General features: G+C 32.3%; 2 protein-coding genes across 5 annotated transcripts; one reads left to right on the forward strand and one right to left on the reverse strand.

Annotated features, from left to right (window-relative positions):
- Window positions 1–5323: 5323 nt before the first annotated feature.
- Window positions 5324–16163, reverse strand: LOC134721930 (uncharacterized). Its single transcript, XM_063585237.1, has 3 exons — window positions 15990–16163; window positions 6082–7493; window positions 5324–5413 (listed from the first exon to the last, which is right to left on the reverse strand). The coding sequence occupies exon 2, from the start codon at window positions 7491–7493 to the stop codon at window positions 6270–6272; it is 1224 nt and encodes a 407-aa protein (XP_063441307.1). The 5' UTR covers window positions 15990–16163; the 3' UTR covers window positions 5324–5413; window positions 6082–6269.
- A 3087-nt stretch (window positions 16164–19250) lies between these two features.
- Window positions 19251–58011, forward strand: LOC134721931 (uncharacterized). Of its 4 annotated transcripts, none has more exons than XM_063585241.1 (2): window positions 19251–19363; window positions 56407–58011. In XM_063585241.1, the coding sequence occupies exon 2, from the start codon at window positions 56430–56432 to the stop codon at window positions 57750–57752; it is 1323 nt and encodes a 440-aa protein (XP_063441311.1). In that variant the 5' UTR covers window positions 19251–19363; window positions 56407–56429; the 3' UTR covers window positions 57753–58011. The 4 variants fall into 4 exon arrangements, with proteins under 4 accessions (XP_063441311.1, XP_063441308.1, XP_063441309.1 ...); XM_063585238.1 differs by lacking the exon at window positions 19251–19363 and adding an exon at window positions 47929–48084; XM_063585239.1 differs by lacking the exon at window positions 19251–19363 and adding an exon at window positions 53694–53842.
- The last annotated feature ends 2937 nt before the right edge of the window (window positions 58012–60948 follow it).

A 60948-nucleotide genomic window follows, 5' to 3' on the forward strand; every position in this document is an offset into this window, starting at 1 on the left:
AAATCGCCTAATTTCTTTTAACCAAATATGACCCACTGAATATTCATAGAATAAGTTGTATGGCAAACACTTACTTATGAATAGAGATAAAAATGGTCTTTTATTTAAATGCAATTTAGCTGATATAATTTACATATACAAATATCAAAGCATCATGCAGTGATTAAGTACATATATGTTTACTTACAAACAAGTGAATCATTGAATCATCAGCTGAGAATGACAACAAATAATATAAATAATGAAATAGATGCATTATATTATGAATAATACATCGTATCCGCTATATACAGGTATTTGCCTAGATTGTTAAGTTCTTTATTTTATGAACAGACACATTTTAAATATATTTGTAGATATTTTTCTTCTTCATTAAAATGGTTTTATATATTTATGAAGATAATCAGTACCTTTACGTTGTCGAATGAAATAAATTGGTTCTTTTGAAAATACATGCTTTAATTATGAACACACAAAACGGAAAAGTAATATGAAAATTTTCATTGTTGCTTGCTAAAAATAATAACGTCCAGTGACAAATAGTTCACGAATTTTCAGGTCACGCTTCTAACGGACAAATGATAATGGTTTTGCAACGTTCGTAGAGTCTGATTATTTCATAACTCGAGGCATAGGATTTTTACATTTCAATTTTTAACTGAATTTGATGCTTTTTTACCAGAGACACATGATAATTGTATTTTATCGGACCACAGATGAATTATCACTTTCTGGTATTTATAGGTCCCAAACAGACAAACTGACGCCCAAGTTTGGCAAATATTTATCGTCCGTCGGTCCGACAGGAGAAATACATGGTTCATCAGAGTTCTACACCCAGTCAAATCCAGGGTCAATAGTCACTTGAATTCGTCTTTAAAAAAAGCTTTTGAATACATAATAGTTCCTACACCATGATTGGATAATTTCGAATTCTTTTTTCTTGTGTTTTATTCTTCAAAATGTGAAAATGTAATGTGCTGTAAACGTCTCTTGTTTCCCTCTTGACTATAGAAAAGATAATTTTGTAGTGGCATGGTTTTGTTAAAATTTCCAATTTCAAGCTTGGCATTTCTCATTTCAAACTTGTATTTTTAAATTGACATTTAGTAAACATCTATATTACATACGTTTTGCTTATAACCTTCAATATGAGTAAAGATATGATATAATTCTTAACCGTCAATATGACCTTCACAGTCATGATAGTATAGCAGTTCACTGATAGTTTTATAATCGTTGAATTATATTCGAAGGCTTTCCTACTTGTTTGTGTTATTAACTTTTTTAAATTGAAATCTGATAGTCCGATTTATGCTTTTAATTTGTATGATTATGCGTGACGTAATTATTTAAAGAAAGAGAAAGCGACATCGGATCAGATAAACCAATATTTGATGTTAATGAGAGCAAGGTTAATTTGTATTTGAAAATGTTCATATTTGTAAATGAAATATCACAATTACAGCACTGAATAATCAATATAGATTTTCAATGTCTTAATTATTTTATGGTGATTTGTCATTATTAGATATAGATCAAGTCGGCATATCCGACAGTTTACAAATGATAAGCCAATGACATGAAGTCAAAACATTTGCTGCTGAACATGCATTAAATTTTGATACAAGTCCAAGAAGATGTTTTGTTATGGAAATGAAATGAATCAGGAAGTAGTAAAAGAAAGGAACATAGAAATGCCTTTCAGGATGCAGTATAAGGAAAAGTGTCAATAAAATGCAGTCTTGAGTGTTCAATACACACGCACACTAATAAATGAAAACCACACAATTTAACAAGGAACTTGACCACAGGCACTTCCCCTTCAACAGGTATTTGACATTATATAGAAAAGGAAGCATTTCTATTAAGCACAATTCTAATTCTTTTAAATATGAATTTTCTAACCATACAACAGGCATATTCCTATAGAACAAGGTTTCCTCCTTAAAATGATATGAGTTTTTGTGAAGGACTATATATAGAAAACGTATTACAAACAAGATATAACATCATAAATTTTACTTAATAAATTGGATGTGTACTGGTTGCTATTTCGAGTATGATTTGTTTATTAGTTTTTATTTGCTTTAGGACCATCTTTCAGTAAATGTGAGAATCTCAAATCAGTACTTGTTGTATTTAGTTTTTCTGTAAGTTGTTCATGTGTGCTTTGTGTCGGTCTAATATCAGCCAAACTTTTTTTAAAAGCTACCTTTTTATATGTTGTGCTGTTACACAGCTTCCAATATTTAGTAGTGTGGTAGGGAGCCTAAAACATGTTTATCTCCGCAACGTTCGGTCTGTGAATGTCCAACTTCAGGAGCCTAATGATTTGTGTTGGTTGCTGTATGTCATTTTTGTTCTTTAAGTTAATCAGACATTTAGTACTTTTTTCTTTATTCATCATGCTTGTTGTTGTAGGTTTTGCTTGTTGTTGTTATTGGTTTTCATCATGCGTGTTGTTGTTATTGGTTCTCAAGGTGCTTGTTGTTGTTATTGGTTCTCAAGATGCTTGTTGTTGTTATTGGTTCTCAATATGCTTGTTGTTGTTATTGGTTTTGATCATGCTTGTTGTTGTTATTGGTTCTCAATATGCTTGTTGTTGTTATTGGTTCTCAAGATGCTTGTTGTTGTTATTGGTTCTTAAGATGCTTGTTGTTATAGGTTTTCATCATGCTTTCTATAAGCGCCATATGTTTTTTGGGCATTGTTGGTTGTCATTGTTCGATAGAAAGTTATCTATTAGCAACCATACCTCATCTTATAAATGCATAGTTCTTCACTAAACTAAATGATACTTTACTTTAGTTTTTATAAGGGACGATATTGACTACAGAACAGGGTTCAGGAAAATTAACATGCTGGTCTATGTCAATGAACATTCTTCCACAAAAAAAAAGAATTATAAGTGTGTTCAAAATTGGAAAGTGATGTGGCTCAAATAAATAAGAATACCTAGCAACAGGTGATTCAATAATACTTCAGTTAAACAATCGTCTGTCCCTCTTTCCCGACAATCCGCTGTTCGCTTATATATAGAGGCTCACCTGAGCTGATTTGTATTTGAAATAGATGTTTGGGCTCTTGAATTGACTTTTAGATTCGAATCTTCAAGTTTTAAAAGATCAAGTGGTGTAGTTGAAACAATAAAGGGTTTTAGTCAAAAATACATGTAAACCAACAATCATAGTTAATTGAGAATGGAAATGGGGAATGTGTCAAAGAGACAACAACCCGATCAAAGAGCAGAAAAAAGCCGAAGACCACCAATTGGTCTTCAATGCAGCGAGAAAATTCCTATCCCGGATGCATGCTTTGGCTGGCCCCTAAACAAAAATTTGTACCAGTTCAGTGATAATGGACGTCATATACTAAGCTCCGAAACACTTTAAATGGCGACCATATTTTTACTTGCATGATTGCAATGGGACAAATAATTGTTACAAAGGACGATCCTGGTCTGAATTTTCCAAGTGATTCAGAGAAGATCCAAATACAAAAATCATCCGAATGACAGATGATGCATGGGCATTAACTTGCGCAATAGCTCACGAGGACCTCAAGAGGAAGTGCGTGATTGATTTATGTGTCAATACTTTCTAAGCTGATTATATGTCAAGATAATTGGAACTTTGTTGGATTTCTTGATTTAAATGAAAGTCACCGAGTTGTACATCCGAGTTATCAGATTTTGACTAAATTAAATAGTAATTTTGCATATTATTGCAACGGAACAAAATGGTGCAATTGTCAAGCTATGATTTGTATAACAATAATTATTTTAGGAATTAGCAATATCAGCATGCTGAGATTAACTTATTTTTGCTAACAAGATATGCTGCAGATTTTTGATTCATCGAGAATAATTTAAATACAGATAAATACTCTATTTCTGGTAATTTGAATCATATTTGTCTTTTTACGACATGTTCATTTTGTTCAATTGTAATTCCTAGATAATTGAAATTGGAAATCATTATAAATGAAGGAATTTGTTCTTCTCTGTGCATGATGGCTATAATTCATTATGTTCATTTTTAGGCACATCGACAGATGACTGGAGTTGACTACTTTTCGGAGTTCATGGTTGATGCCCGATTATTGTGAAGTTGGCAGTTGTGTATGAATCAGTTTACTCGGTTGTATGTTTGTGTTATGCCTGTGATATGTATAAGCTATAAACGGTCACCATAGAGTGATAGTGTTAGACAAGTCAAAAAAAAATTCAACACCTAATTTAAACAGCAAGCCAAAAACCAAGTCCAGTAGACAGCAGCCAACCAAAACCCCCAATCTGAAGCAGTGGTGTAACTTCATATGACCAGGAACATATATATTCGGCTGTTGTCTGGTCTGGTCTCTTTGACACATTCCCTAATTCCATTTTCAATTTTATATATCGATATACAAATGTATACCGTTCCATTATATGACAGTGTCAAGACGTCATCCGTTGGTGAAGAGAAGCCTGACTTTGACCTTGTGATATACACGTATCGATATTAGTTGTAGGCTGTGATATACAGGTATCGATATTAGTTGTAGGCTGTGATATACACGTATCGATATTAGTTGTAGGCTGTGATATACACGTATCGATATTAGTTGTAGGCTTTAGGACTACCAAGCTTTTTAATTAATAAGTGGTAAGATGTCTTTTGGCTTTTTATTTTGTTGAATTTTCACATTGGCCTATACCCTAAATTTCCTTTAACTCGAAAAATTCACGTATTCCCTATTATATAATGGTTTGTCACTCAATGGCACTCGAACAGATTCTCTCTCTCCCGTAACACCTGAACCAGGTATTTTGGTGAAGCTGGTATTGTTTGGTCTTTTTTTATATGCATGATTTGTATGCTGATATTTGATAGATTTTTCCTTGTGCGATAACATTAGCTCCGTCTTTGTTTGATTTATGTATGTTGACTGTCGTTTGACAACGTGTCTTTTTTTCAATACGAAGAAAGGCCGTAGTGACCAGAAGAAAGTTTAGCTTGAAGATTAGTGCACTTTTAGGTGAACCAGACAAAATGTCTGAATGTGTGATCAGTCATAAAAATAAGATGCAAGACAAATCATCAAAGATGCGTTCAGATTTATAAAGTTAAAAGGCATTGATTACAAGGTCTTAAAAAGTTAAATCTAGAGAGAAAAAGGTAACATCTTAATCGCCTTTCGGATCATCGGGACTTAACCTCTCCGTTTGCTCTGCTCCTCCCAATTTTCCTTTTAACTGGGATAACAAAGAGCCTAAAGACCACCACATATGATCTTTGTCTTTGAAGTGTTTCAATTGAAAGAACAAAAAACTAAGTAGTTAAATTTTGTTATTTATGTAATGACATAGCACTAACAATGTCTGTGTACTTTTCGTGGTTTTACTTGGTGGCGCTCTTTATCGTCTTGTCTGAAAAAGAAATTGGAAAATAATAAGTTCAATTAAATCATAAGATTTCATATATCGGCTACATGATATCTTTAATTTTATATACAACCTGCAAATTTGGTCTACTAATTAAAACACATGTACATATTGGTTTTGTCTTGTGTCAATGAGTCTTGACTTTCATAGGCTTTATACAGAACTTAAGTCCAAATTATAAGATCTCTTCTTCTAAATATATATATGTATTCGATAAGATTTGACCCGTGCAATAAATATCATAATAAATAGAGATGGGTGCAGATAAATTGTTTCGACACTATTGAATTCTAACCATAAAGAAAATAAAATGTAAGCCCTATAAAAGTGTCACAATATATTTATTGTGTTTTCTTCAAGGCAAACATAACATTTATTAAACATGCATAGGAAATAAAATATATGTTCTACAAAAAGCCAAAAACAGGTCAAATCTTATCAACAAATGAGCTGGTAATGTTGATAAAATATGAAATTTTGCAAATAAACATTTACTGTAAAGGACATTTTTCTCTAGATAATCTCTTTAACATCGATTGACTCTAGACTGTAAAAAAAATAATTGTTTACGTTAAAATCGGAAAATCTGTTCGATAATTATAAATTTAATATTTTTTTATTCTCATACTATAATTTTAATTTCAAATACTTACAAAATTTTCGATTGTCATCATTCCTGTTATCTTGGCATTCATTTCGTTGGAACCAATGCCATCTCAGTGTCTTGCTTAGGTGTGCAGATATCCCCGAACATGATGTACGTGAAGAATTTACATTCTTGTCATGCTTATTTGTACAGACTTCCTTGAATATGATGTTCGTGAAGAATTTACAAAGTCTTTTAAAATTTCATTGTTTGCATATTATGATTCATGTTTATAAGATCCCCAAGCATTCTATTTGAACTGGAATATCTAGTGTTGTTACTTTTTTGGTAGATATTTGTTGGACTAGGAGCCAATGAAGCAGCTGATTGCAACGAATTCCGTTTCGACCTTGAACTTTTGCCATAAATGTCTGCATTCTTATTATAAGAACTGTCTATCGAGGTAGAACTTTTACTTTGAAGGTTGCAGGACCTTTTTGGAATGACAAATTGTTCTTTGAGGCTATTAGTTTGTAATTTGTAGGACGTCTCGGAATTAGAAACACTTGGATCTGAGGTAGATTTTCCACTTTCAGAACTTGCTGCAGAAGTATTCCTATGAAATTTACCTTTTCTTTTTTCGGCCTTTGCTGACGGAATTTCACACGACAAATGTTCGTCTAACTCATATTCCTCAAATCCACTACTGTATTCCGACTCCGTTTCGTCTCTGTCAAAAGTATCTCGTGACCGAATGAAATCGCAAGAATCTAGAGAAGATGAAGACGTGATCTTTGCAGACGGTTTACTTTTCCCGCGTTCACCTGTTTCTGACTCCTTTATCATGTCTAAGATTTGATGTTTCAATGTTAAATTGTTTTGTATCTTACTTATAAGTTCTTTATACTCGCTGCTTACATCACTTTCCGTTGAAATGCTCATGTCGTATTCACATCCGGTATCACTGTCATTAACACGATCGGAGTCCGTTCTGGTGCTTACACTGTTGCACGTGTAACCAGAATCAGAGTCACGAAATGCTGGATGAATAAGTGAATTTGTATGTTTTTCGCCTTGCTCACTTTTAGGCTTATCCCAAGGTGCATTGTAAACCCTCTGTTTTCTTTCTTTTTTCATTAACGATTTTTTAATCACATCTGTTTCATCTTCCCGATCTTCATCCATTTTTGAAGATGTTCTCCTGCTTGGTAATATTGGAACGACTAAATATGGTCCTTCAACATTATGTCCCATGTTAGTTTTCTCTGGTAGAAGAGTAAATTGCCTTGAAAATGAAATTTCTGCAATTTCACTGATCTCGTCATAAATATGAACTGAAGAATCCAGATTTTCTGGACTTTTACTTCCTTTAAATCCGTAATTTGAATTTGACTGGTTATGGAAACCATAATTGTCACCAGCAGATTTTTCTTTAGATGTCTTTTCTTTGTTCTTTCCGTTCTTTAGCCACCGAAACATCTACAAATAGAAAGATAACATTTTGTTTAGGCTTTGAAACAAAGATAAGTATATAGTTTCGCAGTTTCTTGGATAGCTGATTCTTTCGTGTATTATCATTTTATTTTCCAAAGTGTTTTTTTTTGTCAACGAACCATTTGTGTTGATCGTCAAGCAGATTGCGTCAAATATGCGATTGTTATCAAATCATGCAACTAATAAAACCTTAAAAATACACTGGTGGCAGCAAAGATTTTTATAGTAAACTTGGTAATACTATCAAAATCCTTGGTTTTCATAAATAAAACTTAACGCATAGACCGCTAAGAATGTATGCAATTATAAAGCTAATATTAACTTTCTTAAAAGATCATTCAGTTTATATTACAAGTTGTGCATCTTATCACAGTCACAAGACATGCATACTTACTTTATTCATATTGATATTATATTTTAGATATAATTCAGTAAACTTAATAAATATTTTGTCAATTGTATCCCACAGTGTTCTGTCGCCTTTCTGACTTGAATTTCTCACGATTTCAATTAGTTTGGTAACACTTGTCTCAACCATTTACTTATATAATCTATGAAAAGCAATATTAACTTCTTAATATTTTGATTTTGTGATCTCACTAATTAGCTTTGCTTGAATTTACTTGACGGGTTTAAATGAGTCACTCAAATTTAAAAAGTGAAAATAACAACTGATAGACTAATTAACTCTAAAACTTTCTCAACACTTTGATCCTAAGCCGATTAGCTTTTGTTTAATTAAGTGCCCTTTTACTATAAATTGTGGCAGTCGCTTAGATCACATGCATGGTGTTACAAAACGTATTAATAGAGTGATTTTTGAGGAAGAAGTTAAATTATCTTACAAAAGATCGTGAGATGAAACCAACAATTCAAATTTTACAATTTAGTGTCAATTTTACGACTTAAAGTTCTGCATTAGCAATGAAGTAACCAAAGGGCTGATCAATGTTACAACTTATTTTGGTTTCTTAACACAAGCTCTAAGAGATTGCAGGTTAACTACTTTATCTATATTAAAATAAGATTGAGAATAAAAATAGGGAATATGTCAAAGAAACAAGAACACGACCAAAGAGAAGATAACAACCGAAGTCCACAAATGGGTCTTCAATGCAGCAAAATAATACTCTTCCCGTTGACGCATTACACTGGAAGGAGGATAACTATATTACATCAATTTTTAATGTCCTTACTAGTTTCTAGGTATTAAAGATTCAAAATATGGAGATGTGGTATGATAACTATCCTCCGAATGACGTAAATTTGAGCAACCACTGTTATTTCATCAATAATATAAAACAGTGAGACTAATACATTTGGGATAGATAGTCAAAAGGAATATTCAGTCGATCGAAAAGCATTATGGCAGTTTTCGCGATTAGAATGATAAAGCCTTTAGATTTTACTGTCTTTCTATATGTTAATACATATAATGACTTTTTGTAAAATATGTTAGTGATAAATAATTTAGATATTCATTTCTGACACTCCTCGTCTCACCTTTAAATTTAAACGTCCTAAAAAGTTGACATTTTCGGTTAAAATTGACTAAGATTTGCCCTAGCATTTTCTTTCTTGTATTGTTTTGTTGGTTTATATTTTTAAATTTTAGTCTCGAATATAAAGTAAGCAGTTGAACGTTGGTTCAAATATCTTAGATACATGTATATAAACGATATTCAGAACAATTGCTGTATGCATGATTTCAATACCAGACAACGTCCAATGTCATTGCAGAGGCATTTGGAAAAGGGAACAGGCTACATAAATGACTAATGCATAAACGTCTTACAAGTATTAGCTATATCTAGGGCCCCCTTTTTTCAAAATGTTAGACGCATACAATGGTTCTATCTACTATAAACGTATATTTACGAGTAGATTTCTGTTCATAGTGTTTCTTTCAATGTATAGAAACAAGTGCATGTGGTTTTGCCGCATCTGCATGCACGCCCAAGAGAATTGCTGACGTCAGTAATAGTCAGTACACATGCTTGAAAACATATGTTCTTATCAGAGTAGATACTTACATTGACATTTTCCTCACTTGAAGACCATCACGGGACAGATTGCATTGGACGTTGTTTTAAACTAGGAAATCTTATTTAGTGTCTCAAAATTTAATGTTTTCAACTCCCACTGTTTTTCTCACAAGATTTTAAAAGGTAATAAAACTTGTTTATAGGATTTATTTTTCTGGTGTTCTGAAATCAATTAAACTACTGTCAAAATTTATTACACGGGTGACATGAAGGTGTGAAAGTTAATTCTCGGGCTCAGTAAATACATGTATGACAGCTCTTAAATCCAAAGTTGTGTTATGAACTGATAAATAATCCTGGCCAAATGTTCGAGTAAAGTAAATAAATCCATTTAAATCGTTAATTTATCCATGATTCTAGGTGACGCTTCTTCACCCTTCGTGTACGTATCTCTCTAGGCTTATGTATGTCCAAACACCTATCCTTACTATTAACTTACATCTGCTGACAGTGAAGTGTGACACTTAGTTATACATGTAATTGTTTGTCTGAATGTTTGTTTTGTTTCTGACAGGGATTTGCATAGGGCTCACTATACAAATCCTTGTTTCTGAATTTCGAGATTGTCTGGCTAACTTTATAAAAAAGAAGATGTTGCCAATGAGACAACTATCCACAAAAGACCAAAATGACACAGACATTTTAAACAACTATAGGTTACCGTACGGCTTTCAACAATGAGCTGACAGGTTGTTTTTTTTTTTAACTTAACTGTATTGGGCTGAAGATAAACACAATATATGTGTGCTGTAATGAACAAAGACTTCCATATAAACCACTTCTGAGGTGGACCTTAACTAGCAGTGAAATGATGAAGAATTCGTTCGAAGTAGTAAGCCTCATAGAGAATTCAAATAATCAATTTGAGTTAAAAAAAAAAACAGTAATAAAAAATCGTGTGTCTTTGGGTTTTTGTTTTCGTTTCTTTGTTTTTGTTCATTTTTCAATTTCGTGCAGGTGTTAAAGTCAAATAAAGTAAAAGGACAAAATTATGATATGCTGAGTGCAGCAGTTTTACATATAGGTCTCTTGTTATATAAATAGGCGTAGCCTTTCTTCTCTTTACACATAATTCATGTATTATGTACAACATTTACCATCAGACAAATGCATTAAAATCACGTGATTAAAGTGCACTTGATTGTTATCGCTTTAAATTTAGTTTAAATTTTAAAATTATATGGCTGCTATAAAAAAAAAAATACAATCCTAAAATGTCAAGTGTCATGAAATGATTTCGTGGTGAAGTTTGATAGCGATCTTAATCTGAAAAGTCTGTTCTTCCTGAAAATCTCGGAAACAAGAAAAGGTGAAATGTTGCGGCAATAATAAAACATGCAACAACAGTAATTCTGACCTACATAAATCATTCATTTAGGTTTTAGCTACCAGCTGGTTTAATTGTCATGTAATGCTGTAACAGGTATATCTGATAAACTTTTATGACTTGCACATGTATGTCAGGTGTGCAAAAAGTAAAAACACAAAAATACTGAACTCCGTGGAAAATTAAAAAAACGTAAAGTCCTTAATCAAATGACAAAATCTAAAGCTCAAACACATCGAACGAATGGATATCAATTGTCAAAGACATTTGGTTTCTCTGTTGAAAGTTATCGTCTCTTGTTGTGCCGTGTACATTTAAATAAGAAGATGTGGTATGGTTGCCCATGAAACAACTCTCAACTGGCAAGAGACCAAATGTTCGGCGTACAAATAAACAGCTAATTTAAAACATCACCGTACAATGAGCAAAACCCATACAGGATGAAGATCAAATATAACGAATATATAAAATAGAAGATGTGGTTACCGTATAATTGCCAATGAGACAACTGTCCACAAGAGACCAAAATGACACAGACATTAACAACTATAGGAAACCGTACGGCCTTCAACAATGAGCAAAGCCCATACCACAAAGAAGTCAGACTCCGGAATCGATTGATTGATTGATTGATTAATGGTGGTAATATATGGATTAGGCTCAAAATGAATTACAAGATCATAAATATATCTATCGTTAGTTCCTTCAATAATGAAGAGAAAAGGGTAAGGTTAGTTCTGGGTAAGATAGGAACTTTAGTTACAAAACTCATCAATTTGTTTTAAAATAGTTCGCCAGGGGAGATATAGTTCTTCATATATGTATATGGGGAGAAATAAAGAAAGTAGCATTTTAAACTGAGACTTTGCTCTACAAAGAATTAGAAACTGGTATGCATCTCAGAAATCGGTGATTTTTCTCTCTTTCAATAGTGTTGTCCTGTACTTCTAAATGCATAATTCATAAAATATTTATAAGTTAAGCTGCGTGTTTTAACTCTTCTTAATTATATTGTATTATTCTTTTATTTTTGATTTCTTCTCCTATTCTGCCTTTACAAGGGTTTTTGTCCCCTTCAACTTTTAAAGATACCCAAATCTATGAGAAATATACTTAAATCTAAAACTCTCATTAAACACTTTTTATGTTAATGATTTTTTTCTTCAATTTTATTTTAAAACCAGTAGCTGAATGCAGTAGCTCTCTACGTGGTCTGGAAACATAAAACAACGTTTTAAACAGCAAATAATCATAAAATAAAACTTAATCTCTTATTTCAATTATGAAAACTTATAAAACTTTTCCACATTCAAAAAAGTTTTTATTTTAATGAGTTTTTATATGTTTTTTCAAAGAGACAATTTCCATCTTGTTTAATAAAAGCTCGGGGCTTATAAAATATGCAATTGAGACCAAACTTTAAAACATGTTTAATATCTTTTATACAGATTATTGATGATATTCTATATATGCATTTTAATGATAGGTGTTTATTTGGCTAATGTCGAAGGTCAAACTATGTCTCGTATAAGTTTACTTTGATCATAAGACGATGGCCTCAATAGGTATAAAAATTGGAAGAAATGAAAACAGTCCTCAGAGAGATTGAAAAGATAAGTTTTTGAAAAAGATGAAAAAAATATGCAAAATAACTAAACTATTACAGTACTTCTACATAAAAATATCTTCAGAGAGCCAAACTAATAAACATTACAAAAAACATCGAACAATGACAACCGGAAAAGCAAATCACTTAATTGATTTGTGAAGTGGCGACCCCAGTCAATTATAATTGATACGGTTTGACAACTTACAAAAACATATAATATTTATTTCTTCATTGAATGGCATATTGAACAAGAAAGCACGTAATGTTACACTTTTTTAAGGGATATCTATAGTCATCACATTATTGGAGGTAGATAACATCATTATTTACCCCAGATGGCGCCTCGGGTACAGGAAATAGTTTTGGTGTAGGTTGTTACTGCTTTCCTATCTGTGTTTACAATCGTTTTATTTATTTTGTCCTTAAGTCTGCCTCACTTCCCCGGGTAGCACAGAAACAAAACTATTTATTAACTTGGTAACATTATTTAAATATTGGTTTCTTTATTATAAATGTAAGTAGGGGTATTGATTACTGCTTGTCACAACAAAATCACCACATTGATAATAGCCATCAGTTATGCGAAGTCTATATATCATTTTCCAAAGTCAATGATTTTCGATCTTTGCATTCTCTAGACAGACAGACACAAAAAGACCAAAAACTTTTGATTTCCGAATAATAAACAAACCGTGGCATTATGAAAATCGTATATAATAAGCACATACTTATCCGACACCAATTAAAACCAATATATCTTTTTAAAGTTGGAAAGCAAATGAAACTATGATTTACTGCAATTCTCAGCTAGAAATCGTCACATAATATTTCATGGTACTATTGTATATTGTCGATGCCATCATCTGTAATAGTTACTTACAAACTTGTCTAAGAAAAAATGAATTGATTCATGTTTGATTAACGTCAAGTGACACATACCAAATGTAAAAAGACGAACCAAAGACAAAAAACTTGACTTACAGAAAATGCAACAACTTATGATAAACACACGAGAATGACATTTTTCTCGATGCAAGCACCAAATACAGTAATGATGGGGTCTAAACTACCTAAACTATCTTCAAAACATTTGTCTTCTATCGATAAGGGCGGTTTTCCTTTAACACAAGAAAGGCTGAAAATACCAAAAGGATTGTCAAACTAATAAGTCACAATATATCCAATCTGACCACATTACTGCCTGTAGCATGTCGAGGATTTATTCATTGTGTTCAGTTTTCTTCCATGCAGCGAATTGAAATTTATGTGTTGGATATTGTTTGTTGTGGTTCATGTACCAATCAGTCACTTTTCCATATTTCAAAATTGTATATATAGATTTTGTTTATTAAGATCTAAATAAGATTTAATGTCCACATTGTTAACCAGCAATTAATCTGTTAAACAATGTAGGTATCCTAAAAAAAAGACTAAATAAAAGAGAGATCTGAAGAATTCCCCGAAATTATTGTGACATCTTAATTTCTACTTCTCACACGCTTTCAGTCTTGTGTTCTGTGTGCAGACTCTTGATAGATCTTGATAAAGACAGGGGTCAACTTCTTTATTTCATCTATGACCCATAAATCAGAATAGAAGTCACAAGATTATTCCATTTGAAAGGAGCAAGAAACCCTCCTTGTGATTTAAGTGTTCTTCACACTTGAAGGCGGAGAAGGTGTATTGGGAAATTCCTTTGATGGCAAGCAGTAGCAGAGATATCGTGTATCAATGAGGATACTTGGGAGTTTTAAACTGTCAATTACCCAGCTATTTATATGTCGTAAAGATAACGCTCTCACCCGGGATACCGGCAAACATTTTTATCCGCCTGTTAAATATCCTAAGTGGTTTTGGTCAGTATTTTTTAAACATGTCCATCTGCCCTGCGTCTGATCGGAAATTAAATTTGAAAGTTCAAGTGATGTTGCTGGTTAGATTGTAAGTGCCCAGATAGTTTTGTTATCTCTTGTGGAACACTCCAATTTCCTTTGCTATCGATTTTCCAAACACTAGTGCACTATGTATGGTAGTGAATTTCTTAGTGAAAGCTATGTATATTCCCTGCATGAAATAGGCTAAGGTTATATGTTCTACTGAGTCAACCAATGTTTCTTTTCTAATAATAGCATATGTGTATAATTCATGTATGATCAAAATTAAGGCAAAGAAATCAAAACGCTTCGTTCGTAAAAGATCGTAAAATGTTCAGTGATGCAATATTATATGAACCATATGTCACGTGCATTGAAATTGTAACAAGTGGTAGTTCAAATTTATGCACATACTAACTTCTTTTTTTTAAAGACAAAATATGGACATTTGATAGTGAAGCAGCTATCCTCAAAACTTTAACAAGGACCTGAAGGTCAGCCAAGAATTGGGTCTCAGAATCCAAACCTATATATTAATGATCTATGATTAAATTCACACAATACAATACACCTATGCTTACATATATACATGCAATATTCAGATCTTGTGTTTTTAATACGACATACGGGTTTTTTTCAGGAGAGGAAAGTTGCATCAGCTGATTGATGTCGCATCACGTTTAAAAACAACACGAACAAATAGAAATAATCCTACAATATTATTTAAAGTAGACGTATGGAAAACGTCAAAGAAAAAGCAATTTAAAGATATGCACAAAATTTCCGCGATAAAGAAATCTAGCGGTCGATATACATGTATTTTAAGTCCTGATCATCATAGTTTTTAAAAAGTTTAAAGATCAGCCTTCTATCTTGATTGCAACACGGACATAAATAGATATGAAATTCTTAAGTGATAAAGACGTGAAATTTTGTTGAAAACCAAAACTGAATGTACCATAGAAGTAACGATATTTATAGGCTAAGATTACTTTCTTCTAGCTAAAAATATGAAGATACTCGGTTTCTACGACAACGAAAATTAATGATGATGATTACGAGATAAATAAAGACGTCAATTACGTTTGTAAGTAAACGCAGTGACTAAACAGAAAATATAACCAACAGGCACCTAAAGGTCTATAAGTGTTAGTAAACGCAGTGACCAAACAGAATATATAACCAACAGGCACCTAAAGGTCTATAAGTGTTAGTAAACGCAGTGACCAAACAGAAAATATAACCAACAGGCACCTAAAGGGATATAAGTGTTGACATAATATGCGAAGTTCTTGAGAGAGACACAAAGTTGTAATTCACTCAAGCAGAAACTAGAAAAGACCTGCCATCCACACAAATTGCATCAAAAAGCAACAGAATTCAAAATGCAACAGCCTTTAAATAGCAACAGACATCAAAATACGACAGGGGACAACCATTGAACGGGTTTTTCTATGATTTTTTTTTACATATAATATTTTCTAACATGAATTTTGAAACTCAATACCTTTAAGATCTATATTTAAAAAAAAACATACAACGTTAACTATAAACCTTCCTTAACTTCCTTTTAAAAATAAATTATATTTTTTCATCATTTTATGAAAATACGAAAAATGAACTTACCTTAAATAATTTTTGTATTCCAAATATCAGTAGCGCAGTGGTAGATTGTTTGCTTTCTCTTTTAACACTTTATACAACTTAATTGATAATCATTCTCCAACACAGGTGAAATTTACACATTTTAAAAGAGGCGGAGTCATATTATCTATAATAGCCAATGGGATATCGGTTTTCAATTTATAACCATCAAACGAACAGGTAAATTGCTCTTTTGACAACACTGATTTTAATACTTTATGATTTTTTAAATATAAATAACCTGACACAAGTCTCTTATAATAATCCTACGGTTAACAAAACGGTCATAGTTAGGGGGAAAAATTGTCATTAGCTCCCATTATAAACTGGGACTATTATGCTTATTAGTATAATAGTCCAGTAATGAATGAACTGCATATCAAAATGCCAAACCGTGCATGGTTTTTAGTTTATTTCAAATATATCTGATGAAGTTTGCAGTAACAGTGTTGTCCATGCTGACCGAAACGAAAACAACCAGATTCTGTGAATGACATAATATCATAATATAAAATGCCTTTAGAGATCTGACTTTCCTTGTTTGTTTCATCTGAAAATATACAAAACTGTAGTGTAATAGTAGTCTCCGGCAAACATCTAAAAATCCCAATGAGGTTTAAAAAATTTTAAAAAATTGACAGCTTGGTCTATATATATCATCTATCTGTAAAATCAAGGTGCGTTTTTTTGTTTGGGGGAGGGGAGGATCAAGTGGCTCCTAATGACGCTTCATCTATGATGAATGCATAGACTTTTTACAAGTAAAGTATTACTTCAAATGTTGTCCCTCTCTTATTTTCAAATTCATAGACCTGCACCGGTTTTCATAAGATAATGGTTATATTTGCCATGCCATGCAATGTCGGTATATTGAAGTACAGCACTAATAAAAAATATAAATATACACACATTACATGTAACCAATTCTGGTCGCAACATCTTATTTCCGTATTACCTTCTGTATTATAAAATCGATGACAAAATGTTGTCAACACAGCTTCGCACTACCCTGTTTCATATGATAAAACACCGAGGATGTAGAAAAAAATGCTTTATTTCGTGTCATTGCAATGATCACTAAACAGTCCGTTTATTTCATTTATCTGTATGTAATTATTATAGCAAGGAGATATTTAGGGTTAGAACCTCTTTTTATATCATGGTATTATTTGTAGCCAAACTGTCTTAAAAATTGCAGATATTAGTTACTGCTGCCATAGAAGGGTTCTTGCATCATAAGCTGGTTCTCGGCCGTGTACTACACTTTGTTCATAGAGTAAAGCGTAATACAAGCAAATTCCAGTTAACTTGCGTTAAAGACGTTTACTGTTGATTTAAATATCAAAAAGGAAAATTCGAAATAAATATAAGTGTTAAGATCGTTAAAAGAAGTTTTGTAATTTTTATCTGAAAAAAAAAAGTTCCAAGTCTTTCACTATTTTCTTATGGGAAGATATTTCGTATTTTATTGGGGGAAAATACCCTCAGATCAAGATAAGGGAATACACATTATTCGGCTTATGTGATACTTCATACATGTCTGGAATATTTGACAATGTGATATGAACGATACGTCTTTGTATTGACATCTGCTCGCTAAATACAAAGACTGCACAAAACAAATAATAAATGGAAACCACAGAAAAAAGTTGATCTTCGTGAGAGAAAAGTATACATAATACCTCATATGGGGAGCCAAGGGGAAGTTTCCACACGATACATATACATACATAAATATTCTGATGCAAAATATACCAAATTTCAAAGATGGCCTCATAATGCAACTCGTTGTATAAAATTTTGAAATACATCTTAAGGATACGGAAAAGATTAAAAGACTTCATTTATCCCACGGAACTTCATAATACGCTTAGACCCACTTATCTGATAAATATAGATATTCACGGACTAGTAAATTGTAATTAAACCTACTTAAGATAAATAATGGAATGTTAACACATATGCTTCCCACTAAATATACATGACTCAATATTATGATCATTGGTATTTATTGTTTTCGGTAATGTGGTATTTTCCCCATTGACAATATTTTTTTAAGATCAACAATTTGAGGGTATGTTTGATTAATATCTAATCTCAAAATCTAGACAATTACAAGCTTAAAATTGTAGTTCCTTTTATGCATATTCAATAGAGTGTCAGTCTGTTTTGTCAAAGTTGTAAAACTGATTATGTATTAGTAAATAAAATTGGCAAATGGTCAATGTTAATTTAAAATAATTTAATATTAGTCATTCAGGTTTTCTTTATATAAAGTAAAATAGTCATAAACTTAAACAACTAACGAGAGGCTTACTAGCATTAAAAATCAAACAAAGAAAATCTGAATTTCCATCATTTAGACCCTTTTAAAAATTGAATCTATATTGCAAGAAAATCTATGATTTTTGGTTGTTTAACGTCCAGTGACAAATATTTCATGCATATTCAGGACGATCACAATCAACCAAAAACAAAATGTTTTTTTTTTCTATTGTGATCAGCAGTTTGGATAATCCTTATCAGAAAAATGGGTTTATATAACGATTTGTGTTCGTCCGTCCGTCCGTCCGTTCTTTCATCGTCTTATGGTGCGTTCACTTGTATGAATTTTATTGCATGGATTTCAAAGAAATTATCAGAATTTTTCTTTTGGTAAGCAAGTAAGTAAGGGACGACATCAAAAGTCCAATGTAGGATAAAAAAACCTTAATTCACATAGTTTTTTCAATGACCCTCTCCCACCCCCTCTTAACTTAATTTGGGAAAAAATGATTAACCAATAGTGATATATGAAAAAAATCGATTTTAAATATACAAAACTTGTAGAGTTTCAACCCCCACCCCCAAACTATTTGATTTAAGTTTTTTGTATCCTACATCGATCTTTTGATGTCGTCCCTAAGTAATAAGCTTTAAAGAGAATAATGATTAAAATACAGGAGGAATGATACATAACCTCTGCTATTTCTATTCGTTTGTCGAAAACTGAGAAGGGCCGGATGGAGTATAAATATGCTTACCTTTTCCACTAGTTACACTGTTTAAGTGACGAATACAAAATAAAATACAATTTATTATATCTGTTATGCTTTTTTTTTTTTAATTTTCAACGCAATTGATTCTGAATGTCTTTAAATCATAATTTCTCTTTAAAAACGTATTATTTCGTACCAATATGCAAGATCATGTGTCCCCTATGTAACAAACCACGAACCCATTTGTCGTTTTCCATCTCGATAAACCACAAAACGTTCCGCATGCGTAGGAACGTTAAAAACAGGAAATTTTCTCATTAAAGACAAAGAAGAGAACTAGGGACAACAAGTAATCCTGAATTAATTCTTCAAATCGATGTAAGTTGAAACGATAAGCTAATCAGAGTTCATCTATCCCGTTGTTTTTCAATTAGATGCAACATTTGTATTTCCACCTTAATGAGTATGAATAGAAGTTCAAATGACAGATCTAAGGTCGCCACAATTAATATGGACGACATTTCTAATAATTCGTCCTTATCTGTTTTGTAGAAATGTTTGTTAATCTATTTTTTAAGAATTGAAACACGTGTAAAAATGGCATATCCACGCGTTCGGTGCGGGTATCGACTGGAATGGTAGTAATGGTCAGCGATCTCCTTTTTTGATTGACGCTGTACAGTTCTTTGAAGCTAACAGTCCGATAAATAGATTTTTTCATGGATATAAAACGATTTCCATATGTCAAACCATAATGTTTATAATGCTGTTAAGTCAATGCGGGTTGACAGAACGTACATACAGCATGGGTTTTGATAAAACGGTAGCAGTATGACCATCGTATTCGTTCCTATCAAAACTAAACTAGAGTAAAACAAATATACAGAAAACAACGATAACCTGGTCATATATATAACTAATTAAGATGTGAAATCCAAGTATATTTAGGCACAATTTGAGCGGAAACCGTTGTAGTCGCATACAGGTTAACTTCAAAACAACAGTGAAACTAGGTGGGTCTATAAGAAATCTGCATGTATATGATATAAGTAGTTGACTATGTATGTGGATAGTTGTCATAGTTTAACCACAATAAAGGTAACTGGCAACACGTCAAATACAGTAACAAAGAACTGGAAGGTACAAATGGATACTCAAACTTATTTCAAAGACAGCCAGACGAAATCATTGTAAAACATGAAAAACGACAAAAGAAAAAAAGCAATCGGATCAGTCTTTTGTTTTCTATTTTGTGTGTTTGTGTACTATCAGTCTTTGTTTATTAGTTGGTCTTTTTCTTTTTACCCATGGCGTTGTCAGTTTATTTTCGATTTATGAGTTTAAAAATACCTCTGCCACTGGTATTTTTCGCCTCTCTTCTACAAAACACTACATACATAACTAAAGGCTGAACAACATATACAACACCAAAAACAGACGACTAGGTATGAATAGGGTATTTTTTGTCTTCTTCCAAACAAAAGTAAAATAGCTATCAAAGGTACCAGGATTATAATTTAGTAAGCAAGACGCGCGTTTCGTCTACATAAGACTCATCAGTGACGCTCATATCAAAAGATTTTTAAAGCCAAAGAAGTACAAAATTCCAAAAAAGTTGTGCCAAATACGGATGGTTATCTATGCCTGAGATAAGCAAATCCTTAGTTTTTCGAAAAATTCAAAGTTTTGTAAACAGGAAATTTATTAAAAAACATTTACCACGTTATTGATATTTATGTCAACACCATAGTGTTGACTACTGGGCTGGTGATACCCTCGGAGACGACACGTCCACCAGCAGTGGCATTAACACAGTGGTGTAAATAGTTATCAAAGGTACCAGGATTATAATTTAGTACGCCAGACGCGCGTTTCGTCTACATAAGACTCATCAGTGACGGTCATATCAAAATATAAAAAAATATTTAAAAACCTTGCCAACTTTTTTGAATTAACGCTGTGCGGCATAAAAAGCAGGGTCTTTTTTTAACTATCGCTGTGCGGCATGTATATGAATATGCTGTGGCGTTTATTCAGAATACTATACTATAAGGATGCCTCGTGAAAAAGAATGCCACGCTCTATGCACATTAGAACACTCATAATTCTTTGATGGGTCAGTGGTTGGCCTGTTGCGATGCAAAAAGGGTATCCCTATCCAATTTAACACGTTTTCAGTTGCAGTTCAAGATTCCGGCCCCCATTTTTGCCACGGTCAATCCCTGTAAATTACAGGACCTTCTGATTATAAGTACTACTACTAGTGTTAATCTGATCTCGTCCTAGACATGCATGGAATATTGACACTGGACTTAAAACAACCAAATAGTTAGTGACGATGAATTCCATGATAAGGATACAGAATATACTATATCGCATCACTAGAGATATGTAGACAAGAATGTTTTAGACTTCAATAGTGGCTCAGTATTTTCGATTTCCAATTTTCCTTCATTTATACAACGGAAAGTTGCATTCTAATAAAAACTGTTCTATTGGTCAAACCCATTAATTCCTTTGTTCACTGACAATAAAATAAGTACTCTAACATAGTAAACTGCAAAATATGCAGATTGCACGCAATATTGTTATACAGTCAATCTTTTATGAGGAAAAGCAACGAATCATCTGTCACTAACGAACAATGTCTAAATGTTTCATTTATTTTATGGCTTCGATTGTTTTATTTTTAAGAGAAGTTCTTTGATTTGTTTTGTTTCTGGTTTCAACATCATCAGGACTTTGAGGTCGTAAAGTCTTTTTGTTCCTGCATGATCATACCAATATAACTCGGAGCATTTTATATATTTGATTGCTTTAAATTAGAACAACAGTCGTAATATTTTAGAAGAAAAGAAAATAGCTGTTGTCATATGTTTATCGTTCTGTTTTAGAATATAACATTAACGATAGATAAACGCTATAAAGAGTTCCATAAAACATTTATTCTTTCTTCACAAAAACATCAATACCAGGTCATAATATCATGACATTGCACTTAATGTTATAAGAATATAGAAATTTTTCGAAACGTGACATTGTAAAACATTAACGAATTATTTTAAGGAAAACCCAGAGGATTATAAACTTATATAAGTACTACTAGTTCATCTTTAGTTCCTTCGCTGATATGTATATGCACAAAGACATAATAGCGCATTGACTTGCCATATCAATGATTAAGGATGAGTCTTAGAAACGGGGAAATGAGAGGCTCTGTCGAGTTTTTTCCCCGTTTCGTGCCAAACGGCAAATTGTTTTTAAATATTCATGAGGAAAAGTAATATCGGGGAAGTGACTGTATATGATATACACATATACGGTCAACGCATGTTGGCTGCTCAAATAAAACAAGTGCAGTATAAATTTAGTTATTGACTTTATCATATAGTGATTAGTTGAATTGAAAGGTATATCAACACCATAGTAAAATGACAAACAAAAGCAAAAACGCTACACAGAAACCTACAGACTAAAATCTGGATAGACTTTCGTTATTCTGAAGGGATATGTAGCTTTTATACTCTTGAACGATCTTCACTTTTCTGATAGAAATAAATTGTGCTGAACAGACTTTTACAATATTTTTTTTATGGAGAAACACAATATAATTATAATAAAACATTTGCGTGTAATAAAGGTACAATTACTTTGATGTTCAATGGTCAACCGGACGCAATTTAACTCGAATAAAAGGGTCACAGGACAAGTGGTATGAGCAAAATTTAGTATAAAAAGGGACTGGCAACTTTAACAACAAAAATGAAAATATAAAATAGATTATATAATAATAATACTTCTTCCTGAAATTTTCAAACATATAATTGATACATATGTAGAACACAATATATACAATATGTATATGTGCTGCAAGATTTTGAGTGTTGGACATGTTTAATGTCACTATTAAATCAGGGTATATTGGATAGCTGGGGGAAATCTTTTCTTTACAGCCACTTTAGGGTTCGTTAAGGAGTTCTTGCAAGGGTTTTTAGTGTGCAGATAGCATAGTACCCATCCTACACATGCAAGGCATTGGATTGTTGTGCCTAAGCTCCGCCCACGTGCCTGCGTATTTATACATCCCGCTCAGAAAATTGGAAGCCCAACTTTCGCTATGGTTTAACTATCGGATGGGAATAAAGCATAGAGAACAGCAAGGTGCTAAAATATGAAGAATATCGTATAATGGTCAAAATGTATAAAGAATAGAAAATAATCAGATACTTCAATAAGAACATAGTGTATAAGAGGAACAATTTATGGAGCATTGAGAACATTTAAAGAATAGAGAAAGCGGCTTAAAAGTCCTGTAAACCACAAAGAATACAAAAACGAATGTTCACTAACACTAACCCTCGTAAGACAAAGAAAAAGCACACTATGAATTCGGCCATGCAATTTCGGCCAAACTGTATGAAAATCCAAAAATTTAATTATGGAGTCGGTATATCTGTTGATACTTAGTCTACTGTTTGTTCATGCCATGTCAGACTAAGGAAAGATGGACACCCTTGATCCGTTATTTGACCAGACTTAGAACAGATGTAAATTAACCACTTATCTCTATTAGGAAAATCATCTTGACACGAGAAAATGACCATTGAGACACATCATTGTTTACAAATTATAAGCTGACTATTTATTTTATGGATATAAACCCATTTCTGGAATAAATACACTATTTAGAATGATTACACAGGGCTGTAATCTACGTTACATAAACTTTTAAGATACACGATAAAATACCATAACAGATGTTGGTTGTAAAATCAAGCTTGACTGACGTTACAACATAAATTCTTTAAATAAAGCCCAAAAACAAACAATTTGAGTGAGCTACGGACTTATCAAATAATATGTAATTTACGTGAACAATAAAAAGGTCAAATCGATTGTAATTTGCTGAGAAAATAGTATTTACTTTTAACGAGGCATTAGGCGAAGTCTTTGTTTGACTGATAAGATGAGATGGTTATCTTCCCATAATGTTTACTAATTTTAAATTGATATTTCGTAAAGTTGACTATTTTCTCGTTAGAAGATTAATGATAGATGCGATGATAAAATTCAAGATGCAACTGTGGGGAAATTGTATTGTTTAGAAAACAATTCCAACTTGCTAAACCAATAATTCCATGAAAAAACATATTTATCTTTATTTCCTATTAATCAGATTGACTTAATCTAGTCGAGAAGAAATAATCGGAAATCGTTTGATTTCTTGTAATTGTTTTTTCTTATACCGGCATATCGCCATTAATGGCTAAGGTAAGTTGATAGGAGACAAAGGCTTGGTGACCATCCGATTTTCAACTTAAAGTCTCAGATAAATTAAACAGATAAGTAAGAAAAATACAATTAGACATAGATTTCAAAATCCGCAAAAAATGGTCAGATTGAAAAGCAGTCAAATTTGTATTTACAATTATGAACGGATAAAAATATTATGTTTATAAAGATTCCAACAAAAAAATCTTTGAATTAATGCAATTGACTAAAGATTATTCGGTCGGAGATCTGCAAATCCTTGTTTGAACTACGCCGCGGATTAACAAAAGGTGTTACGGAAGCCAGACTTCAAAGAATACACCGTGGCTGGACATATGTTTATACATAAATAATAAAGTGTGAAAATGACCAAATAAATATCTACTAATGCCACTCTTTGTACTTTGATGTAGGTACTCAGCCCACAATTTACACCTTCTTTGTATATACACTACGGGTTAATGATTAGTTATTATGAGTTTGTTTATTATTTACTGATTGTTATAACTAACCAAAGTGTGAAAAGACTTGAGAATTTCTGATAGTGAATTATTGCAAATAATATTATACGTGTGTTGTCATGAAAATTTGCATAACATTTTCAAGGTTTTCATGGACTAAATTTATTAAATAATAAACTCAGACCAATTTTCTGGACCACGAATTAATTGCAAATATGGGTCATTTAAATCTTTACTAAAATGTACAGTATTCGTTGACATTTTACATGCACTTAGAGGAACAATAGGAAGCATACGTCAGTTCAAAGACTAGTGTACAATTAATTAGGTCTAGCATTGCACACAATAAAAAGTATTAAATTTCAAAAATAAAAATAAAAATATTAATACAATTATTGAAATATAATACAGTAATTAATATCAATCCTGTTGTCAGGATTTGTATAGTCTTCAATATAATTCATCAGTCCATCCACAAAATGAAGATAATGTGCCGGGCACTGATGAAGGCAAATGGTATGTTCAGTCCTTCTTACTTTAAAAAGCCCTTGATGTTGGTTGATACTTGCATTTAATGCAATTTTACCTATAAAAGCATTCTTAATTTTCAGAATAATATAAAATATGTGCCGCCCTGGTATTGAAATAATATCTCTTCGACAATGTTTAGTGTTGCATTGAAAAAAACATTTTGATGTCATGAATTGACTATAGTATGTAAAATTCTCTAAAGGAGTAGGTCCGGTAAGGACTATTTTGGCCTCAAATTTCAGTTTCATCTGACGAAAGATTTTGACCACTTTTTAAACACTTAAGTGTCTATTTCACTTGATTCAATTAGTTTATGTGAAAAATTTTAACTGATTTAGTCATTAAAAACAATCTGATTTAAGCTCAAATATGAAAAATCTACCAAATATGCTGAAAAATGTCACTTTAAAGATGTTTTTGTCAAAAATGAAAGTGGCCGCATCCGTGTTCATCCACAACCTTTATATATGTTATGTATTATCATAAAATACAACTTAAATTTCAATATTAAGGATGAACACAAATGCGGCCACTTTCGTTTTACACGGAAACCGTCTAAAATCTAACTAAAATGCTAGAATTTTGAAGATTTCAGTAATTTAGCATAACTTAATGGCGCTACAACCCGTTATATGTGCATTGTATTGTCAAAAACAGTCCTTATTTATGTAGCAGAAGCATTCAACTGTCCAATAAATATCTAAAAGTTTACATTTTAACAATTTTGTAAAACTGTTATATTTTGGGGCCAAAAAGGGGTCTTTCTTACCGGACCTACTCCTTTTATAAATTTGTATCTCTCTCTCTATATATATATATTTATTAGACTAATATTCTAATTTGTAGTCGGCTTTCAAGAACGTTCTGTTTTGTTAGCGACACAAATATTCAGTCAAGGACCAAAAGCTAGTTGCCAGTCAAACAAAATCTGCTAACATTTCAACCAAAATCTATATTTATTAAAAAAATCATTTGTCGCATTTGGTCATTTTTTTCGTTTTCAATTTCTGATGGGTTAACAAAACTGATGCAAATTGTTACAATTTTAATTGTAGAGAAAACTTTTCCAGAAATATGTACAGGGCACAGACACTTTTCTCAGAATACATTTTTTTCCTGAGACAAGTGCACTGTGATAAAGGAAATATCTTTCGGCTATCCTTTTCAAGAAAGCAAAATATTTAAGAACGGAGACACTTCCAATCATAATAATGTACATTGGACTTGAATCTTTGACGCCATATTCAAATATTTTTAAATATACAACAGCCAAAAACGCAGATATCGTATAAAAATTTGGTATGATATCCAACGTGTAAACCGTTTCCTACAGAGACTGTAAAGGAAGTTGACTTAAACAACAATAGGTCACTGAAAGGGAATTCCATCAAAGAGTCATTGCATAGGTTTTGAACGTTATGAACGTGCAGAGAGCGTGACACTCTTTTCACGAAACATCGATTTTAACGTTCCAATTCTGACCTGACGTGGCCGCGTACTTACACATCCCGCCGCAGCCAAACGGACGCTCCGCTCTTACGAGTATTTTACTGTCGTTCGGAAGCATTTTAAAGAGGCAAAGGGGTCTTTGATATTGCGTCCGTTAGATTGATATTAAAAGGTGATAAGGTAAGGAAAATGAAGGTGCATTGCCTATAGTTTTAAGCCATTGACAAATTGGAGGGAAATTATTATCTCTAGAATTTTATACATTTTTAACTCTTGCTACTTTTTTTCTTCAAATACGTCGAAGAATTCTGAAAAGAAAAGTACGGTTTAGCGGGCAAAATTGTGTATGGCACTAAATGGATAAAACCAAGACTTCAGTTCAATAATGCGTATAATATAATGGTCAGTAGTATTCATGTATACAATATACAAGTACTAAAGTAAATAATGTAGAATTTGAAACTAGATGTTAGACCGGAAAAGAGATGCTTTTAACTTTGCCAAAACAAACTTCTCTGTTTAGTTGGTGGTGGTTTTCTTTCCCCCATTATACGGCGTGTACATTTTACAACTTGGATGTTTTGCGAAAAAGGTTCAAGTGAATCTCAATGAGCGCAATTTTGAATTGACAGAAATTACTGTCATTGGGTTACATATATCACAGACTAGAAAACTTTCGAAATATGTCATAGTAATTGCCAGCATCTTAATGGTAAATATTATATTTCTAGTCGTAGATAAATACTAAACAGCATTTTTCATCCTGTCTTTTATTTTAATGTCATAAATGCATTTGAAATGATATACTCTGGAAAGTTTAAACATCATTCAACGACAATGGCTATAGGCGTTATATTACTTACTATTTCATTTCAATGGTTCTTTCTTCCGAATATCTGAGGCTTTCAGAAACTTATACAAGCATCGCACATAAACTATCTGTTTCAATTTTATCAGAAACCTGTGACGAGTTCTATTTCTGACGAATACAGTCAAGATTATATCATTTTTTGTTATATTAGAAAGTCTTTTTGAAATGAAAACTGAACATTAGTTCCACCTGCTTAAACCCAATAAGCAACAGAAGGAATTCAAATCTGAATAATTTATTAAGCGACAAGCATAATCCAAAACTAATAGTCCTCACAAAGCATTGTAACTGGCATTGATCATGCATACCTTTAAAAGGCGAAACGACGGAATTACATGCAATATGTATATAGATCTATTATATTTGCTGTATCATCTTTGTTTTTCGTGTTTTTCTTTTGTACAGAAATCAGGCCATTAGTTTTCTCGTCTAAATTGTTTTACGTTTGTCATTTCTGTGTCTTATCTTGCTTTTTTTGCGATATGGAATTAGCTCATTGTTGAAACCCGCACGGTGTTCCACAGTTGCTAACTTCTACGTCATTCGTTCTCTAATCGAGAGTTGTCTTATTGGAAATCAGAATACATCTTCTTATTTTAATATGTATAGCATTGTATGCAAACGTTTGACTGCAAGAGAGATTTATGTACAAAACAAAAATATGCATGGATGTGTCAAGTTATTGAGGGTCAAATAGTTCCACGTTATCAAGCAGCAAAATCAAACAAATATTAGGATAAAACATAAGTAGCTATTGTGTCTGCGTTATTTAATCTATATTCACGGTTTTTGATGTGAATTGATTGGTAGGTGTTTAGATAGCAATATCAATGAGATGTTTAAAAATAAACAACTTAAATTAATGCATGATCTAAAACGATCAGTTTGAACTTAAACCACACTTGGAAAGCTTCAAACGGCCCGATAAAGTACTTGTTTATGAAGTTGATTTTAAATAAACTTCTAACATTAAAATTTAGAGATTTTCAAAGAAACGAAGGTGAATAATGTTTACAACTACACACTTGGTTTAATACTAAACCAATCTTTAAATTATGACTTGTTATGACCATGTGTTTAGATTTGATTAGAGTACTAAGTATATATTTGTTTTTGAATTGGTATGATGTCGTGAAATTCAAACATATGATTAATTTTCTTTCGGGAGGGGGGCTTTAAACATTTTGACAAATATCATCAGATGAGTTTTGTCTAGACAAGACAAATAAATCTATTATAGGTTATTGTATAGGATGGGTAATAACATAGTTTCAGAATTACTATTGTTCTCTTTCTTTGCATATGACGGAACAAATATATGATGCAATATTAGCCAGTAAAATACACGCATAGGTGCAAGATAGGTTCATATAAAAATAATTTACGATATGCAAAACGAAGCATACACAAATAAGGACTAAAGGACATTGTTTTTCTTATCTATTCAGACGTGAACATGTATGCCTTGCATTCCACGAAGTCATTGTTTACGCAATAAAGTCATCAGTTGTTCCTCAAAATGGCGACAACTTCATCAACCAAACAAACAATGATCACATTAAATAAATTAAACATGTTAAGCACAGAAAATGTATCGATCAACACAATGGTATTTCATTTAATATAAAATATCTCCTTTACTACACACAACAATAAAAATCAAAATTAATTTAACCGTTATTTGTGTATTTAGAAAATGCTTTTATTTCAGCTGTATTAATCTACAACTACAAAATTTAAGACTGGAAAGGGGAAGAGGTGGTTGATTTGTATTTGTACAACTATATTGACAATCATTTAGGTAATTAAATCACAAAACTCGATAATGATAAATGAAGTGGAATTCTAAATATTTCATTTATTATTTGTTAAGATGGCAAATATTAACACAGTCTCACAGGATGACCAATATTTGAATTATCTCCCTTTGACGATTCCATTATTGTTATATAATAACGGTCCGAATAATATTTGTTCTTAGCAAACATGGCGAGCAAGGCTCGTACGGTTATGTTTTCATTGTTTTGGTAATAAATGCAAACAAAATCGCCACAATACTATTTAATAGTAAATTAACATGAAATATAAACCGCAATGACCATTGAATTTATTAACCAGAAAATAATAAAATTATTTTCGACTTCAAAATTTTTAACTAGCTATATTTAAATTTTCTGACTCATTTTGAATTTAACCATCTTGTTAAAATGAATTCACATATGTTTCAAACAGCTCTTTGAAAATGTCTTATAGAATCATTATCTTATCGACCAATTAACAAGGACATAAAATGGTAAAGGACAATAACATTAACGGTACCATCTTTTTCAGCATGCACCATATTAGCATTTATTCAAGGAATGCCTTCTGTGCGGACAAAAGATAATTATTCATTGGTTTTATAATCACCGTCCCCAGGTATGATGATAACCAAAACGTGCATAAAACATAACACACAATTAGCACCAAAAACAGCAGAGCTAAAACCATATAAGGCCGCTGTATCTGAGGCCAGATTTGTGTGAGATAGTTGCAACTTTAGTATAAATTTGCAAACAAAATGTTCAACCCAAACTATACCGTATATACCGATGCATTGGCTACTTTATGTGGGTGGTATGTTTAGACAACTAAAATTCGTCATTTGTTTAAGTGAATGTCAAAAAGTCAGGATAATCTTTAGGTTTTGTAACATTCTCTTTAAATTTCTGCTTTCTTTTTTACATTGTATATTTAAGATTGATGCATTAATGACAGACCTTTGCATTGTCGTCCGTGTTTTATATTGTCTATATAAGGATGTGGTAATATTGACAGATCTTTGGTCGTATGTGTTTTATTCTTTTTCATCTAAGTTAGACTTGTCCAGGTTTAGGAGGAACGTATTAGTGATCAACATGAAAAACCCTATCATATTGTTTATGTGGATATCCCAAGTCAGGAGCATGTAACCTGTCTGTCAGGTTGCTGTCTGTCCTTAGTGCTTTGTCATCAACCAGGTCGTATGTATTTTGCCATTTCGGGCCTCTTATATCTGACCCAGCATCTATTTTTAATGATATTTACTCTGTAAACCATTCGTTCAATATATTGATGGCATTGTCTAGTTAAGTTGATTTTGATGCACTATATATTTTATAATCTATATTGTAAATACAGCACTTGTAAACTTATGTTACATCTCTCATAAGTTATTGTCCATAATTAATAAACATGCTTATATATCATAAGTTAAGGCACTCATTTAATAAATATGTTCCAAAACTACAAAAATGTTTTAGAATGATCCACTTTAAACATGCTTTGTTATATTTTACATAGGACTACAGATGGTACCAAATTTTTACTTGATCAAAAGCGTTTTAGATCATCCTTATCGATTACATAACATCTAGATATATAATTATACTTTTATCTTCTTTTTTTTGTTCAAAAACAACCTCGGGACTGAAAAGTAAAGATTCTCAGTGGCAAAATAATTTTAAACACATATTGGACTTTTTCTCCCTGAATGTGTTTGGTATATCTTCCATGGATCTCCCTAAGTACTTTGGTGAACGTTATTTCAAAAACCCGTGCGCTGAAAATTGGACCATTATCGTCGTTGTTTCGATATATATCAAATATCGTTTTTCCCTTATTTTTTCTTATTAGTATATTTTAGTAGTAGATGATATAATCATAGATATCCATTATTTATTAAAACCAGTTTAATTGTTTGACTATATATACACATGTATGTAGTATTATCAACAAATTCAACAAACAAGAAAATAATCTGTCATGCAGATGAAATATAGAAATAGAAAAGTAGAAAACTACAAAAGAAATATCACAAAGAAATTAATTTTATATTTCATTCATCCTTTCAGCAATCCCAATTGCTGGAAAAATCTTTTCGCTTCCCTTTGATATCAAACAAAGTGTATTTATCTGAAATCCCAATTTCACGATTAAAGCGACAAAAATTGGACACGTCACTGATCATAAAACTGTAATCTTTTGAGAGCATCTAAAATGAATTAATACAAATCATAAATATTACAGTAGATCGGTGATAGCAACCATTAGTTCTAACGGGTCCATCACAGACCAGCTATCAATTGAAAGAAACGATAATTTCATTGTCCATTAATGGTCAGAGATGTAGCAAACCGCTGACCACATGGTGTTTCAAATTCAATAGTGATACAGATTATAGAAATTATTGTGAGGAACTAACAAATACGCTTAGTGACTATCATTAATTATAGATATTGGTATTAATCATTAAAATTTAGTTTAAAAAAATTTTGCTGTCCGAAAGAAAATAGTCGTTGAGGCAACATTGGTGTTGTTTCAATATGAAGACAAATACTAATATATTTATATATCTTTAGTTGGGTTGGTGTCTCATTGACACATTTATCATTCTGTATTCCATCATATCATGCTCATGCTATATTAAAAATTTTAACTGTAAATAGATGAATGTTAATGTTTGTAGATCTCAAATATATATTTATGATGAGATTCGCACAATGGGAATAATTCTCCTGACTTAAAAATGAAATTATAAATGGTAAACAAAGACAATAGTAGCATACCGCAGTTCAAAACTCGTAAATCTATGGATAAAAAACAAAATCGGGGTAACAAACCAAAACTGAGGGAAACGCATCAAATACAAGAGGAGAACAACGACACAACATTAAAATGTTACACACACAGAAACGGACTAAGCAAAAGACAAAATCTGATGAGAATAATAAATATAATATCAAAACCAAATACATGAATTTGGGATAGAAAACTACCGTGACACGTCTTATAGTAATGTGAATTCACATTCAAATATAAGAGAAAACAAACGACGCAACGTGAAAATGGAACACACACAGAAACGAACTATAATATTAAACAATGGCCATATTCCTGACTAAAAAGAGAGGTTTTAATATACTTTCCTTTTAAATGTACATGTAGTTAAATAGATATCATGCTGATATTATGAGATTTCCATTAATACCTTGAAAACATGACAGATTTATGATGTAATGCCTCTTTAAAATCGAATGCATGAAATACTTACCATTGGACATTTATCAAACAATAATCAGTAAAAAAAAAAAGGAAAAACGGGGACACAAAAAAATATTCTTATAAATCTTAAGAGAGGACATTTTTTACTTGATTTATACACTATTTTATTAATATGTCTATTCCAAAGACAAGAGTGTTAAGTAATTTATCTAACAAAGACTCGACTCCGACTTTTAAACATTTTATTAAATCTCTAGTTGTTGACATTATACGACCTTCAGCAGTTCATGTGAACTTGTTGACCTCGATATCGAAGTGGCTATTTGACACCCATATGTATACATATAACTTCACACCATACGAACAACATGTCAAAAAACTCTAAATAGGTGCTCTAGAACTTACCATACAAATGAACACTTTGGATAACCCCACAGTCTATACATGATTTGTTATATGAAGTTCCTTTTAAAATAACTGGTTTCGTTCATTTGAAAACGTATTTTGAAATCTTCAAACTTTTGAATGTATGATAGTTATGTCAAAATTTCAAATGTCAGCGATGGCAAATAAAGAACACTTTAACACGTTATTAAGATGATAAACAACGTCAGTACCCTGAATCTATACACCAAGATCATCGTGTATTATTTGTGATACGGAATATTAATCAAAAGGTCTTAGTACTTTCCGATGAACTTTTTTTTATGAAAAAGGACGAGACATTCTTTGACATATCCCTAATTAATTAACTTTCTGCTCGGACGTTGATAATTTTAAAATTAAAAACGTCTCGTTTGTAATTTATTATAATTTATAATACTGAAGGGACTGGGTATGTCAAATTCGAGGTATAAGCCGCAAAGTAATCTTACGATTTCAACCTTTTCTAAATTTTACTCTTTACTTGTATATCAATTTTGATGAGAAATTTTGCTTGAAGTTAATCCAGATCACCCCAATCACTATTCAGGAAATCCTTGCAGTTTCCAGTCAATCCAGATTTCCTCATTCACTTTCCAGACAATCCAGATATAACAAACATATTCGATGCAATCCACCATGTCTTGTTCAGCAACAATACATAACAGCCATCTAACATTCTAAAGACAAAAAACACGACCAAACAGATCTTAGAACGAAGTTTAAAAAATCAAGTTTTTATAAAAATGGTGTTTTTCTTTCAGCGGTTAATTGTCCGAATAGCAAGTTCTTAGACTTCCTTTAGTGGAAGAGTCGTTTATAAAATTTATCCTTTTATATAGTTTGGATATTCATATAAAAATAAAACTTTATGATTCTTAAACTGTCAGCGCTTCATGCAAGACTAGCCTTAAATAGTTTAGTTTGTTTTAGCTATCGGATTATGTTTTTATATTCTTCCGACAAATATTGATACATTTTGCATATTTGTCTGTAAAATCTTCCGATTAAGAGCATGACTCAAGAATAATATTTAGCTATAACAGTAAGCGTTTCTGACTTACTATTCGGGTACATCAGTACATATCAGTAACTAAACCATATCATTGCTCCATTTACTACCATGAAATCACTAACAAAGGTTAATTTTCCACCCTGTTTATTCTACAAGCGATAATTTATACATAGCCGCAGATGTGTTATATTGAGGATCATGTATGGTCGCAGTAGCTGAAATGTTAATGTCTGATTTACTGATAACCTTTCAATCTAAAAGTCATTCTAATGTACCCGGGGATTTGTATCCGGACTTTATCGGCTTTAAGAGAACTATAATTGGTGTCCGTCAAAATAGAGATAATAAAATAAATCTCGCGTGACATATGGATAGTGCGGCTTTTTTTCTTATCTATACCAGATTTGATTTGAATTGTAACAAGGCGTAGATGAGATAAAAGAGTGCATGGAGATAAGAAAACACACATCACGCATGCTACCATTTCAAGATGGATGTTGCGAAAGTTCATTGTTTAGTATGTTGGTTATTTTTGCTAAGCAGCATGCATAACTTACGAAATAAAACAATAAACCTATTTGGAAAAAATACAATGAAATATGGCTTATAAATAATGGATATAAATACCGGTAGTTAGTGTGATATTTACAAATCTCGCTAGTGTTGGTTTGTCCAACAGAAGGGACCAACAGAGACATGTACTTTTTAGGCGGAAAGATGGTTCTATCAAAATAAGCATACACGTTTTGGTTGCAACGCACACACAAAAACCAGGTCAGTTTTCGATAAGAATAGTTTAAATCTTAGATAAGCGTGAAAAACCTTTTGTTTTATTACCAGGAAAATGACCTTGCTAATGAACTTTTGTAGACGAAACGCGCGTCTGGCGTATATACAAAATTGAATCCTGGTATCTATGATGAGTTTATGGCTAATGAACATCTAAACTACAATAACAAATGCACGAAACAAAAATTGCGACAAAACTTATACTATAAGAAGTTTGGTTATTTAAATGTATTTCAACAGAAATTCCCGTTTTCATATAGGTTTTATTGTTCTAAATATTTTGTTTAAACATTTTATACAGTGTAGACTTTATTAAAATGTTTAGATTCTTGTTGAGAAAAAGATATTGGAATCTGTTCTCGGAAACAGTTAAGGTTGCAGTCTTGTAATTGACTGCTCCATAGGCTTATATGCAAAACAGCTGATCTTTGAAAAAAAAATAAAAAAAATGCTACATAGAAAAAAAATTCATGTTCATATCATGTATGTACTAATGTGAAATTGTGATTTAATCGAAAAAAGGGGGTGTTGCCACAAAGAATAAAAAGTTACGCAATCCTGAAGTCAAAACATTTTTTTCTACTTTCTGTTTGCTATTTTTACTAGGCCGCACCACTTCCAGTAAACATGATATCCTTCCACTTTTCTGGATTGCTATCCCCAAAAAGATGCAAGATTTTTTTAAGTCTATGTATATGTTTCAATTCAGCATAAACCTTTAATCAAACAGAAAAAAATGAGTTCAGAAAAAATTCATAAAAATGCACTATTTCGTTTCCCTCCATGTTTGAACCGGAAATTGGAGTTGTAATACAAGACTGGTACCTTAAGAGAAGAATTGGTCTGCAAGAAAAGAATGAATTTGTGAATGTTGCCTCTTTCTGGTGTCGGATTGTGTAAGTACATCTGTGTATTTGACTACAGAATGATTTTGTTTGCCTTTAGAATTGTCCAATTAAGTGTTTGCAGTATTTCCGTCACTGACCCGGCGTTGTGGTGCTGTTGCATATATTCTGATCGGGACCATCTCAAGATGGTGTGTTTGTAATTTGGTATGTGTGTCCAAGACGCAGTTACTGTAGCTGCATTCTAGCTTTGGTCTTACGTGCTACACATGCTTTTTATTTTACTGTTTTTGAATTTGCCTTTACATTTTTCTTAATGAATTTCAGCTTTTGTTTTGCTGCAGCTGTGTTATTTATATGTTTGTTCTATGTTCAGTTTGCATTGTTTATCCAAGATATTTTGTTGAGTTTTCTTTTTGCAGTACATGTTGGGGTAGATTATAGTCGAGTTTAAATGTTTTTTCTTGGTTGGTAACCGAAGGACTGATCACTTGTCTTGATGGAATGACACGAGTCAGTCCTTCTCCCATTTTGCTGCTGCTAATATAATGTCCTCTCGCAGCTTTTGTGTGTCTTCTTTGTTTCCTGCATGCTGTTACTATGAATATAATGCTGTCATCTGCAAATCATCTTAGATTTATGTGTTTGAAGTATTCATCGAGTAAATACACACGGACATGATCGTGAGGATAGGTACCAAAACTGTTCTTTTGGAATACCAGATGCATGTTACTTTTATTTTGACAGATTGAACACCATCACTCTTTGTGTGTGTGATGTGAGGAAATCATCTATCAATTTTAAAAGTCCATCACAATTATGTAACTTTGGAAGTTATTGTTGTTAATGTTTGCCAGTTCTTGAATGAATGATACTAGATGCGTTTCACATGATCTTGATGCTCAGAATCCACTTTAAAGGTCGCACAAAATTGTGTTGTTTTCTAGGTGGTCCATTATACATCTGGTTATAATGTTTTCCATGATTGTACATATAATGCATGCGAGTATATGGATCTAACATTATTTGTATTGTGTTTATCGCCTTTTTTGAAAATACAAGAAGATGTGGTATGATTGCCAATGAGACAACTATCCACAAAAGACCAAAATGACACAGACATTAACATCTATAGGTCATCGTACGGCCTTCAACAATTAGCAAAGCCCATACTGCATAGTCAGCTATAAAAGGCCCCGATAAGACAATGTAAAACAATTCAAACGAGAACGACAACCACTGAATAAGAGGCTCCTAACTTGGACAGGCACATACAAAAATAATGTGGCGGGGTTAAACATTTTAGCGGAATTCCTACCCTCCCCCTAACCTGGGACAGTACATGGTTCCAATCTTCTTGGATTTTCCAGTGTCTAGCGATTCTTACAAGATGTGAGTGACTGCAGTTGAGCTGTCACTTTAAGTACTGTTCCACACATTTGATCTGTATGTGGATGATCTGTTTCACTTTGAACTTGTATGCTAACCGAATTCTTCTTGCAAAAATGTTAACTTATATCAAAGCTTTTAAAACAAGAACTACTATATTGAGCAATCATCCAAATATAGCACTGTTATCCCCGCAACCAAAAACACGTCTTTACCTTGATTATTTCCTTCTATGAATTTGAAGTTAATGTAATACAACAATCAGAAGAGAAGACCTTACACGTTACCCTCGGTTTTAGTTTTTAACCTGGATTTGTTTTCTCTCAATCGGTTAATGACTTTTTAAAGCCGTATGCTTCTGTTGCCTTTATTTTTCTATACAAAACTACAATAATAGATACCAATTCATTGCCAATGTAAAACAAAATCTAGCTTTGCAAATAACAAAGCTACAAACACATCGAATATGATATCATAAAAATGCCAGACTATTTTATCTCCCACATAGTTTTGAGTTTGATGGATTGATGTTTTAACGGACAGTAGGTATCTTATTGTGATCCTCTAGTAGTGGCTTTTATTTTAAACTAATCAGAGGCAGAATGTTCTCATGACAAACAGAAATAGAATCTTGCCAAGTTCTTTAATTTTGCCTTCAGATATATTGATCCACTACATAACCCACATTTCAGCGAGTCTATATTCAAACATCTTATATATGTCCCAATGAACTTGAGATTAAAGATGCCTCGGAACAACACGGTCTGCTTCATAACTTGATTGTTTTCCTTGATATTGTTACACATAGTTTGACGAACGTGATCATTTCAACTGCCAATTCTAAACTATCCAATTCTCGTTCTGTCCCATCTGAAAGCATATGCATATCTTGATTAATACGCTACGCTGTCACACTAGTATACATCACTTCTGTTAATTACAAAAAGAAATGCTCAAATAGAAAATTCAAACGTTTCACCGTCACCAACGCAAATAGGTTGACCGATACGATATGTCTGTGTCTCAAATCAATAGAATTGTGTTTTCGCGATCCTAGATCAACTGATACCAGAATAGTCATCTGGTCAGAAATTTTACCCATTATGTCCTTTTCTGAAATTTATCGATGGTTTCGTATTTCCGATTGTTACATTTTGTCTGAGAATGGATTCATATGGTAGATGACATTTGTATATTGCAGCTGGAAACGCTTACTCGGTCTCGGTCCTTATATGGAACATGTGACTCCATCGGTCCTTTTATGGTGCATGTGACTCCTTCGGTCCTTTTATGGATCATGTGACTCCTTCGGTTCTTTTATGGTACATGTGACTTCATCGGTCTTGTTATGGTACATGTGACCCCTTCGATCCTTTTATGGTACATGAGACTCCTTCGGTCCTTTTATGGTACATGTGACTCCTTCGGTCCTTTTATGGTACATGCGACTCCTTTGTTCCTTTTATGGAACATGAGACTCCTTCGATCCTTTTATGGTACATGTGACTTCTTCGATCTTTTTATGGCACATGTGACTCCTTTGTTCCTTTTATTGTACATGCGACTCCTTCGATCCTTTTATGGTACATGTGACTCCTTCGATCCTTTTATGGTACATGTGACTCCTTCGGTCTTTTTATGGAACATGTGACTCCTTTGGTCCTTTTATGGTACATGAGACTCCTTCGGTCCTTTTATGGAACATGTGACTCCTTCGGTTCTTTTATGGTACATGTGACTCCGGTCCTTTTATTGTACATGTGACTCCTTTGTTCCTTTTATTGTACATGCGACTCCTTCGATCCTTTTATGGTACATGTGACTCCGGTCCTTTTATTGTACATGTGACTCCTTTGTTCCTTTTATTGTACATGCGACTCCTTCGATCCTTTTATGGTACATGTGACTCCTTCGATCCTTTTATGGTACATGAGACTCCTTCGGTCCTTTTATGGAACATGTGACTCCTTCGGTCCTTTTGTGGTACATGTGACTCCTTCGATCCTTTTATGGTACATGTGACCCCTTCTGTCTCTTTATGGAACATGTGACTCCTTTGGTCCTTTTATGGTACATACGACACCTTCGGTCCTTTTATGGAACATGTGACTCCTTCGATCCTTTAATGGTACATGTGACTCCTTTGGTCCTTTTATGGTACATGTGACTCCTTCGATCCTTTTATGGTACATGTGCCTCTTTCTGTCCTTTTATGGTACATGTGACCCCTTCTGTCCTTTTATGGTACATGTGACTCATTTGGTCTTTTTATGGTACATGTGCCTCTTTCGGTCCTTTTATGATACATGTGACTTCTTCGGTCCTTTTATGATACATGTGACTCCTTCGGCTTTTTTCTTTCACGTGTACCCTTGTGCTTTTAAAAAGATTAAATATGAATTTGGTAAATGTGCGTTTTATGACTGTGCTCGTGAAATATCAAAGGGTCGTTGAGAGTATTTTTCATTTCAAAATTGGCAATGTGTGTTGACTTTTTTGTTTTTTTGGATTTGATTCCTTTGTTCCATGTTATGATTAACATATTTCATAAGTTGATAATTTTAGTCCCTCTGTTTTAGTTTATTATACGGATTTGTTTTCCATCGATTTATGACTTTTGAACAGCGTAGTACTGCTGGTGACTTTATTTTTAATAAGTCTCTGGAATGGAAAACCTTCCTCGTACCTTTTCTAACTATATCAAGATAACATTATTCAACCGCTTTTTCTTTCCACAAAATGATGTTCAGTTTGTACGATGTACAGGATTTCTAATGATGAGTCCCATTGTTTGACGAATATGTATATCAAAGGTATTTATTAATTTTCATATTCCAGTGATTAATTATTCGCTTTTAACTTAGTTTTGCTATTTCTGTACACCGAGTAAACAATATATAACTAACGATTTTATTACTTTTGAACAGCGGTATACTACTGTTGCCTTCATTGAACAACGGTATACAACTGTTGCCTTCATTGAAGAGCGGTGTACTACTGTTGCCTTCATTGAACAACGGTAGACTTATGGTGCCTTCATTGAACAGCGGTATACTTATGGTGCCTTTATTTATGCTATGTATGAATTGCTGCTGGTGGTAACCAAGTCAGGAATATGACAGTTCTTGTCCATTTGTTTTTGATACGTTTTGTTATTTGATTTTGCCATGTGATTATGGACTTTCCGAATTGATTTTCCTCTAAGTTCAGTATTTTTGTGATTTTACTTTTTGGTATTCAATTATCATATTTGTAAAACATTGATTAATCCTGTACAGATAAACTAATTCAACCCTTTTTCTATCAATCCTGTCAATCGAGTATATTTTGATTAATTTTTTTTTATGCATTTGCAATTAACTCCTTTTAAACAAACAATTGAATGATACTATCAATTTGTTATTTTTTAAAGTAGAGTACAGATTGGAAAGACTTTTAGTCGTGGTGCTCAATTTTAAGCTTTCTGTGTGTAGTGATTCTGGATCCATCGTCGTATTTTATTACTATTGATGTCATATTGGCTTTCTCATCCCCGCGGTAATTTCTCTCTTTTGTTAACAAAAAACACACACAGAAAGTAAAAGTAACACAAATCCATGCACTGAATTAACTGCAATGTAAACGTTTGCATATTCAAAAAACAACTGAATAATATCATATTGGTGTTAATTTATAAAACGCTTCATTTGAAAAGGTTTATGTGCCTTTGATACTATTTACACCACTGGGTTGATGCCACTGCTGGTGGACGTTTCATCCCCGAGGGTATCACCAGCCTAGTAGTCAACATTTCGGTGTTGACATGAATATCAATAATGTGGTCATTTTTATAAATTTCCTGTTTACAAAACTTTGAATTTTACGACAAACTAAGGATTTTCTTATCCCAGGCATAGATTACCTTAGCCGTATTTGGCACAACTTTTTGGAATTTTGGATCCTCAATGCTCTTCAAATTTGTACTTGTTTGGCTTTATAAATATTTTGATATGAGCGTCACTGATGAGTCTTATGTAGACGACACGCGCGTCTGGCGTACTAAATTATAATCCTGGTACCTCTGATACTAATTATGATCATTAGGCCACTCTTAAAAATATTTTGGTTTGCCCAAACACTACTTTAAGGTAGAGACAGTGGGTATAGGTTGGTAGGCATTTTCTTTTGTTCTGTTGACAAAGATAAATTAAAGTGTCAGATGCTATAAAGTTTCATACCTGTCTGATTAAACAAAAACCTTTTCACAATAGGACAATACAAGGTTTTGAGTAGGCAGCTATTTTCTGAGTAGGCAAGGTCAGAGCAACAAACATTTATTCTTTTTGTGGCATTAACCACCGTTTGTCATATTAAAATATCTGATTTCGTATAAAGATATTTTTTATCAATTTCGAACTCGGTACTATTACCTATATGTAATTTGCTCCAATATAGATGTCTACCGAGTTTTCGAAACCAGTTTCATACCATTTTCGTCTTCTCCAATCTTCGAATGAGAATTTGGACAGCAAGTTTAGATTTATTTCGTATACTAATGTCTTAGGTTGGTTTTTTTATCTCTGAACTTGAATGGTTAAATAACTATGAAATTATTAAAGGATGCAATTCAAAAACACAAGAGTAACAAAAGTATGCTTCAACGTCAAGTGTCTCACACTCAATGTATTTAGTTGCTGTGCTGGACGTTAAAATCTCGGTTGTTGTAACTATATGTAGACAAAATGTTACTAGAACAAACTCTATTGTACTCAATGCTCATAAAAAAATAAATTAAAATCCATTCAGTGATGTTCGAGGTCATAGTATGTCAAAGACTAAAACTTACACAAACGTTGAAAAGAGAAAAGAAAAACCCACCAAAATAAATAAATAAGGCAGATAAATTTTACAAAGACTTAAAAAAAGGGCTTCAGCATAAAATTATTTTAGTCCATGTATGAAACTAGTATTTTCCTGCTATATTTACTAAATAGGAGGTAGGCATCAAACTAAAAAAATTCTGCGCGACAGTAGTTATCCATTCGTTTGATGCATTTGATTATGCTTTTGAATTTTCCTCGGAGCTCAGTATTTTTGTGATTTGATTTATTCTTGTAGCGAAGTATAACACAGAACTGCCTCATCATTCTTATTCTGTATATTTATTCAAATGCATTGTTTTTGCCACACCTTTACAACCTTAATTCAAATCTATATTTGTTTTATTTTTTGTTACTCTTTTTTCACCCATCGCCAATTTAAATAAAACTCTTTTTTGTGTATTTAAACTAGATAATGATCCATGGAAACAAACACTTGAAAGAAATGTGAACAATCCATCTATATATCAAAAGAGTCAATTTACCAATATATTGTTTTCACACAAGGGTCATTGAAAGAAAAGACACACAGTTCCGTGCAAGTCTTTTCGGATTTGATTTTATAAAAGCACTTTATCTTTGATAAGTTTAGTTTTAAACATATATTAACTTTAATTATATATAAGTGTTTCATGCTGTCCAAAGCTTCAATTTTAGATATTTTATCTTAAATATATATGATGAAAAGAACATTTTTCACCATAACAAAAAGTAAAACTCCGATGAAAATTTAAGAAGGGAAGTTCCTAACCAAATGGCAAAATCAAGAGCTCAAACACACCAAACGAATGAATGAGAACTGACATATTTCTGACTTGGTACAGGTATTTTTTTTATGTAGAAAATGGTAGACTAACCTGGTTCTATAGGTAGCCAAACCTCTCACGTGTATGTTGGTCGCATATAATTTCATTTTATTGACAACGATGTATGAACAAAACAAATCGACAGAAAAGTTTGAATTGTGCAAGTAAACCTTAACTTTGGTTTTCTCTTAAGGACTATTTCACTTTTTGACATACGGTATGAGTGTTGCTCGTTGTTGAATGCCATATAGTAACCTGAAATTTGTCCTTTTGGTATTTATGAGCAGTTGACCAAAGCACATCATCACCACAATACCGGTATATCCTTTAGTTGTACATAGCCTGTGGTGAATATTTGTCTAATTGGCAATCATACCACTTCTTCATAACTAGATATATAAGGGAGACGGATTTATATAAGTTTTTCTTTTTCTGAATTCAAGTATTTATATTGTATAATTGTATTTCGTGCACTTTCTGAAAAATGAAATATTGTTTAAACTATAGATATATGTATGAACAAAACAAATCGACGTAAAAGGTATAAATGTCAAAAATAGGAGCACAGCAGTCAACATTGTGTTATCATCTTAATCACAAATAATGAATGTGGTATTGTGCCATACAAATGTTTGTTTATATGTATTTGTTTGTTTTTGTATAGACAGTACAGAGCCTCGCTACATGTAACAAAGATTCACATATAGACACGCAAACAAAGCACACGAGCAAAACCGAAAGACAGGAATACAATTTTAATCATAGAACAATGACGGGATAAATAAGTACACAGTCATGTCATTGTTACATGCCTTGGCGTTGTCAGTTTGTTTTAGATTTATGAGTTTGACTGTCCCTTTGGTATCTTTCGTCCCTCTTTTACAATAAAACACTAAAAGGCATATAGGCAAAGCACATCATCCAAAACCGAAAGACAAAAAGACAAGAAACACCACAGAACAACATCACAACGACGGACATACAAGCAAAGAGACAAGCCAAATGGACACCACCAAAACTACACCAAACAAAAGAATAACATAACACGTTCTTTAGAGGATAAACAAATCAGTACCAATGATCTACTAGTATACTAAGACCATCGTGTATTATTTTTGAAAATCTAGGTACCGTCCTGTGAACTCTTTGAACGCATTTCCTATCACTAGGCGTCCGTCGTCCATCGTTTGTCGTCGTCGTCCGTTAACTTTTACAAAAATATTTTCCTCTGAAGTGGGAAATCGTCTCGTTTGTAATAGACTCTGATACTAACATGACCGTGTATAACATGTTCGATGCTCCAGTCTAAAATGAGACAGAGGAAGCCTTGTCTGTTGTTAATTAATTTCTAGTTCTGCGGGATAAGAGTAATGGAATCAAATCAGAAAAGTTTGAATGCGTGCAAGTAAACCTAAACTTTGGTTTTCTCTTAAGGACTATTTCACTTTTTGACATACGGTATGAGTGTTGCTCGTTGTTGAATGCCATATAGTAACCTGAAATTTGTCCTTTTGGTATTTATGAGCAGTTGACCAATGCACATCATCACCACAATACCGGTATATCCTTTAGTTGTACATAGCCTGTGGTGAATATTTGTCTAATTGGCAATCATACCACTTCTTCATAACTAGATATATAAGGGAGACGGATTTATATAAGTTTTTCTTTTTCTGAATTCAAGTATTTACCGTATAGCGGGTTATTTTCGCGGGTGTAAAATTTCGCGATTTTCATTAAATAAGGTATACGAAAAATTTTGGCGGTTATTATTTTGGCGGATTCAACATTTTTACATTACCTTTGCATGTACACTTTTAAATTGGCGGAATTTGTTTTGGCGATTTTGTTCTATCCGCTAAAATAAGCGAAAATTTACACCCCGCGAAAATAACCCGCTGTACGGTATATTGTATAATTGTATTTCGTGCACTTTCTGAAAAATGAAATATTGTTTAAACTATAGATATATATCATTTTCAATTGGCAAGTTATTCATTTTGGTAAAATAATTCCTTTAAATACCATCCTTGTCATAATCCTGAATATGACTGTTATACTGAGCGTCGCGTCGCGTCGCGGTGTTTTGTACATGTAATGGATTTATTTTTTATGTTTCTGTTATAGTTTCGGTTAAATAATCTGTTATTTCTTATCGTTTGTAGTCCAAATAATTATAAAATTGCCTTTCCATACCATCATAGTCATACAAATTGTTTGGACTAATATTGAAAAAAAAATACTCAACTCCAAGAAAATTCAAAACAGAAAGTCCAAAATCAAATGGCAAAATCAAATACTTAAACACATGAAACGAATGGATAAACACTGTCATATTCCTGAATTGTTGTATACATTTTCGTATGTAGAGAATTGTGGATTAAACCTAGTTTAATAGCTGTCTAAACATCTCACTTGTATGACATTCGTATACAATTTCATTATATTGCCAACGATGTGTGAACAAAACAAACAAAGATAATAACTATAAAAACAATCAAATATGTAACAAAAAAGCAAAAAGACATTTAGACAAAGTACATTAGCCAAATTATAATTGTATGAAGTTCGAGATTGCATGTTAGTTACGTAAGCATTACTGTTTTTGATATCATGTGGTGTTAGTCGTTGATTTGCTATATTCGTTGTTGTTCTGTGGTTTGCATGTTTTTTTTCGACTATTTTTTTTATTTGTTTGTGGGTTTCTAAATTATGCGTTTTATTACGTGTTTTTGTACTTTATTTCTGTTACGTAGTCTATTAAATATTTGTTAACATTGTCATAATACAGGAGGTTTGGCATGTCATTTCACCAGGTTCAACCCGCCATTTTTCTTAAAATAGGAATATGGCAGTTGTTATCAAATATGTTTTTCCTATGTGTGTTGGCGTTTGTTTTTGTTGCACTTCGGTGTTACTGTTGTTATTTTGTTTTCCTCTTATAGTTGATCTTTTCCCCTTGGTTTTGTTTTGTATCCCGGATTTTGTTTTCTCTCAATCGATTGATAACCTTTGGACACCGATATACTACTGTTGCCTTTCTTTATTCATGTAATGAAACAGTATGAAAAATGTTATATGCAGCCTTTACTTTGCAGTAGGTTCTGATGTATATACTGTTGTTAAGGTAAACACAAGGGAAACTTGTCATATCTCTTTGTCAGAGTTATTAACATATCATTTAAGAATTTAATGCTTCTTTTTGTAAATTCATTGGGGTGTAAAAGCATTAACCGAAGTACATTTTGTATGAATAGATATAGGAAGATGTGGTGCGAGTGCCAATGAGACAACTCTCCATCCAACTAACAATTTAAAAAGTAAACCATTATAGGTTAAAGTACGGCCTTCAACACGGAGCCTTGGCTCACACCGAACAACAAGCTATAAAGGGCAGCATTGAAGCGCTTCTTTCTAAAAATGTGCACACGGCCAACGCTTCTACAACCCTATGCAATTCCAAAAAGAAGCTTTCAATACTTATAATTAATTTTTGTTGCTAGGATCAAATCAGGCGACGGTTCCGTTTACATTACTAAGTTGTATATCCCTTGATGTTGACGTTCCGTTGACTCTGTAAATAAACAGCATATTTTATAGTTTATTTATATGCATATGTTTCAAGTTATGTCTCAAATTTCAATTACGTTTGTTTTCATTATTCAAAGTTCAAACATCTACAACATAAATATGACTATACGCATAGTAAGCTGTATCTCTTAAATACTGAGATTAACTGCACAAAAGGGCCTGTGTTACCAATTGCCATTTAAACAATTGTTTTGTTTTCTATTAAGTACAGCTAGCAGATTTTATCTGCGTTTTTGATTGCCATTGCAATACAATGAAATGGATTTTGCAATCGTTTTCGGTAGATTTTGATATGTATTACACATGCATATATTGAATTATTTTGCATCTGCTGTACCGATAATAGGTCATAGAGTGTGCACTGTGAAATTTAAACATTGTTTTAAACAGCCTTTGTAAAATTGATTTTGGTCGCATATGCATTCTATAATTTTAGTATGTCAATATTTAGGCAAATGCATTTATTAATGCGATGAAGTGCTCCAAAAGTGCTTCTCTAAGCTGAATAGTGAATGCATCTTTTTTCTAGTTTAAATATTATATTTATAGTTTGAAACACATTGTTTATTCATTTAATATTGTATCAATTATTATTTCGGGAATCACTAGTTAATTTAAGATCATGTTTGTGCACAACTGTACATTACTGCTCGGAAGAACAACCACCGATATTAGGTAAGAAGTCTCTGTTTTATTTTTTATGATTCGTTTTGTAGACTGTTATTGTATATTCATTTTTGAACACGGTGCTTTAATAATTGGAATGTGCTTTTTGATAGCTGTGTTTTTATCTTCTATCTCTTTTTATTAGATATTTGAATTGATAATTATTTATTGCACCTATTGCTTTGGTATACATACAAAAAGTGCAAGGTTGCAACTCTCTCATGCAAATCTTAACCTGATTTTTTTACGCTATATTGCTGCTTCCTTTTGTAATGTGACACAGTATATGCAATTAAACTTTTCTCAGCATTTTTAATGACCATTAAAGCTTACAAATGCAAATGTTGGTATGTTAGAATACAATTTTCATATATTTTCACTGAATATATAATTTTCATATTTTGAATTAAAAGCACCATAAATAGCTGATAGTGTGCACCTATTTTATCTTTGAAACATCTTTGTGTATGCAATATATCTTAATAATGTTTGTCCATTGAATTAATATGTCTAAGGTGTTTAGAATATCAGTTACGGTCAGAAGTTGTCAAAAATGAACATTCATAATTGAACTATGAACAAATACAATTAGATGCTGCACAAATAGATATTTGCACTTTAATAATTCACAAAATGAAAGGTTCTTTCTTATGCCTGCATGAATCGTTTTTTACAAGTTAATGCATATTTAAATCTTTTATATACTTTCATACAAAGCAAGGCCAATATCTTATGACATTTCCTTCCACTTTATTTATAATCCATTTAGCTGTGAATAGGCTAATATCTGTTTTCAAAAGTTAAGTAACACTATAGTTTTATGCTGTTTTTCACAGAAGCTGTATTTACATTTTATGAATGGCTTTTGTGCAGTGTTGACGCTTTATATGTTGGTTTGAAAGCCTCGGGCTGATTGGACATATAAATGTCATAAAGCTCCGCCTATTTAATATGCTTTTATCCTAAACTCAGGTGTGCATGTTTAGATTTTTACCTGTCGAGTTAAATTTCAACACCTTAACGGTATAAGCATTCAATCTTGATGTCTAAAGGATTACATTTTGAGAAACTTTAAAGATGGCATATGGATCTCAATATAGAATCTAAAAAGGTATGTATCTAGGCTGTGTGTGGTTTTATTTTAGTTCATCATTTATGAACAAACAAGGAAATTACAATTTACTAAAACAAAAATGTTCGGTTGTTGTCATTAAGTTCCTTCCTTCCTTCTCGTTAATTTTGAATAATTTAACTGTTTCTCAGATGATAGAGTTTATAAAATCATCGACGATCGCGCGTAAGAATGATTTTGTTTTATATTAAATTGATAATTTGCCTAAAAACATTTTAATGTAAATATCAAATCTTCCATTTCTTACCAAATTCCATGTGTTCTTCTTAACAGTGGGAAAAAGTTTCAATTTTTAAATCTTTACAGACATTATTGGTACAAAATCAACAGTAATTTCATTTTGTATATAGTTTAATCTCTTTATATACTCTATATAAACCTATATCAAATCAAGCAGTTCTTTAGTCTATAGGTTAATGTAGTGATCTTTTGTTATTGTCACGTTTTGGTTATTCAGACAGATTTCAACTTGTATCAGTTTTCTCCATGTGTGTATTCAAACCTGTGTGAAAATACTGACAACTCTAATGTTTCAGTCATAGTGCCTGAACAAATCCCTGAAGCCATGTTGAGACAAACATGATATATATGACTGTTCAGTAAATTTTAAGATGATTTTTGTAAATCTCCTAGCTTACATGTGATAATGATGCCTTTATTTAAGATCTGTTAAGTTCCCTGTACAACCTGTTGTACCTCCCCAACCAATTGGTTTCATTTTCAAAAAATCATGGAATACAAATTGTATATCTGCCTTCATAATTTAAGATGTCATGGCGTTGTCATTTTAATTTCCAACTTATGACTTTGAAAGCAGTCCCTTTGGTATATTCTTCACTTTTATTTGGGATTGATGATAATTCTCCCGTGTTAACCTTTGTTATGAAAGTCATATAACGTGTTGATTTTCATTACGAGGCCTTAAAGGTTTTGGGTCCCTAAAGAATGGTTATGGGCATTAGAATCAGGAAAAATCCATTTACTATAACTGTTGAAGTTGATCCCAGTTGAATTCTAGATGTATTGGTTTATTCAGAATTGTTTGTTTGACAAATGACACTTTTTAATATATTTTCAATAAGTCATTCTCTTGAGTATTTATTTTCTGAGGTTAATGTCTCCATCTGTAACTGTATTGGGATCAATGATGATGTTGTCCATCTTTAACTCAATATGCAATATTCAAAATGAGGGGAAGACAACAGAGGTGGTTTAGGAATTCTACCCCTTCATGGAGCATATCGTTTGACTCGTAACTTATACAATGACTGTTTACAAGTATCACTCCAAACATTGAATTGGAAGTCCTGGTCCCCTTTTTCAAAACCCTGATTCGCGCACCTTGACAACTATCCAACACAAACAAAAAGACTAAGATGTAAACATCTACTGGTTATCATTATGATTGTTCCATGTTTTAAATAAATTTTGTTGACTTTTTATTCATCTATAAATTATTATTATTTTTGCATTCTAGAACACCTGAAAATCAAGAAAAAAAAATACAAGCAATTTCAATTCAATAAAATCATCTCTATATAATATAATAAGGTCGACATGCTCCGTAACTATAGGGGTATACCAGACAATCTTGTTACAGTAATAAGACATTTATATCATTTATATAACAAACAAATTAATTTTGGACATACAGAAACTATTAACACACATGTTACATGTGTAATTGTGTTACTAACTGTGTGTATATGGCTGGATTCACACGACCTGTCACCCCTGCAGGCAGCAGATGTAGAAATTTTATGACATATGATATGTTTCATATAAAATGTTTGGCTTTTTTCTAAAATAAAATGCATTATTAATTTCCGAGCTGTATCTGATAGCTTTATATATTTTTATTATGTCTCTTTATAGAATATAAAAAAAGTAATTTATAATGATATAATAAATGTTTTCCCTTGCTAACATGACTTTTATCATAGTTGTGTTGCTAAATTAATTGACTTTTTTATATTTTAATGAAAACTTGGATTTACACATTGATTTACAAGGTTTTTTCTGTTCAGTCTCCCGCAGTTCTTTTCTGCATAGATATTGAATAATCCATCCTGCTGTGGTATTTTCTAACATGTTTTTATAAATTATTTTTCCTAACTCCACGGAGGTCTTTAGTTAATGAAGTTACATTTCACTGCTTGGTTCATTCTATGGCCGTTCTAGCTGCATGTATTCAAACAATTGTTTCTTATCTTTCGAGAAAATATCATGTTTTTCACCGGATTACCTAAAAATAAAAGAAAAGTCTTATTTTGGTTTAAGTGATAAGAATAGACAAAACCTATTTAGTTTATGGTGATGTACCTCTAGTAAGATGACAAGATAACTTTAAGGACAAAAGCACAGAAAACAGTTCAAAAAAGAAACCAGTTGACAACCTACGTTATTGACTATAAAAGTGTTCAAGTGATTTTTGGGTTAATTGGTATTGACATATTTAAAACCATCTTCAGGTTGAGATACCCGGTATAATACAAAGACTTCAGTTGTATTCATTTCATTTCGGCGTAATTCTACTCTTACACTGAGAGTGCTTATCATTAAGTTAGCTTATATTCAATTTGAATAAAAACAGATGTTGTACGTCAATAAACAACCAACAAAATATGAATAAACGAGGACTTTTAAGGTGCATGAGTACAATAAAACACTGTTGTCATAACACACCACTGAAAGATGCATTTTAACACAACTAAAACTTCCTTATGTCTGTTCAATTTTAACGTTCTTGGGAGAGCCATTCAACAAGGTAGATATGAACCCAAAATGAACCAAAATGAGGTGCATCCTAATAATGCAATTTTATGTGAAAAATATTTCGAACGAGAATGGATGCAAATGTGCCTTATTATAAAATCAATTTGATTCAATCCTTTATATAGTCAATAAGCAATTGTATCGACCCAACACTGTTGATTCGAACAAACTGAACTTGACAACGTTTCTTCGTTATCTCGAATTACCTTTATCTGTAACGCAATTTACTACTGTTGATTTCAATCAAAACTAAATAACAGGAATTATTGGCTGAATGTTAATTTGGTAAGGACCATTCATGAATAATACAGAAATGTATGACAAGATTAGCTTAGTACTCTAGATAGCCATGAACAGCCCAACCTCACGATCCAATCGAAAAATAGAGGATGGCATGAAAAAGGAAAAATAAATATAAACCATAAAATCTTGTGTTTGTTTTGACTACAATGTATATTTTCAAGCAGCTAAGTCCTAACTATTGGCATTCTGGTTACTTTAAAGTAAAATTATGAAACTTTAAATAGTTTAAATTATATCCGCATAAACGAACATACAGCTGCAGTGCTAGTTGGTAACATTATCAAGCGATGTGAAATTATGCTGAAGAAAAGCTCTAAGAACTTGCAATTAAAGTTTGATTTCCCCCATTTTGATAATGATCTCTGGTATTCTAACAGTATCTTGGATGAGTTGAGTCAACACCTAGATTCCTGCCAGTGTATTGAACAAACGTATAAAGACCTCATTTTTTTAAACCTAGAAACTTTTGTAGTTTGAAATAATATTCCTACTTAGAAACTAAATTTGCAATATACATGTGCATACAACACAATAAAAGGATGTAACAGGTGGAAATAGTTTATGATGTTCTGCAATTTATTCTTTATCTATTAAATAATTTATTAAAATACATGACTTGTCTAAATGTGGTACGCATTGTTAATATTTACAGGCAAAAGAATAAGATTTATGTTGTAATTCAGCCAGACACATGGTTACACTGTACTTTGGTACGAAAGCACTCAACAGTTGATATGTGAAATCATGGCCGCTATCACGTCTTTCATTCTCTGAACATAACTTGTAATATAATTTTACATTTGATGATATATACGAAAGGTGTCGTTCATTGAGCAGAAAATGTCTACCCCTCTTAAGAACAAGCGTTGCATATATCAACTTCATGATACTGTTGTCCTGAGAATTATACCCTAATATCCATATTTTTTTCTATACTCACAACTATAACCAGGTATATAAGGGTTATTGTTTATTTTCAATTTGTAAAGTTTTGCCGTACATAACCTCGTACATCATTGTTTGGGTAATAGGTCATCCATTAAATTTCATGATTTTTGTATTGCTTTCTTGGTATCTTGATATATTTTTTGGTATCTTGATAATATCACATAAGCTAAACATTTTGTTCACAAATTCATTAAAATAATATTATGGCAAATAAAAATACTGCAAGAGACAATTGATTTTTCAATATCCACTGAAATATCCAAATTGAATCCGAACTGAATTTTGTGCAATGCTGATGCAATTATCATATTGAAATGGACACCGGATTTAATTAATTATTCGCATCTAGTAAAACGTTTGCACTATATACTTTGTATCCCTTTATATTATATACTATTTATACCTAAAAGATGTATCGTCATGTACTATAGAGAAAAGATAAAAATCTTGGCGTTCAATTTACTTTTTGTGGGTCAAGCGCAGAAGTAATGGGCTGATGAAAAACGCGGCAACCATACATTAAGCTTGTTTGGTCGTTATTAAAGTCCATTTTAAATGTTCCTTTTGTTATCTTAAATCTTCAACCTTCGTTCAAAACTGATAAGTAAATAAAAGCTAACTGTTTAAACTTTGAAAAAATAAGCTGAAAGATACAATGTTTACATTTAACGAACAGGCAGATTATTTTCACGTCTCGTTTCTTAAAATTCAAAGGAGATTTTTGAATTACAAGTGGTGCTCTGATTCGTTTTATTGATCTCTCTTTGGATGATCCATTTTCAAGGATTTAAAAAGGATCGTTGAAATTTTATACAGATAGGCGTAGATTTCAAGAGAACAGGGACAATATTTATTTACTGCATAGCTATGGCCTTGTAGGTATCAAGTTATACCTGTCGACGAAAATATTCTCACTTTTAAACGAGAAATTACGTGAAATTTTTTTTTTAAGTCTTGAGCTATACAGATTGATTAATGATTCGGTATATTATTTAATATACATATTCACTCTATAGAAATTCGTTTATTTATTATGTTCTTACTGTAATAAACTGAATCTTTTCACAATATTTATGTATTTAATGAGAAAAAAACATCCCTTTGTTAATGTCATAGTAAATAGAAGAAATTCAAATTAAAACGTCGACGTCACGTATCATTAATGACGATTTAACCTTCGATTTTTATTATCTGTGAAAACTGTATGAATATATTTTAAAGGTCCATGACTTGATTTTAAAGTTACAATTATTCTTAAATTATATGATACCTTAAATCAATCAAATTTAACAACTTTATTTGTGAAATACATAATTTACATGACAACCCTATTCTTAACACAATATTTTTGTTATTTCATCCCTGGGCCATGGAGATGTGTGTCATTGCTGAGCTAAGTTACACTGGATCAATTTCAGTTGTCTAAATCAGGCCTGACATCATCAATATATAGCCAAGGGGTCCAAATCACCAGATTGCAATGTTGTTCTGATGCAAACTTCTATAACATCTAGTAATATTAATAATAGATAAAGCGATATATATGTATAGTAGGAGTGAGATGGACCGATACGGCTAAAAGGTCCGTGTTAGTCAACAATGAGTAAACAAACCTTAATATAACATCCTCCAGAACAATAAATGATTGATGATCACAAACGTTAATGAAGTTGCAGTAATTTTTGCCATCTTATCCTTGAATATTAAAAAGGTATGGATTCTTTTTAGTACTCTCACCTGAAATTAAAAAAAGAATTGTTTAATATTCAGACTTTACAGTAAAAAAAAATTCGTATTATCAGCCTTTTGAAATAAGTGAAATTGTGCCGAAGAAATTTTTGAAACACTAAAAATCTTAGAAATTTTCCTTGCTGTTATGTTGTTTAACAGTTGCATTGATTCATCATCTTTAATTCAACAAAGCAAGCAAACTAAAAAGAACAACACAAGTTTACCGAAAAATAATTCATTTAATTCATGTCTACAAAACTTATGTTTTTTTCCATGAAATTGCACTTTACAATATTCAATGCAAATGTAAATACACTTTTTTAAACATTTTTTAATCCCCACATTCAACAAGTGCATTGTTTACATAGATATATTACATACATTTTATAGACATCTACTTACAGCACAGTCTATAATTGAGATTTAAGTAAGGCACATTACTACCGTGATCATAAATCAAAATAGAACACTAACAATCACTAAAGTGCATTATGCAAATAGAGACAGTGCATCTTAGTTGTCTTTTCTTTTGATGTGGCGCATATAATGCACCTTGTAAATATATCACATGTCTGTCACGTTCTGATGGGACAACATATACAAGGTTTATGTGGTTAGAAACTCCTGTATATCTATAATATCAATATTTTATATATTGTCTGATGCATAAGTTGTTTACATTATCTTGTACTTAGCCTTGCCCACAGATTGCGCAACAATTAACAACAATAATATTTTGATTTATATTAACATTTCGTTTTGAGGTACACTTGATTCTGTCATACGGTAAAGCCATAATGTCTAAATTATTTAGTTTTAAGTTTAATCGTCTTTTACGTATTTTTTATGAGCAAATATTAGCTAAAGAGAAAAGTTAAAAGGTTATTTTCTATCAAACTTATTTTTACTTTACTTCTTTTTATTTTTAGCAATTGTCAGTTAAAGAAAAGAGTAATGACTTTAAAAGTTATTTTCTAACTCCTTTTTATGTAACATGGATATATCAGTATTTTTCTTTCTCAGCTGAATTTAGCTTATATAGCTTACTTACTATAAGGCATGGATTTTGCTCATTGTAACATTGTTGAACGCTGTATGTGTAGTTTAAAATGTCTATTTCTTTACCAGCCATTTGATTTTGGATGTACATTTGTCTTATTGACAATATCCTTATTTTAATACATTTCAATTTGGCAAAATGTAAAGTTTTGATAAACTGCTGTTTAACATTTTCATTAGGAAAGCCCAGGGTACAAATAGCAACTAATTTTTCCACAATCTTTGTACATTATTCAAAATAAGTCCTTTTGCAGTGACCTTTGGTCCATTGATGATCTTTTCTGACAACTAAGACGACAATTAGCTTTTCCTTAAAATGAGACTTCCTCTTTTCGAAATGATTAATTTTCTTGTATTATAATCATATACTCGCCTCCATAACCAGACAGATTTTAAATGCTACCACTTATTGAATCCGAAAATTATAAGTTATAATAGATCAATCTTTTTATTTGACACCTGTTAATGATGTAATTATTAAAAAATACCTGTAATCAGTCAATTTCTTGTTACATTATACTAATGTATCTTTCCGTTTTGTTACCTGTAGCCTTTCGTATAAATAGTACCATTTAGGTTAATAAAAAAAGACGTTACTATCAATCATAATGTTATTTTAAAATATGACATTAAAATATATTTCGTCTAAAAAAATGTCTTCAATTTTATAATTCTATGCCAACAAGTACGACAGTTTAAACGGATGTATATGATTTAACAAAAACGATTTACCGCTTTATAGGTTAATGGGCAAGTGGTTATTTAAAAGCTTTTGCAGGTGTCATAATTAACAGTAATGTCATTTCCTTAACATTTTGAATGTGTATTTTGTAAAGATACATTTGATGTTAAAGTGCAGATTATGTTAATTGCCACACTGCATTGCATTAAATCATAATTTAAGTAAAAGAAAATGCAATGAAATGTAAGTAAAGGAAAATTTAATGTTTTATAATGAAAATAACTAACCTCTCGTATTTAGACATGGGCGGAGTTAGGACAACATTGACAGACACCTTTGTTTATAAACAATTTGCACCTTACGTTGTGTGGAAACACTAATGGTAACTGCACCAATTGAATACAATACTGCTGTTTGGTGTTCACCGACAATAAATTACTCTAGTGTTTGTAGCTTATAAATACCTCCAAGCTTACAGTTGACCCCAAACTCTTTACCATGTTACATATTTGACCTCAACTTGATTTGTCAATATAAACCCTTCATAATTATTCTAGTTTGTGTCTGGGAAACATACATTTCCGTTAGAATTGAATTAACGTGGTTTTGATAGGTGTATGTGCATTAACATTAACTTTTAAGAACGTATGAAATGCTTAAAACTAGGAGCACCTCATAAATTATTCATGTCAAGTTGTCGCTTTTCCTGGTCTATATTACATGCACTCAGTCAAATTTTAAGACTTATGGATGGAACGATTTATACAAAACTATGCTGATATTACATACTTATTTTTTTACAGGAAGGTTGAAGTAGCATCAAGATATGATTCGATGGTTCAAAGGTCGAAAGCATAAGCGGAAATGTTATGATAGTAGTGACGATTCTCCAACAGAATATGGCTTTAAAGATTCAAAATCTAGAGACAATTCACCGTATGGATTCCGAAAGTTCGAAAATAATTGTGTTCAAGTTGCAGATGTTGTGCCAAAGGAAGTTAACACTACAGCATTAAATGACTGTACGACGAGTTTACACGGCTCGTCATCACCCCATATTTATGATGAAATTAAGGATCTCCCAGATAACATTATAGCAAGCCAGTTTAGAATTTTGACTGGTTTAAAATTTACTTCTAGTCTTGTAGAGGAAGACGAAAAGGAAGGACCATATATGGTTGTTCCGGTTTTGCCTGCCAGACGTATTCCCGCCAAATCTAGTGCCATAAAAAGTGCGACAAATGTATCTAGATCTCATAACGACGTTCCCAAAGAGTCGACAGTTCAACTGGAATCTAATTCTGATTTAACTAATACAATAACAAATTTTCATGTACGAGATGGGGTTTCTAAAACTCCGACATATGAAAGTGTGGATTTATTAAATTGTAGTAGAAGTGAGACCGACTCGATAGCATTACCAACCCGAATTATAAATTCGGAACAAAATTTAGACGATAGTGAGACTGAATATGATCTCAATGATGGTGAAAGTACGGAGTGTGAATATCCTGTGTTTTTGGACAAAATTGAACAAAATTTGTTTTTAAAACAACAAGTTCGAGAAATAATCCAGAGTTTAAGTAGAACTGATTCTGACCAATCACGATGCAATCGAACTGATTCTTTTTCGACTGTTTCGACAGAGTCGTCTAGCGTGCCACATACATCGGAGTCAGAAGTTTCTGATCCGGATGTTTTCGCCGACCAATCAGAATCAGAAGATGACAATGAATATCATGAATGTACAAACGAGAAAATAGAAGTGCCTTATCAAGTTGCTGAGGCCACACCGGAAGTAGAAAGTAAAAACTCTGACAGTGATCTCAAACATTGTGTTCAAAAACAGAAAAAGAGATTGTCAAAATGCAGAAAGCCAAAATTTAAGATTTATTCCATTAAAGATGAGGATCATGAAAACAAACTTCAATCTGTGATTCACGAAGATACAGAAATGTACCTTTTACCGTCCTGTAAAAAGGAAATAGACTATTATAATTATAAAACTTGCAGAAAACCGGTGCTTGTTCCCACGTTACCGACCAGAATTTACCAGGACCCAGACAGGCTTAAAAGTAACAAGAACAATAAACTGTTGGGTGATTTAATCCGAATGAACTACGACAAGCAACATTTAATTCTAGTCTAGTAATCGATCTCCGTTTAAAATAAGATTTTTCTCACTAGTCTAGATACAGTTGTTCAAAGTTTCATTGAAACCAGTTCATTCTTTGTGTCAAATTAATCAGTTAAAATGAAAATAATAGCAGGGTAATGAAAGATTTGATAACTGATTTTACCAGTTTAATGATTAAATACAGTTGTGGGAAACCTTCCAATCGACAAAAGTGAAACATTTTAAACAGATTTTTATACAAGTGCAATGAAATAAAATGGTTAATAATAAACCGGTGTCTCTATCTTATTGAATCTAGACTTTAGTGTGAAAAACAAATATCTGTGATACTGTACTTTTCTTGGTGATATTGTCATGTCACCTTAGCTTGTCCTTATAAAAGAAAGCAAGGTTTGTTTGGGTTCATTGCTTTATTATCGAAGATGGTAAAATAAGATATCCTTTCCACATAATTTAATGGTTGAAAACGTCCTTTTTTAATTTGGAAAGTTAAGATATGTCATTTATGAGTTAAATGACTTGATAAATTATATGAATATAATGACGTTGTCAGGTGTAAATGACATTTAGGTGACAAACCTTGGTTCTTGATGCAGACACTTTATTTAAATATGATCTATTCGTTAACTAATTATAGACATGTAGCGAGAAAACTTTTATAATATTTGCATACAATATAAATCTTTTCGGAAGATGTTGTATGGATCTAACGATTAACAAAATGATTCGGCATATATTTGATTCCACTTTTTGATGGTGGAAGAAACTGGTCATTAAATCAGTTCATTTAAATTTGACAGACCAAACGGTCATATGGTATCACTTATATATACATGCGTCAATTTACCCGTCGATTTATCTGAGCCACTTCTTTAATTTTAAATGCTCTTTAAGGTCAAAATTAGGACAGGTAGCTGTAAAGTGATGATTTATTGAAATCGTTTCCATTTAAACAGACATGAAATTAACTATTGACGAGGTAAAGTCTAGAATCTTTAAACCAGGTGATGTTGTCACCTATGTTTCTATGTATAGAGTAGGATGTTATCTTTAAACCAGGTGTTGTTGTAAACAGTACACAGGGTATCCTGGAATCTTTGAACACGATCTTGTGAACTGTACACAGGGTAGCATTGAATCTTTGAATACATTATTCTTGTCACCTTTAGGCAGAAAACCAGCTGTTGTTGTTATATGTGCTCAGGGTAGCATGTAATCTTTAAGCAAGTTGTTGTCATCTATATGTATATGCAGTAAACCAGGTATTGTTGTAAACTATACACAGGGTAGCATGGAATCTTTGAACAAGTTGCTGTTGTCACATTTCTGCAGTAAACCAGCTGTTGTTGTTAACTATACACAGGGTAGCATGGAATCTTTAAGCAAGTTGCTGGTGTCTCCTATATGCAGTAAACTGGGTGTTGTTGTGAACTGTACATAGAGTAGAATGAACTCTTTGGACAAGTTGTTGTTGTTATTTGAGGTAAACCAGATTTTGTTTTTAACTGTACACAGGGTAGCATGGAATCTTTGAACATGTTCTTGTGAACTGTACACAGGGTAGCATGAAATCTTTGAACATGTTCTTGTGAACTGTACACAGGGTAGCATGGAATCTTTGAACATGTTCTTGTGAACTGTACACAGGGTAGCATGGAATCTTTGAACATGTTCTTGTGAACTGTACACAGGGTAGCATGGAATCTTTGAACATGTTCTTGTGAACTGTACACAGGGTAGTATGGAATCTTTGAACCAGTTGTTGTTGTCACATATATGCAGTACACCAGGTGTTGTTATGAGCTGTGCACAGTTGAGCATGAAATCTTTGAACAAGTTCGTGTTGTTACATACATACAGTAAACCAGGCGTTGTTATGAATTGCACACAGGGTAGCATGTAATCTTTAAACCAGGTGTTGTCACCTATATTTCTATGAACAGAGAAGCATGTTATCTTTAAATCAGGTGTTGTTGTGAACTGTACACAGGGTAGCATGGAATTTTTTAACAAGTTGTTGGTGTCACATATGTTCAGTAAACCAGAGGTTGTTGTTAACTGTACACAGGATAGCATGGAATCATACCTTTTGTTCTGACACCATTTTGAACTAAACCAGGTGTTGTTGTCATCTATTTTTAGGGTAGCATACAATCCTAAAGCGAGGTATTTTAGTCCTCAATATGCAGGCATATAGTCGCATGAAAGCAGGTGTTGTTGTTACCCATGTTTCCATGTCCAAAGAAGCACTGACTCTTTAAACCAGGTGTTGTCTTCAACTATGTACTTGGTAGCATGGAAACTTTAAACAAGGTATTTTGTCATCTATTTACATGGTAGCATATAATTTTTGAATCAGCCTGTATTTCGTTATCTGTGCACATTGTAGCATGGAATCTAAAATAGGTGTTTTATCACCAATGATCATTGTGGCATACGTTGGTCTAAGATCAGTTTTTTTTTTACAGCAGAGGACCGTTAGGGCCTCGAGTGTATTGCCATCTCCTAATTTTCCGCCTAATATGCATATCCATATAAGGATATATGCATATATAATTAGTTTTGGAATGATAACCGAGCTATAAAAATTATAGATCCGCGCACATATATAGTGCAAAATAAAATTCCTTATCGCTTCTTTTAAATTCATGTTTTCAATGGATACTAAGAAAAAAATATGGAAATGTTTTTTCGTTAGAAATATTAGATTATTAGTCAAACAATCTTTAATATCAATGACATACCGAAAAATTATTGTTGCGGATGAATACCACCAATGCGCAATCCTCTGAGCTTGAAGAAACACGATCGCAAGAGCCGATCAATACAGGAATTTATACGCAGAAAGGTAATTTATATTTTATTCTGTTGTATTTGGCGTCTTCCATATTGATTTCACTATTGAGTTTTGCCAGATGATACGAAACCGATACTTTTAAGGAACTACATATTTTCTTCAAGAAGCATACTTTCTTTATGAGGTCGAATGAAAAACAAATTTATCCGCATTGAATTTATCATTGCCGCTGATATTATTTGCTAATGGTTTATAAAAAAAGTGTATTTTTTCGTTAGCACCGAAAAGCAGTTAGTAAACAGAGTAGTTATAAAGAGTGTTATTTCCATTTTATTTTCCTTCAAGGTTGTTGTATCACTGATATTAATTTTCATTGTGTTGTCTTGTTTTTGAAACTGTTTGTAGTGATTG

Source organism: Mytilus trossulus, chromosome 6, assembly GCF_036588685.1.
Source record: "Mytilus trossulus isolate FHL-02 chromosome 6, PNRI_Mtr1.1.1.hap1, whole genome shotgun sequence".
Lineage (NCBI taxonomy): Eukaryota > Metazoa > Mollusca > Bivalvia > Mytilida > Mytilidae > Mytilus > Mytilus trossulus.

What these genes read in the sequence shown, in the direction of transcription:
- LOC134721931 (XM_063585241.1), top strand. Translation starts at nt 56,430, where the DNA reads ATGATTCGATGGTTCAAAGGTCGAAAGCATAAGCGGAAATGTTATGAT.
- LOC134721930 (XM_063585237.1), bottom strand. Translation starts at nt 7,493, where the DNA reads ATGTTTCGGTGGCTAAAGAACGGAAAGAACAAAGAAAAGACATCTAAA.